Here is a 70,132-nt window from a genome sequence, read left to right as displayed (position 1 = left end):
AAAATTTAATGGAGTTTGTCATCACTAAAAGAGTCTTACAAGAAGTATTACATGAATTATTTAAGTGGAAAAAAAAGGTTAAGCTAGAGGTGGGAAAATTATGAAAAAAAACTTTAGAGGTAAACACAAACATATATTAAAGGTAGTAGACTAATTACTTAAAAGCAAGTATGAAGGTTAGACACAAAAGTTATGTCAATTATATTTACAAAAAATTAATCAAGGGATACACAAAATGAAAAGATGAAAGATTTGACATCATATACATAAAACATTAAGGAGAAGTAAACATTTAGTGCCTTTAAGATGTGTTTAAACTTAGGTAACCATCAACTTAATATAGAATGCTATACAGAAAATGCACAAGAAAACAGTGGTCTTGAATAAAATATAAGATCTAACAGACATATACAGAATATTACATGCAAAAACAGCAGAATACACATTTTTCCATCTAAAACATTTTTCAAGATGGATCTTATGTTATGCCACAAAGAAAGTCTCAATAAATTTAAGACAATTGAAATTAATGAAGCACAATTTCTTACCACAGTGACTTGAAACAAAAGCAATTAATTACAAAAACAACCTGTAAATAATACAAACATATGAAGTCTAGACAACATGCTTCTAAACAACCAATGAGTCAACCCAAAATAGAAGGAAATCAGCAAAACAAAACATGGTGACAGATGAAAACAAAAATGTGATGGTTTAAAAATGTTTGATACAAGTGATTGGAGGGAAGATTGTTGTAGAGTAGGAGGACCCCAGGCTCATCTCCTGTGATATCTATCAAATCATCTTAAATAACCCAGAAATCAAACTGAAGACTAACAGAACAAACTCCACAATTAAAGGGAGAGAAGGAACCACATCAAAGAAGGTAGGGATTGCAGAGACTTGGTTTAGAGGAGAAACAAACCGCAGCTTTACAGAGGAGAGGAAGCTGTGGTTGGAGGGAAAGGCAGAAGAGAGTAGAGAACACAGGGGGATGCACAAGAATAATGCTCTCCAAAGCCATTGGCTTGGAAAGAGGGTCTGAATTTCAGGAATTCTTGAAAACAGCAGGGCTTAAAGCCTGGAGATTTAAAGGCCAACACGCTTGGTAAGAAAGAGCCCTGAGAGCACCTCAGTACTCCTGGAGAAAAGGCAGGCAAAAACTAAGAGTCAGACAGTGTGGTAAAAGCAATCTGAAAAAATCCTGGGACACACAGTGGGGAGATTATTCAGTCTTCTCAGAGTGCTTCCCTGAGGGACAGAATTCATGGAGCTGCCTCTCCTGAAACAAAAAGCTGGTCTGGACTATTTCTTTCCCCTGCTCCTCAGCATCAACACAGAGCCACCTGCATTAAGCAGTGCAGTGCCTACACTTGGCTGCCTAACTTGATGACACAAAATCCCACACCCCACACTCTGACAGGACTCCCTTTCACAGTCAAGCTTGCCTTATTCCTAGTGTGGTGGGTGTCTCCCCAAGAAGACCAGCACAAACACCTACTCACACCATTCTCCCTTTCAGAGAGTTCTGCACAGCCTGTGTTCTAAAATAAATATATCGGGTCTCATTTCACAAGCAGACCAGAGCAAACCTATTTAAAACTCTACAGATTCAAGCCTGGAATCAAACACTGCCCACAGTGGGCAAGGAGAGCCTTTGCAGACAACTGGTCAGATGACACAGCTGCCAAAATAATAACACAGTGCATCGAGCACACACCAAAGACACCCCTGAACTGCCATGCCCTGAACTCTTCTCAGGGGCGAGAGACATAACTTGCTTTTCTAATACAAAAAAGAAGGCAAAGACTTATACAAAATGCAAAGTTGGAGGCATTTATCCAAATAAAAGAACAAAAGAAGGTGACAGCTAGAGAGCTAAGCAAACCGATGTAAGTAACATGCCTGATGGAGAATTGAATCAACAGTCGTAAGGATACTCACTGGTCTTAAGTAAAAAATACAATACATCAAGAAGACCTTTCCTACAGAAATAAAAGAGTTTAAAAAGGATCAATCATAGATGAAGAATACAAAAAATGAGATGGGAAACAGGCTTCATGCAATACACATCAGGCTGGAAGAAGCAGAGGAAAGAATTACTGACATAGTACACAAAATCATGGGGAATAATGAAGCTAAACAAGAGAGAAAAAGAATTACAGAAAAGAAGAATAGACTTAAGGAACTCAGTTACTTAAACATAGTGACATTCATATAGTAGGAGTTCCAGAAGAAGGGAGGGAGGAAGAAAATTTATTTCAGGAAATAATAGCTGAAAACTTCCCTAATCTGTTGAAAGAAACAGACATCGAGATCCAGGAGGCATAGAAAACTCCCATCAAAATCAACTAAAGCTGGGGACACCTGGGTGGCTCAGTGGGTTAAGCCTCTGCCTTCGGCTTGGGTCATGATCTCAGGGTCCTGGGATCGAGCCCCGCATCAGGCTCTCTGCTCAGCGGGGAGCCTGCTTCCCCCTGTCTCTCTGCCTACTTATGATCTCTCTCTCTCTCTGTAGCAAATGAATAAAATCTTTAAAAAATCAACTAAAGCTGGACAACATCAAGAAATATAGTAATTAAATTACAAAATACAATGATAAAGAAAAAAAAATCTTAAAAGCAGCAAGACAAAAGAATTCCTAACTTATAAGAGAAGACCCATACGGCTACCTGGAGATTTCTAGGGGCTCATTTCATGGACAGGAAAGACCAAAAAATGAGACTGACAAGAAGGCATCAGAGAAAATCTCCAGAAATGACAAAACAAGTAATCAAATGGCATTAAATATATATCTACCAATAATTACTTTGAATGCAAATGGACTAAATGCTCTAATCAAAAGACATAGGGTGTAAGAATGAATGAAAAAACAAGACCACCTATACACTGCCTACAAGAAACTCATTTTAGACCTAAAGCCTCTTGCAGATTGAAAGGGAGGGGATAAAGAAACATTTATCAAACAAATGGATGTCAAAAGAAAACCAAAGTACCAATATTTCTCCCAGAAACTAGATGTTAAAACAAAGACTATAACAAAAGTTAGAGAAGGCAGTATACAATAGCAGAGTGGACTATTCAAGAAGAAGATCTAACAGTTATTCATATTTATGCCCCAAACATGGGAGCACCCAAATATATACATCAGTTAATAGCAAACAAAGAAACTCATTGATAATAATACAACAGTAGTAGGCAAATTTAACACCCCATTTATGTCAATGGACAGATCATCTAAGCAGAAAATCAACAAGGACACAATGGTATTAGATGACACACTGGACCAGATGGGCTTGACAGATATATTCAGAACCTTCCATCCTCAAGCAGCATAATACACATTCTTTATCAATGTCCATGAGACATTCTCCAGAATAGATCAGGCTTCAACAAGGGCAAACAGATTGAAATCATACCATGTGCATTTTCTGACTGCAGCACTATGAAACTTGAAGTCAACCACAAGAAAATTTTGGAAAAAATACAAACACATGAAGTTTAAAAAACGTGCTGCAAAAAAAAAATGAATGAGTTAACCAGGATATTAAAGAAAGAAATTTTTAAAAAATACATGGAAACACATTAAAATGAAAACATGATGGTCTAATTCATTTGGGATGCAGACAAAGTAGTCATTAGAGGAAAGTATACATCAGTAGAGACCCACCTCAAGAAGCAAGAAAAATTTCAAATAAACAATCTAATCTTACATCTAAATGAGCCAGAAAAAGAACAACAGACAAAGTCTAAAGCCAGCAGAATAAAATACATAATATTATAACAGAAAAAAGCTATAAACAACAACAAAAAACAGTACAACACATCATGGAACCTAGTAGCAGGTTCTTTGAAAAAAATAATAAAATTTATAATTTATAATTGTGTATTCAGAGTAATCAAAAAGAAAAGAGAAAGTACCCAAATAAATAAAATCATAAATGAGTGAAGAGAAATAACAACCAATACCATAGAAATACAAGCAATATGAAAATTATATGCCAACAAATTGGACAACATAGAAAAAATGGATAAATTACTAGAAAATATAAACCAAATGAAACAGAAAGAAATATAAAAACTGAATGGACCAATAACCAGCAAAAAGTTGAATCAGTACTCAAAAATCTCCCAGTAAGTCGAAATCCAGGACCAAATAGCTTCACAGGTGAATTCTAGCATACATTTAAAGAAGTTAATATCTATTCTTCTTAAACTATTCCAAAAAATTGAAAAGAAATTAAAGGAAGAAGTATATTGAGACAAGATGGCGGAGAAGTAGGAGAAGGCACCATTTCAACCTGTACCCTAAAGTGGGCTGATTACCTACCAAAGAACTCCTATCACCCATGAAATCAGCCTGAGAGCAGAATTACACATGTCTGGATCTCTATGGGGGCAAAAGATGCCAGTGGGCAGGTAAAGCAGAGTGGGAAGGTCAGACTGATATAGGAAGATAACAAAAGGGGGAGAGAGTCACCAGAGGCAACCGAATGGAAAGTAATACCCCAATATGAGAGTGCCCTGCAAGTAGGGACCAGCATTAACTTGGAGTCTGGTTGAAAGCACTCAAAAAGAGCAAAGGATCAGGGGGGAAATTGTGGGAATCAGGGTAGCTAGGGACAGGGGCTTAAGTCCCCGGACCCAGGACAGCCTTCCCTGGCTCTGAGCCAGAGAAACCAGGTCTTGGTTCCTGAGCCACCATGTACTGGAGAACGCGTGGGGTCCAGCTCTTGTGAGGGATTGGGAGACTCGCCAGATGGCAGAACGCTGGGTCCTGCCATCAGACCTTGAGACGTGAGCGCCCCACACCCTCCCTTGAGAGAGGCACCAGCCCAGTGCTCACTCTTAGACCTGCGCTGCGCCATCAGAGCCTGAGAAGTACACGACCCACACCCTCCCCTGGGAGAGTGCACACAGGCACCAGCCAGGAACTCTTGGACCCAGAAAGACCAGGAACTCCCAGCCCGGGCCAGCAGGAAAATCTCAGTGTGCGATCACTGCTTGGAACCTCTCTGGCAGTCTGGTGCTGCCCAGACAGCCGCCACTGCCATGGTTTTGGGTACAAGGAGGAGATCCTGCATCACCATGACTCAGAACCTACTCTGCCAGTGGCCAAGGGGGAATTTATGCACTCTCCAACACCACAGGGGAACAGGCTGAGGCTTCTCTCTGAGAGGGAGGTTGGGGTGCAGTTTGCTTTCCTCTAAACCTCCAAAAACCATCAAAAGCTATCAAGGCCAGAGAAAACAGATGAACAAACATAAAAACCTCCAGAGAACAAAAGCCTGAAAAAAACCAGTTTCTTCAGAGTCCACCCCCTTCAGAGGGGTGGGAGGACTTAACTCAGGGAACATCAGGGAAAACCCATGTGGCAGGCCCCTCCTCCAGAAAACCAACCAGGAAAAAAAAAAAAAGACAAGAGAACAACCACCACTACTTCATAGAGAGAACTTTTATTTTTAACTCGTTCCCACTATTCTGGTTCTTTTTTTATTATATATGTAATTTCTTAACCTATAACCATTTGATGTCCAGGACATCAAATTCCATAATAACCTCCTAACCTGAACTTTTTGATACCTGCACCCATGTTTTTCTTTTGCTTTTCTGTTTTTTAAATTTTTTTTTAAAAAAATTAGTCTAGTTTAGTCTAGTTTATTCTTCTTTTATTTTTATTTTCTAATATTCATATAGAGTTAAACTTCAAGGTAACCCCATTTCCCCAATCAATGCTACCCCTATAGGTAAAACAATTTTTAATCCCCCTTTACCTGAGGAAAGTTGAATCCTTTAACAAATATATCAAGATACACCCAGGAAGAATCAAAATAACCTTCCTCGCCCACACTGAGAATGTATAACCATTCTCCCATCGTTTTCTTCCACCAGTGTTTCTGTGTATTTGTGTTTGTCTTGTTAGTATATAATTCTTATACTTGGATTTCTTTTTGATGAGGTTTTTCCCTTTATTTTTTGCTTTTATATATATACATATGGTTTTTTTTTCCACTTGTCATATACTTTTATCAGTCTTTTTGTTTTTCTGTTTTTGTTTGTATACTTCATAAATCTTACCTTGGGGCCCATTTGGACTGAGCCTTCTCTTTTATCTTCCCTTTTTTTCCTCTCTCTCTCTCTTTTTCTTTTGTTTTTCTTTTTCTTTTCTTTTTCCTCTCTTTTGGGTGGAGTATCCTGATTGCTTAGAAGCGTTCCAGGTTGCACCTTGACTGCACCATGGCTGATACATCCAGCTACATACGATCAGTCATCTCTTTCAAAAATGACTAGGAGGAGAAATGCCCAACAGAAGAAAAATACAGAGGATGGGTCTTCTACAACAGAGCTAATGGCTATCGACATAGACAATATATTGGAAAGGGAATTCCAGCTAACAATTATCCAGGCAATAGCTAGGTTGGAGAAAATCATGGATGACCAAACAGAATTGATTAGGGCAGAACAGAAAGCTACCAGGCAGGGATGATGTTCACAATGCTCTCAATGAGTTCCAATCTAATCTAAATTCTCTAAAATCTAGGGTAACTGAGACAGAAGATAGAATTAGTAATCTGAAGGACAAACAGATAGAGAGAAAGGATCAGGAGGAAGCCTGGAACAAACAGCTCAGAAGCCACAAAAACAGAATCAGGGAAATAAATGAAGCCATGAAATGTTCCAATGTCAGAATTATTGGAATCCCTGAAGGGGAGGAAAAAGAAAGAGGTCTAGAAGATATAGTGGAAGAAATTGTCTATGAAAATTTTCCCAATCTCACGAATGGAAACAGCGTTCATGTACTAGAGGCAGAACGGTTTCCACCCAAGATTTTAGATTCTCGAAAGTCTTCACAGCACGTGATAGTTAGAATGAAGAATTATAATTCTAGGCAGACCCTCTTGAGAGGAGCTAGGACAAAGAAGCTCCTAACATACAGAGAAAAGCCCATTAGAATAGCATCAGACCTGTCCACAGAGACCTGGCAAGCCAGGAAGGAATGGCAAAATATATTCAGGGCACTAAATGAGAAGAACATGCAGCCAAGAATACTTTATCCAGCAAGATTGACATTCAAAACAGATGGAGAGATAAAGAGTTTCAAAGACCGACAAGGCTTAAAAGGCTATGCAACCACCAAGCCGACACTGCAGGAAATATTAAAGGGGGTCCTATAAAAGAGAAAAAAATCCTAAGAATATCATTGAACAGAAATATAGAGACAATCTACAGACAGAAAGACTTCAAAGGTAACATGATGTCAATAAAAATGTATCTATCAATAATCACTCTCAATGTGAATGGACTAAATGTGCCCATAAAATGACACAGGGTTGCAGATTGGATGAAACGACAGGATCCATCCATATGTTGTCTACAGGAGACTCATTTTGAACCTAAAGATACACCCAGTCTGAAAGTGAAGGGATGGAGAAGCATCTTGCATGCCAATGGGTCTCAAAAGAAGGCCGGGGTAGCCTCTTCAATAAATGGTGCTGGGAAAATTGCACAGCTATATGTAGAAGAATGAAACTCGACCATTCTCTTACACCATACACAAAGATAAACTCAAAATGGAGAAAAGACCTCAATGTGAGACAGGAATCCATCAGAATCCCAGAGGAGAACATAGGCAGTATCCTCTTCGATATCAGCCACAACAACTTCTTTCAAGATATGTCTCCAAAGGCAAAGGAAACAAAAGCAAAAATGAACTTTTGGGACTTCATCAAGATCATAAACTTCTGCACAGCAAAGGAAACAGTCCACAAAACAAAAAGGCAACCCACGGAATGGGAGAAGATATTTGCAAATGACAGAACAGACAAAAGGTTGATATCCAGGATCTATAAAGAACTTCTCAAACTCAACATGCACAAAACAGATTATCATGTCAAAAAATAGGCAGAAGACATGAACAGACACTTCTCCAATGAAGACATACAAATGGCTATCAGACACACAAAAAAATGTTCATCATCACTAGCCATCAGGGAAATTCAAATTAAAACCACATTGTGATACTACCTTACACGAGTTAGAATGGCCAAAATTAGCAAGACAGGAAACAACATGTGTTGGAGAGGATGTGGAGAAAGGGGAACCCTCTTACACTGTTGGTAGGAATGCAAGTTGGTGCAGCCACTCTGGAGAACAGTGTGGAAATTCCTCAAGAAATTAAAAATAGAGATTCCTTATGACCCTGCAATTGCACTGCTGGGTATTTACCCCAAAGATACAGATGTAGTGAAAAGAAGGGCCATCTGTACCCCAATGTTTATAGCAACAATGGCCATGGTCGCCAAACTGTGGAAAGAACCAATATGCCCTTCAGCAGACAAATGGATAAGGAAGATGTGGTCCATATACACGATGGAGTATTATGCCTCCATCAGAAAGGATGAATACCCAACTTTTGTAGCAACATGGATGGGACTGGAAGAGATTATGCTGAGCGAAATGAGTCAAGCAGAGAGAGTCAAGTATCATATGGTTTCGCTTATTTGTGGAGCATAACAAAGAACATGGGGACATGGGGAGATGGAGAGGAGAAGGGAGCTGAGGGAAATTGGAAGGGGAGGTGAACCATGAGAGACTGTGGACTCTGAAAAACAATCTGAGAGTTTTGAAGGGGGAGGGGCTGGGAGGGTGGGGGAGCTTGATGGTGGGTATTATGGAGGGCAGGTATTGCACGGAGCACTGGGTATGTTGCATAAACAATGAATTCTGTTACACTGAAAAGAAATTAAACTGAAAAAAGAATGTAATGAGATATCCCCTCAATCCATTCAGCAAGATTAAAATTACAACACAGGAAACAACAGGTATCGGGAAGGATGTGCAAAAAGGGGCACGCTGTTACATTGTTGTTAAGAACACAAACTGGTACACTGCTCTGAAAAAACAGTATGGAGGTTCCTCAAATTTTAAAAAAAGAACTCCCTTGATCCAGCAGTTACACTTGTAGGTATTCTCCCCAGGGACACAGAAATACAAATTTGAAGGGGTGCATGCACCCTGGTATTTATATTTATAGCAGTGTTATCACCAATAGCCAAATTATGGAAGGAGACCAAATATCCATCAGCTGATGAATGGAAAAAGAGGAGGCAGAATGTACCTACAATAGAATAATACTCAGCTATTAAAAAAGAATAAAATCGTGCCATTTGCAACAATGTGAATAGAGCTAGAGACTATAATGCTAGGGAAATCAGTCAGTCAAAGACAAATACCATATGATTTCACTCATATGTGGAATTTAAGGAGCAAAATAAATGAACGTAGAGGAGAAAAAGAGGCAAATAAGAGACAGACTCTTAACTATAGAGAATAAAATCATGGTTACTGGAGATGAGGTGGGCAGTTGGATGGGTTACAGAGGTAATGGGTATTAATTAGGGCATTGGTAATGAGCACTGGGTGGTGTTTGTAAGTTATGAATCACGAAATTATACGCCTGAATGTTATATTACACTGTATGTTAACTACCTTAAATATAAGTAAAATCTTGGAAAAAGTACAATCTTTCAAAACTGAATAGGAACAAATGCAATATGTGAACAGACTGATTGATAGTAATAAATGTGAATTGGCAATCCAAAACTCAGAAAACAAAATTCAGGACAAGCTGGTTTCAAGGTGAATTCTACCAAACATTCAAGGATAATTTCAACCTATTCTTCTCAAACTAATTCGATAAATAGAAGAGGAAGAGAAATGTCCAAATTCATTGTGCAAGTCCAGCATCACTCTGATATCAAAACCAGTCAAAATTATGGGCCAATATTCCTTATGAAGATTGATGCAAAAATTATGATCACAATATTAAAAATACAATTCTATTTCCATTAAAAAATCATCTCATCATTATCAACTATGATTTATTCACAGATGCAATTGTGGTTTAATGACACAAATCAATAAATGTGATAAGTCAAAATAAAGAAGATGTTAGCCATATGATCTTCTCAATAGATGTAGAGAAAAATATTTGAGGAAATACAGCATTCATCCATGTAAAAACTCTCAACAAATTCCATTTTGAGGAGCATGCCTCAACATAATACGAGCACATTTGAAAAATCCATGGCTAACAAAATACTCAATGGTGAAAAACTGAGATCTTTTCCTTTCTTATCAGGAAAAGACAAAGATGTTCATTTTCACCTCTTTCATTTAACATAACCCTGGAAGTTCTAGCCACAGTAAACAAGTAGAAGAAATAAGATGCATCCAAATTGGTAAGGAAGAAGTAAAGCTGTCACTATATGAAGATGACATGATTCTGTATATAAAAACCCTAAAGAGTCCAACAAAACATTATTAGAACAGGTAAATGAATTCAGGAAAGTTCAGAATGTAAAAGTTATAGAAATGTTTTATTTCTATACAGTAATAACAAAGTAACAGAAAGAAAAAATAAGAAAGCCATCACATTTACAGTCACACCAAATTATCTAGGAATTTTTAAAAGATTTTATTTATTTTGAGGGACAGAGAGAACATGAGCAGGGAAGGTACAGAGGGGTAATCAGGCTACCTACCTGACACAGGACTCAGTCTCAAGACCCCAAGGTCACGATCTGAGCTGAAGGCAGATGCTTAACTGACTAAGCCACCTGGGTATCCCAATCTAAAAATAAATTTACCAACAAAGCAAATGACATATACTCTGAAAACTATAAAACATTGATGACAGAAATTGAGGGTGACACAAATGACATATTTCATGCTTAAGGACTGAAATAATTAATATTGTTAAAATACCCATAGAACCCAAAGCAATCTACATATTCAATTCAATACTCATCAAATTCATTTTTCACAGAACTAGGACAATTCATTCTCAGATTTTTGTGGATCAATAAAAGACTTCAAATAGCCAGAGCAATCTGAACAGAGAATAAAGCTGGAGAAGTCACAATCCCGGATTTGAAGCTATACTACAAAGCCATAGTAACCAGAACAATATGGTAGTGGAACAAAAATAGACACATAGATCAAGAGAACAATATAGGGATCCCAGAAATAAACTCACATCTATGACAAAAGAAGCAAAATAAAGAATGGAGGAAAAAGATTCTTTTCTATAAATGGTGCTGAGAAAACTGGTCAGCTAAATGCAAAGGAATGAAACTAGGCTAATTTCTTGCACCATACTCTAAAATAAACTCAAAATGGATTAAAGACCTAAATGTGAGATGAGTAACCATAGGTAACTAAAAGTTGTAATCTCTTGAACATCAACCTTAGCAACATATTTTTGGGTGTATCCTCAAGCAAGAGAAACAAAAGGCCAGATAAACTAACCAATGTTCTAACAAACATTAAAACTAAACAATGATAAAAATATTTTGCAGAATAGAGGAAACTATCAACACAATGAAAATGCAACCCACTAAATGGGAGAAGACATTTTCAAATGATATATCCAGTGAGGGGTTAATATCCAAAATGCGTAAATAATTTCTACACCTCAACATTAAAAAAGAAATAAACTGATTAAAAATGAGTAGAGGACTTGAACAATTTTTCCAAAGAAGACATACAGATGGCTATCATACAGATGAAAGGATGTTCAACATCACTAATCATCAGGGAAGTGCAAATCAAAACCACAATATAACAATATATTAGCTCAATTGGCTAATACCAAAAATCAAAGAATAAAAAGTGTTGGGAATGATGTGAAGAAACGGAGCACTTATTCACCATTGGTGGAAATGTAAATTGGTGAAACAGCTATGGAAACAGTATTAACATTCCTCAAAAAATTAAAAATGGAAATATTGTATGATCTAGTAATTCCATCACTGGATATTTAGCCAAAGAAAACCAAAACACTAATTTGAAACTATATTCACTTACATGTTTCCTACAGCATTATTTATGATAGGTAAATTTTGCAATCAACCTATTACCAATTACACACATAATGTAACATTACTCAGCCATAAAAGAAATCTTATGGGGGCGCCTGGGTTGCTCAGTGTGTTAAAGCCTCTGCCTTCAGCTCAGGTCATGATCCCAAGGTCCTGGGATCGAGCCTAGCATTGGGCTGTCTGCTCAGCAGGGAGACTGCTTCCTCCTCTCTCTGCCTGCTTCTCTGTCTACTTGTGATCTCTGTCACAAGTCAAATAAATAAATAAAATCTTAAAAAAGAGAAATCATATGTAATCTTGTTTTTCATGACTATGAAGTGATCTCAACATGGATTATGATGAGTGAAATAAATATGACTAGAAAAGAAAAATGCTGTATGATTTCATTTACATGCAGATTCCTAAAAAAAAAAAAAAAAGAAACAGAAAACAAAGAAGCAAACAAACTAGGAACATTTATAAATATAGAAAATAAATTAGTGGTTGCCAGAGGGGAGATGACTGGGGGTTGGGTGAAATTGGTGAATGGGATTAAAATGTATAAACTTTCAGTTGTAAAATAAATACATTACAGGCATGTAAAGTACAGCATAGGGGATATAGTTAATAATATTGTAATAACATTGAATGGTAACAGATAGTAACTACACATATCCTGGTGACCACTGTGTAATGCATAGAATTTTTAAATCACTATATATACACCTCAAACTAATGTGACATTGCATATCAACTGTGCTTTAACAACAGCAATGAAAAGATAGGAAGTGGGTTTTAAAAGCCTCTTCAAAATAACTCAAATGCTAATTTTATATTGTATATATTTTATCAGTATAATAAAATATGTTAATATAAAAACTGATTTTACATTCCTGTTTGAAGAAAGAGTCATTACATTTTATTATTTTTTTAAATTTACAATTCTTATAGAAATAATGACTATAATGGATACATAATTATTCTATAAAAATGCATTTATTGTTTTATAAACACTTCCAGAGTTCTTTCACATACTTAAAAATAAATAAATAAAATGGTATCATAATTCCAGACAAAATAAATAATACATTTTTCATATCCTGATTCAACATAATCTTTATTTTTTTAATGATTTTCCTTCATGTGGGAGGGCCTGGTGGTTAAGGAAGGCACATGTTGCATGCAGCACTGGGTGTGCTGCATAAACAATGAATCTTGGAACACTGAAAAAAAATAAAATTAATTTTTTTTTCTTTATTGCTTTCAAATCTCAATTTTCCTTTTCAATTTAATTCCTTTATTTATATAATAAATTTCAGTTTTTAATTTCCCACTTCAAAATTTTTGTTGGCAGGATTAACATATGTAATGATTGTTAATTAAATATTTGAAAAATTTTGAAAAACATTAAAAAAAATTTAAATTGCATATTCTGTTTATTAGAATTTTATTGTGGGTATATCAGTCAGTTGGAAAGTAAGATTTTTTTTTTTCTGATGAAGTTGTCTCAAGACCATAATTCTCTATTGAATCTCTCTAAGTTTAATTGGTGGGTTGGAATCATAGTCCCTGTGGTGTAACCAGTATAAATAAGTCATACCCTAAATCTAGGCACGTTATCCCTATAGGGAGACCCGTTTCTACTCCATTTCCTTTCATATTTTCTCATTGCTTTAGATTTAAAATGTAGAACTTGTATCATTCTATCAGTTTTACAGTTCTGACTCCTAAATACAAAAAAGTAGGTGAAGAAGCCAAACTTTTGCCTATTACTAAGGGGGTATATTCTTCCTTTTCTCCCGCAATTGGCATTTTCACATTGCTTTTTCCAGGAATTTATTTTTCTTTCTATTTGAATTATCAAATATTTATAACTGGAATCACACAAAAATTCAAGCCAAAAGGGATCATCCAAGAAGAGGCTGGATCACTGATCAAAGAAGAGGCTGGATCATATACCTGGATTATCAGGTATTATGATATATACTCTATGAATTATAATTGTTTAAAGAAAAAAATCACTAGATTCTGTATGTAACATTTACATAAATTTTAACTATTAGAAATAACAATCAGATTGTAATCTAGATGTAAACTTGCTGACGTACTGCAGCTAAAAATTATACTGGAATTTAAATATGTCCCTAAACCTGACTCATCTGCAATGCAAGTCAATACATGTTCATGACCATGTCAGTCTGAAACGCCAAAACGCAAATTTTCTTTTCCAAATTTCCTCCAAATGAAATGACTAGATAGGATCATGTCAAGTAAGCTGAGCCACTACAATCCCTTATTTTAAAGAGCAGACTTCAGTATACATGAACTAGTAGATTTTATACCAATTGATTAATTTAACATTATATATTCTCTATAAGCCAGATAATGAAACATAACACAATAATAACTCCTTTTGTGCCCAGTATGATTGTGCTGTATAGAAGGATTTTATATTATTAAGATAATTATTATTGTAGCAAAATATCTAAAGCTTCATTGTTTCTATGTCTGATTTTGATCATCACAGTGTATCCATGGTTGTAGATCATGAGAAGCAATATAGTGATATAATTGTATAAGAGCTAAAATATGGACAAAGAAAACTACTTTTGATATCAGAAGATTGGTTATTCTTCTGAATTATGTCATTATGTTTAGCTTTTTATACCACAGGATTAATCAACTAAAGCTAACTGGCTACAGGCAAATTGAAGTCTTCAATACATCTGGAGACTTTGACTCTTGAATAAAGACCCATGGCCTCCTAGAATTCTTTCATTCATTCTTAGAACATGATTACCACTCAGCAGAGCTTTGCAATCAGTTCTAGATAAAGAGTGCCAAGCATAAAGGACAAGCAGCTCTTGAATGGTGGGAAGAGAATGGTTGGTGGCTTCAAATGTTGGGATATACAAAGATTGTTGTTATTTCAGGCATGGTTGTCAAATTTTATTCCAAACAAATGACCTGGGCTCGACTTCATACAAAACATAAAACTGATATAAATCAGAATGTTTATTTTTTAGAATTCCACTTAAATCAAAATTACACATATAGTCATTTTAAAGATAAATGAAGTAAATGCAACCATGAAATGAAGCAATAACCCACTTACCTGAACAGACACAGACACAGTTTAGGATTGACATAAAAATACACCTTCATATATTCAAAAGACATTACATAGAACTTCATGCATAATTTTAGTCTTTCATTCTCATTTTTCTTACTTATATAAAAGTGTGTGTGTGTGTGTGTGTGTGTGTGTGTGTGTGTGTGTGTGTATTAGGAAAAGAATGAATGAGAGATCTTAGTCCTGGAAAATGGACCATTTCTGTTTAAAGTTAATACTTTATAAATGACAGGAGGTAGCAATAGAAGAAAGGGTCAAATGCCTGAGAACAGATTACACAATATCCATAACCATAATTTCTTAACATAAAATGGAGGAATGACCTGAAACAAATAATACATTATATGTTAATAAAAAATAATGAAAAATAAAAACAAAACAAAAACAGTTAAACCTGAAGATTGTAGAGAGTACCAACTATGCTCTGCTTTAAACAAGCCTGAAATCTTTTAAGACTGATTGTATAAAAATATTTCAATTTATTTTGCATATTTAAAAGGCTATTCCTATAACTATACTTCATAATGTTATTTAAAGTTTATAAAAGAAAAAATGTAGGAATTATTTTCATCACCTTGTTAATAATATAGTCACTATTTCCCTTCAAAATGATTACTTGAAAATTTAAAGAAATTAAAAACTAAAAGAAAACTAAAGAAATTATTTAACCAAGAAATTAATTTACATAGAAATTTGTTTCCAACCAGAATTGGGTAAATGTTTTACTACCATACATTTTTTTCCAATTAGAATGGACAAATATTTCATATATTTATATTTTTATTTTAACTGCATCCCTAATTTCACACTCCTGTTTGTCATTCTAGCAGTAAGTACTCTGAATCCTTAACATTTTTGTTTGACCTGTTTCTCTCATCCCAATAAGGGAACTTTCTCTTAGAACTGCTGTCATGTGTTTTCATAAATATTGTTATATTGTGTTTCTATTTTAATTTGTCTCAATTTTTCCCTTTTTGATTTTTTTCCTTTGACCAACTGGTTTTTTAGGAATGTGTTGTTTAAATGTTCCCCATATTTATAAATTTTAATTTTTTCTTCATTTTATTATAGTCAGAAATGTTACTTTGTGATTTCAGTTTTTATAAATTAAGACTTGTTTTATGGTCTACCATAGGATCTATAATGGAGAATGCTGTGTGTGTACTTAAGAAGAATATGTATAGTGCTGTTCTTGATGGACTGGTCTGTATATGTCTGTTGTTAGGTTCAATTTGTCTAAAGTATAGTTCTAACATAGGTCCTATGTTTCCATACTGATTTTCTATCTGGATGATCCATTCATTCTTTAAAGTGAGGTGTTGAAGTCCCCTAGTATTATTCTATTTTGTTAGTATTTTCTTCATATATTTAGCTTCTCTGACGTTGGGCCTATATACTGACAATATGATGGTCAATTCATCCTCTTGATGAATTACCTTTGTCATTAAGGAACTTCTTTGTCTCTGGTGAGTTATTGAAATAAGTACATTTTATCTGCCATTCATATCCATGTCTGCTATGTTTTTGGTCATTATTTACATAGAATATTTTTTTTTGCATCCCTTCACAATCAGCCTATATTTATACCCAAAGCTAAAATAAGTCTCTTATATGAATTATATATTTTGATGTTGTTTGCTTATCCATTCAGACACAGTATGTCTTTGATAGGAAAATCCAATCAGTTTCTGTTTTAAGTGGTTATTTATAGATGAAGAATTTCTATGGCCATCTTTTTAATTGTTATGGCCCTTGTATTTCCATTCTTCCCTCTTACTTTCTTTGTGATTTGATCACTTTTTTGTGATGGTATGTTTTGATTCCTTTCACTTTATATTCTGCAGATTTACCCTTTATGATTATAATGAGACGTCATAAAACATCATATAGTTTAACACCCTATTTTAAACTGATTACAATTTAAATTTGATCAAATACAAAAGTCTATAATTTTACTTTTCTTCCTTACATTTGATATTATTGTTGAAATTTATACTTTTTTTTAATACTGTGTATCATGTATGTAGGTTATCATATATGTAGTTATTTTAATGTTTGTATTTTTAAAAAATATTTATTTATTTATCTGACAGAGATCACAAGCAGGCAAAGAAGCAGGCAGAGAGAGGAGGAAACAGGCTCCCCATTGAGCAGAGAGCCTGACACGGGGCTCGACCCCAGCACCCCGGGACCATGACCCGAGCCGAAGGCAGAGGCCCCAACTCACTGAGCAACCCAGGAGCCCCTTAATGTTTGTCTTTTAATGTTGTACTAAAGATTATAGTTTATTACAATATTAGAAAATTCAGAATTTTACTGCATATTTACTTTTACCAGTGAGTTTTATATGTTCATATACTTTATGCTGTTAATTAGCATATTTGATATTGTCTTGAAGAACTCTCTTCAGCATTTTTTTTCAACAACTATATTCTTTCTTTATTTATTTTTTCAGCATAACAGTATTCATTGTTTTTGCACAACACCCAGTGCTCCATGCAAAACGTGCCCTCCCTATTACCCACCACCTGTTTCCCCAACCTCCCACCCCTGACCCTTCAAAACCCTCAGGTTGTTTTTCAGAGTCCATAGTCTTCAGCATTTCTTATAGTGAAATTCTAGTGACAATCAATTCTCTTCACTTTCTTTTTGTTAAGGGTGGAACTTTTGAACTCTCTTTCATTTCTGAAGGGCAGTTTTCCAGATAGACTACTTTTTAAATATATCATCCCATTATACCTTGGCCTACCAGGCCTCTGTTGAAAAATCTGCTGATAGTTTTATAGGGGTTCCTTTGTATGTGATGAGTCTCTTTTATCTTATTTCAAAATTTTATTTTTGTGTTGTCACATTTATTTTTATTATATTGTGTCTCACTGAACATTCAACCTGACTTAAATCTCCTTGGGAATCTTTGGACTTCTTACACCTGGATGTCCATATCCTTACTCAAATTTGGGAGGTTTTCAGTCATTTTTTTCTAAAAAGAATGTTTTCCTTTTCCCTCTGAGAGTCCTATTATTATATTCATATTGTGTACTTTAATGTAGAAACTTTGCACTTTTCCTTTTTTTTTTTAATTTTTACTCCTCTGGTTAATTTCAAATGACTTGTTTTCAAGTTAATAATTTATCCTTCTTGATCAAATCTCTTTTTAAAGCTTGCTATTCAATTTTCCAGTCAATCATTGTACTCTTTAGTTATAGATTTCTTTTTGTTTTTGTTTATGGTCTCTTTTTCTTTGTTAAACATCTCATTTTGTTCATTTACTACTATTTTCCTAATTTCATTTAGTCATCTGTCTGGGTTTTCTTTTAGTGTACTGAACTTATTTAAAAGAATTATTCTGAATTCTTTGTCAATCTGTTCATAGATCTTTCTTTAGGATGGGTTATTGAAGCTGTGTTAGTTTCCATTAGTAGTGTCATGTTCCCCATCGTCTTCATGATCCTTGCATCTTTACGTCGATGTCTGCATATTTGAGAAAGTGGACATTTATCGCATGATTAACATGTTCATTTTGACAGAAAAAGATCTTTACCAGTCATCTCAAACTGGTGTTCCAGTCAGGCTAGCTTATACTATATATGGGGAAGTGGGGCATTCTACTAAAGTCTCTGGTTTGGTGAAGACAGTGAACCTTTTGATTAGCTAAGATCTCTATCTAAATTATGGTTCAGCAGATCAGCAGGCTGGGCTCTGTGATCTGGCACTTCCATTACCAGGGTTTACGGCTAGGCCCTCTGGATGGGTGAGATCACTGACTAGTCAGGTGGGCTTTCTAGTTAGACTCTATAGTACAGCATAGCAGTTGGCTGGGCTTTGCACTCAGGCGGGACCACTGACCTAGATCCCTGGATAGGAAGGGATGTATGCTGTGATTCTTGCCCAGGCAATGCCACTGCTACATTCTGCAAGTTCTTGGGATCTCAGGCTGAGCTCTGTGAAGAAGCAGTGTGACTGGCTAAATTCCATGATCATGCTGAGCCACAGCCTGGATTCTGTAATCATCCTTGGTCAGGCAATATCCCAGGTTTTACTCCTTTAATAGGTGATGTCACTGGCTGCGCTATATTTTCAGAAAGGCTACATTTGAACATAGCTACCGATGGACTAAATGATCAGGTAGGTCCACTGGCTGTGATTGGTGGTCCCAGATAAAATGAGGTTTCAGGCTATGTCCCACATTTGGGTGGGACTACAGACTGGAATACATAGTGTTGCCCTCTCTCCTCTGTAGTCAAAGAGGGTCACAAGGCTTGGAGCCACAAATGGACAGGACAACTGATTAAGGACCTTAGACAGAACTGTTGATTGTGCTCATTGGCCATTTATGGGATTGTAGTTCAGCTTCATAGATGGTTGAAGCTGCTGGCTGGGTCTTTTGGTCAGGTAAGTTTGCCAGCAAGGAGATGGTTTTATCACAAATGCATATGTACCAGTTGGTGAGTTTTACACCTTTATTTATTTATTTTTTTGGTGCAAGGGAGATTCTAGGTGATCTAACTCTTCCAGTTTCCTCAGCATTCTCCATGACATGAGAAAGAAATGAGGCTGCTGACAAATGCTCCAGAATTCCAAGGAAGCTTAATGTCTGCCTTGAAATCTCTTTTCTTGACTATAGAAATCATAGGCCAACATTAGTGTTAACTGGGGAGGGATGGCACAAAGTTAAACAGCTTCTACTCTTCTAGCTAATATAGATGGTTTTGGTTTGTGTGCTTTAGAGGGCTGTTTCAGTCTCACTCCTCGGTTTTCAGTTTTTTATAGATGTGTTGTTGTCTGTGGATAGTTGCTAATTCATATTTCTGTAAGGGAGACTAAACTCTGATGTCAACTATTCCATCATCTTGCTGATGTCACTTCTAAATGATTTTGTATATCCCCTTTAAAATTATTTTTGAACTTCTACATTGGTGTGGGCATTGTGTCAAAAATTGGGGAAATATCAGTGATTAAAAATAGGTAAAATGTCACAATTCTTATATTTACATCCTATTATGGAGAAGAAATAATAAAGTCATGATAAAAATATTAGAATGGTTAATGTGAATAAAAATAAAACAGGGTAAAGAATATATGACAATTTAACATTAACTTATGAAATAAGACTTCTCTAATAATCAAATAATGGAGAAGAGACCTAAATGAATTGAAAAAAAAAATAGGCCACAATTTATCTGGTGAAAGAGACTGCCAGAGAGAGAGAATAGTAATATTTTCCCTTTACTAAGTATGTTAAACCCAGTGATACTTATTGATATATCTAATAAATTTATATTGTATTCTCTTGCATTTTATACTAATCTATATCATTTTTATTGCTTTATTTTAAAGACTTTTTTTACTATGTGGTCTATGTCCATATAACCAGTTTTATATATTTGTTCAGTTTTTTTTAACAACACATTCAAAGTTATAAATTATAGTTCATAAGGAGTAACATGCCCTTTGTTTTATTTCTCTTTATACAATGTGTACTGGTTCCCTAATATAAACAAGATAAAATACCTTTCAAATATCTTTTCTCTTTTTTGTCATCCAATCCTAGCTAATATTTCCTAGTGTTTGCTACTCTCTATCTTTAAATATGCTTCATCTTTCACTACTTGATTTATTAACCCTAAATTTTTTTACTGCCAAATATTAACCATGAAGAAACCATTCAGTTTAATCTTCATTATTTTTTTTTTTCAAAATCTTTCTTGACTCAAGCTAATTCCCATTTTACATATCTCTGTTTTCTGATGATCAACTCTTCTTGACAAGTCATCAAATCTCTGACTCTTGTATTTCAGCCTCATGATGTTTTCTCACTGTAAAAACTACTTTATTAAGATTTTTTTTTTCTGGTTGTAAACACAGTTTCAGTATTGTATTAGGATTTAAACCTGGCTTGTGACAACAAATTTCAGATCAATCTATTTGCTCTCCTAAAAAGTTTGCTAATTATTTTTTTGCGGTTGTTTCCTTTTTTTCTATAGTATTTTTGGTAAGAAAATGCATTTTCATATGTTATTATTTAAAGATTTAATTTGTTTTTACCATTATTACCAGTTAGATTCCATAAAGTTGCTGTCATGGGGGAATCCCTTCCACATTTCTCAAGTTCTACTGCTTTGTCATATTCACTCCCACAATTTTCTCCATGTCTTATGTCTTTCTATTTTCTTGTTCTTAAATTTAAGTGTTGTTTACACACAAAATTACATTGGCTTCATTTGTACAATATAGTGATTCCACAGATTTATACATTATGCTATGCAGACCACAAATATAACTACTATCTGTCATTTTACAATGTTATTACAATATCATTGACTGTATTCCTTATGCTGTCCCCTTTATTCTCATGACTTACTCATATCACAACTGGAAGACTGTTTATCTCCCATTCTTCTTCACTCACTTTGCCAACTCCTTATGTCCTTGCCTTCTGGTAACTACGTTTTTTTCTTCTCTGTATTAAGGTTTGATTCTGGGGGTTTTGTTTGTTTATTATTTATTGTTTATTAATTTATTTTAGAGTACACCCACATAAGAGTGAAATTGTATGGTATTAGTCTTTCTCAGTTTGAGTTATTTCACTTACCGTAATGCCATCCAGGTTTATTCACGCTGATGCAAATGACATGATTCATTCTTCTTTTTATGGCTGCATAGTATTCTCGTGTGTGTGTGTGTGTGTGTGTGTGTGTGTGTGTGTGCGCACGCGTGCCATATCATCTGTATCCATGTCTCTATTGATGGACACTTAGTTTGCTTCTGTATCTTGGCTATTTGAAATAATGTTGCATTAAGCACACTGTTTTCCATACTGGCTATACCCATTTGCATTACCATCAGTGGTGTACAGGAATCCCTTTTACTCCACATTTTTACCCACACTTGTTTGTTCTCTGTTTAACACTAGCCATTTTGACTGGTTTGAGGTGATAGCTAACTGGTTTTGATTTTCATTTCGGGATGATTAATAATGTGGAGCATCTTATATGAACACATATCTATATGTCTTCTTCAGAAAAATATCTATTCAGGTTCTCTGCCCATTTTTTAATCAGTTTGTTTTGTGGTGTTGAGTTGTAAAAGTTCTTTACATATTTTGGATATTAGTTCCCTCTGATATATACCATTTGCAAATATCTTCTATTCAATAGGTTGCTTTTTTGTTTTGTTTTGTTGGTTTCCTTTGCTGTGCAAAAGCTTTTCATTATGGGAGTTGGGTGAACCTGGTAGTGGGTATTATGGAGGGCACATATTCCATGGAGTACTGGGTGTGGTGCATGAACAATGAATCCTGGAACACTGACAAAAATAAAATTAAATTTAAAAAAAGCTTTTCATTTTGATGTAGTTTCACTAGTTCATTTTTGCTTTTGCTTACCTTGCCTCAGGAGACTTATCTAGAAAAATGTTATGACCAATTTCAAGGCAATTACTGCCTATTGCTTCTTCTAGGATTTTTATGATTTTATGTCTCACATTTAATCTATTCAGATCTCACATATTTAATCCATTTTGGGGTTATTTTCTGTGTATGGTATTAGAAAGTGGTCCAGTTTCATTATTTTGCATATAGCTTTCCAGTTTTCCCAGACCATTTATTGCAGAGTCTTTTTCTGATTGTATATTCTTGTCTCCTTTGGTCATAGAATAACTAACTACATAATTGCAGGTTTACTTCTGGCTCTTTATTCTGTGCCATTGATGTATGTGTCCATTCTTTATGCAGCACCACACTGTATTAATTACTATACCTTTGTAGTATATCCAGAACTGTGAACTTATAATATCTCCAGCTTTGTTTTTCTTCTTCAAGATTTTTTTTTGATTATTTGTGGTCTTTTTTTTTCCAAACAAAGTTTAGATTTCTTTGTTCTAGTTTCTGAAAAATGTTGGTACTTTAATAGGGATTGCTTTGAATTTATACTGTGCTTTAGGCAATATGGACATTTTAAAAATATTAATTCTTCCAGTCTATGAGCATGGAATTTCTTTCCATTTTTTTGTGTCATATTTGATTTCTTTTATATTTGATTTCTTTTACTATATTTCTTTATAGTTTTCAGAATACAGGTCTTTCTCTCTCTTGGTTATTTGTTTTAGGTATTCTATTATTTTTGGTGCAGTTATAAATTGAGTTCTTTTCTTAATTTCTCTTTCTACTACTTTGATATTAGTGTATAGAACCACTATCACTTTCTGGGTATTAATTTTGTTTCCTGCAAATTCACTGAATTCATTTGTCATTTCCAGTAGTTGGGATTTTTTTTTTTCAGTATATAATATCATATCATCTGCAAATAGTGACAGTTTAACTTTTTCCTTACTAATGTGGATGCCTTTAATTTTTTCCTTGTTTGATTGCTGTGCCTAAGACTTTCAGTATTATGTTGAATAAAAGTCATGTCTCACTTCTTATTACTTTATTATCCCTGGGCATGACTGGTAGGGTGATCTCAGTCTTGACAATCCTGCCTCTTAGCTCCACCATCTCCTTCCCAGGCTCTCTCCAAGCCTTTCTTTTGATGTATCTTCTGATTGATCTTTGCATTTTGTCTATCAGACTTCTGCACAGGTATTCACATTAATGGAAAAAAAACCCTTATAAGGAAAATTATTTTCTGATATTTTTGGATTGCTGCCTCTATCAGTGACCTTGAATGTTGCTCTTCTTCTTTTCAGGACCTTCTGTTCCCATTTTTGGTTTTCAGCACAAATTTTTATGAATCACAGTACCTTTTTTTTCTCTATTACATGTCATTTGCATTTGGTTGGTTTTCTTTGTCTCCTGATTATAATGAAGATGTCATTTGTACTTTTGTTACTCCTTGTCCTGAATGTTTGGTATATATTTAAAAATTAAAATAGAAATAGTGGGGCGCCTGGGTGGCTCAGTGGTTTAGGCCGCTGCCTTCAGCTCAGGTCGTGATCTCGGGGTCCTGGGATCGAGTCCCGCATCGGGCTCTCGGCTCAGCAGGGAGCTTGCTTCCCTCTCGCTCTCTCTGCCTGCCTCTCTGCCTCCTTACGATCTCTCTCTGTCAAATTAAAAAAAAATTAAAATAGAAATAGTAAGATTATAAAATTAATTAAAGTTGTGTACTAACAGCCATAACTTCCTTACTTATATTAGAAAAGTTTTACTGTTTGCCTCTGTGAAGAAGGAGCTGATTGAGATTAGGGGGCACCTTGGTGTCTCAATAAGTTAGGAGTCCGCCTTCAACTCAGGTCATGATCTCAGGGTCCTAGGATTGAGCCCTGTATCACATTCTCTTTTCAGCAGGAAACCTGCTTCTCCCTCTCCCTTTGCCTGATGTTCCCACTGCTTGTGTGCTCTTTCTGCAAATCAATAAATAAAATAAATAAAATAAGAATTTAAAAAAAATATTTTTTTATTATGTTCAGTCAGTCAGCATATAGTAATACTTTTTTTTTTAAAGATTTTATTTATTTATTTGACAGATAGAGATCACAAGTAGGGAGAGAGGCAGGCAGAGAGAGAGAGAGAGAGGAGGAAGCAGGCTCCCCGACAAGCAGAGAGCCCGACGCGGGACTCGATCCCAGGACCCCGAGATCATGACCTGAGCCGAAGGCAGCAGCTTAAACCACTGAGCCACCCAGGCGCCCCTAGTAATACTTTTTTTAAAAGGGCACAAAATATATTCATTAGGGTACTTCTGCAGAGTTCCAAATAGTAGAAGATGATGGTGACTGGGAGAGAGAAGTGGTGCCTATGACAATGAAACACTGAAAAAATACATACTTATATATATTTATATATATATAATATATATATATTATATATATAAATATATAATTATATAATTATATATATATAATTAAAAGAAAAAATTTTTGAGTATATGATTAGTTAGTATGTATATCCCTCATTTTATTAGCAAAACTAATAACTAATATGATAAGCCATGAACAAAATGCCTGTAAGATCAAAGATTTTTTTCCCTTTTTCCTCTAAATTATTCTATCTCAAATAAAAATTGTTTTTTTTTTTTTTGATGGCTACTCAAACACAGGAAGATTTTTTACTATTTGTGCCTTACCTTAAGAAGGAAAATTATGTTACACAGTCCTGAACTCAGATAAATTTCTATATTGCTGTAATAAGACAGTATCTTATGAACTTTATACGTAATATAGAAATGTCTCTTTATTATGTTTATATATTATATTATATTTTTATTCAATATATATAACATATATACATATATAATGTTAAATTACATGTGTTATATTTATATATTCATAAATATATAAAATATAATTTATATGTAAGTATGACATATATTGTACATATATTCATAAAGTATACATATTTTATACTTATATATACTTATAAGTATATATACTTATTATGTAAAGTATATATATACTTTATGTGTGAAGTATATATAATATATAAAATTTACATTATATATATTATATAATATATAATAAGTATATAACACATACTTTATACATGTTATATATTTATGAATACATAAATAGAACATATATATAATTAGAACAAATAGAACATATATATAATTTCAGTAGTATTACAAATCACAAGGAATCAAGCATAATTTCAATAAGAGGACCTATATAGGTTTAACATTTTATCATTTCATGTTGATTAACAAAGTTATACACAAATAAACATTTCTTCTTTTTTGTTGAGAGTGCCAGATCTAGAGTAGGTTTCATTTTGAGTTCCATTTTCTCCTCTTTTGCATGAAAGTCTATAGCTTTGCTCTTTTTTTTTTTTTTTTTTTCATTTATCAGCATTGTTTATTGGCCGCTCCCCTATAAAATGCACACTGTGTAAGAACAGGGGTTAGGTCTGTTATAGACATTCAAGTATCCTCAGTGCTAAGAAAAATGACTTATGTTAGGTAGTCAATATTAGAGAGACATATGTTTGTTCAAGACCAAGGGTTACCTTCTGATAAAGAGTTACTCAAACCTAAGTGATGTATAAACTACTTTACAGGAAAAGAAGTACTAAGTATTCCAATGGGTTTTGAAGGGTCAGGGGTGGGAGGTTGGGGGAACAGGTGGTGGGTAATGGGGAGGGCACGTTTTGCATGGAGCACTGGGTGTTGTGCAAAAAGAATGAATACTGTTACACTGAAAAAAATAAATAAAATGAAAATAAAAAAATAAAAAAAAGAAGAAAATAACATGGAGATGAGCGTCTTTACGTAATATATAGTGGGTCAAGTGACCAAATGCTAATAGCCATCTGATGTAACAGCCAGTAGTACCATATTCATGCTTCAGGAAATAATTTGGTTTAAAAAAGTGGCATCATCTATCAATCTGAAGATATGCTTTTTCAAAATATTTGTCTTTTAAAAGTTTTGACTGTATTTATTTTGTTTATATTTCCTTTTTATAATTTTAAATGAGCATTCAAAAGTGATTTGGTCAACATTGGAATATAGCTTTGCTCTTAATGATGCCATGCATCAAATGTTAAGCCCTAATGTCCATTGACCAGCTTTGGTTAAATATGTGTTAAGTCTTCATTTTAACTAAATTTTCTCATTGATTTTCACTTGGATTATGATGTAATTTTATGCATGCACACAATTATAGATATGGAATAATAATATTTGGCAATTTAACTTTGATAGTAGTCTTTTTTAAATATGTTATTTATTTGATAGAGAGAGATATCACAAGTAGGCAGAGAGGCAGGCAGAGAGAGAGAGGAAGAAGCAGGCTCCCTGCTGAGCAGAGAGCCCAATGCGGGGCTTGATCCCAGGACCCTGAGATCATGACCTGAGCCGAAGGCAGAGGCTTTAACCTATGGAGCCACAGAGGCGCCCCTGATAGTAGTCTTAATATTGATCAAGATATTGGATTACATCTTAAAATAAAATATTTGCATAAAAAGAAAACAGGAGGTGAATTGTTTTCCTGCATAAATAATTTTTTTAAGATTTTATTTATTTACTTGACAGAAAGAGATCGCAAGTAGGAAGAGAGGCAGGCAGAGAGAGAGAGGGAAGAAGGCCCCCTGCTGAGCAGAGAGCCCGATGGGGGCTCTATCCCGGGACCCTGAGATCATGACCTGAGCAGAAGGCAGCGGCTTAACCCACTGAGTCACCCAGGCGCCCCCCTGGATAAATAATTTTAATATTCAAACATATCACTTAAAAATTAACAAAATATACAAATACATAGAAAAAAACAATAAATGCAAATAACAAACAACTTCCACTTAAAAATAAATATTAAAGTAATTATTTTCACAAATTACATTAGATGCTAAAAATAATAAAATATACTTTGTTCATGGTAAGTTGACATGAATAGCTTTCAATCATGTCAGGAAGAAACATTTATTATACTACATACATAAGATTGGCAAGCTTAATGTCCTACATTTTGTCAACTATTTCTATTGGGGAAAACTTTAAAGTAAATAAATAAATCTTTAAAGTAAATAAATCAAAGTATAAGTAATTATATATTTTTTATAATGTTATCATTTATGGTAATAAATACTAACCAACTTCAATTACATTTAACAAAACAATTGCTAAAACAAGTTGTTTCTTCTAGTGTACTCAGCAGTTAACAATGATATTTGGATAAAGATAGTATAAATCAATGTTATTTTTAAAATTTATATATCTTATTTTTCAAATATTATGTACTAAAACATAAAGTGTTCAGAATAAATTATAAACAAAAATAATAAATACTAGGTGACTATAAACAGCATTGAAATATTTCAAAAATTAACACTCAACATTTGTTTTTGTTTGTCTGGGTAACTCACTAATTTATTAATTATTTATTTGTTTATTTTAATTTTTATTTGACAGAGAGAGTGAGTGAGTGAGTGAGAATGAGAGAGAACACAAGTAGGGGGAGAAGAAGCAGACTATTCACTAAGCAGCAAGCCTGATGTAGGGCTCAATTTTTTGGGGAACTCTATCTCTCCTTCTATCTGAATGATATCCTTGCTGGATAGAATACTCTTGGATGTAGATTTTTCCCATTCTGCACTTTGAATATATGATGCCACTCTCTTTTGGTTTGCTAAACTTCTGTTGATAAATCTCCAGCTTCCCTTGTAAGTTAGGACTTCTTTTTTCCTGTTGCTTTTAAGATTTTTTTCTTTAGCACAATATTTTTCAAATTTAATTGCAATATGTCTTGGTGTTGGCCTGTTTTTTTTTTTTTTTTTTTTTTTTATTTTGATGGGAATTCTCTATGCCTCTTGGATCTGGATATCAGTTTCCTTCTCCAGATTAAGGAAGTTTTCATCTCATTTCTTTACTTAAATTTTCTTCTCCTTTTCTCTCTTTTTCTTCTTCTGGGACTCCTATAATATGAGTATTACTGTTTTATGGAGTCACTGAGTTCCTTAAATCTATTCTCATGTTGCAGAATTCCTCTGTCACTCTTTTTTTCAGCTTCATTATTTTCCATTTTGTCTTCTGTATCATTAATTCATTCATCTGCTTTCTCCAGTTTGCTGTTCATTGCCTGAAGCCTGTTTCCAAGAGAAATATTGTGATGGTGTTTTTATTAGTGCTGTTCCCATTTGAAAGAGGGATATATGCTCAAGGAAACAGAAGAAGGAGGCATTTTCCATCAAATAACACACATTGAGAAAAGTACTATCAGTCTTTACAATATGAATGTTATAAAAGGAAGATAATCATATTAGAAAACACCACAGTTTACCGTTGTTCATTTTATCATCATCTTTCCCTAGAATATTAATCCTTTTATAAATTGAAGTCTACAGGACAATGGAGGAAAGCAACAACAGTTCTGAAAAGGGATTTCTTCTTCTGGGATTTTCAGATGAGCCCCAACTAGAAAGGATCCTTTTTGTCATAATTTTGCTTTTCTACATCTTGAACATTCTGGGGAACACTGCCATCATTTTGGTATCCTGTTTAGCCCCCAAACTCCACACCCCAATGTACTTTTTCCTCAACAATCTCTCTTGTGTGGACTTTTGCTTTACAAGTGTTGCCCCACAGTTGCTGGTTACCATGAATAAAAAAGAAAAAAACATGAGCTATGGTGGATGTGTGGCCCAGCTCTATGTGGCCATGGGGTTGGGCTCCTCTGAGTGTATTCTCCTGGCAGTCATGGCTTATGACCAATATGCTGCTGTCTGCCAGCCTCTGCAATACACAACTATAATGCATCCTCAGCTCTGTGCATCCCTGGCAAGTGTAGCTTGGCTCAGTGGACTCATCACCTCCTTAATTCAATGCTCCCTTACTGTGCAACTGCCACTTTGTGGTCATCATAAACTGGACCACATTTTCTGTGAGGTTCCTGTGCTCATTAAGCTGGCCTGTGTGGACACAACTTTCAATGAAATAGAACTCTTTGTGGCTAGTGTAATTTTTCTAATTGTACCTGTGTCACTCATCTTAGTCTCCTATGGCTTTATAACAAAAGCTGTGCTGAGGATAAAAATCAGCAAAAGGGCTCTGGAAGGCCTTTGGGACTTGTTCTTCCTGCCTGATTGTGGTAATTATGTTCTATGGAACCATCATCTTTATGTACCTTCAACCAGCCAAAAGTAGCTCAAAAAACCAGGGAAAATTTGTGTCTCTTTTCTACACCATAGTCACCCCACTCTTAAACCCCATTATCTATACCTTGAGAAACAAAGATGTGAAAGGGGCCTTGAGAACACTGGTAATGAGAAATGTTCTTTTTTCAGAAAATATATGACTGTAGGTATAACATTAGTGGGCTATTCTTAGCTCACATATTATTTGTTCTAAGTACTGGGTTGTTTTTAAACAATGCCATAAGGAATAGTAACAGAAACAGAATTCTGTAAGAAGCTAACATACTCAAGTCACCGTGGTTTTTCATTCTCTCCAAACATCCTTTGAATGAATCCAAGATCTTATGTTCTATCTACTTTGCTCTTCTTCAACCATGTTATCAAATCAATTTTCATGCACAAATTGTTTCATTCTGGAGTCCATGTGTATCTTGTAAACCTCTGCATATTCCCAAAAGCTCAACTGAAATGTTACCAACACTCCCTAGCTTTCTTGAATTACCATTCACCTCACCTTTAAAAAAATTGTCATAATATATGTTCCCATGAAACATGAAATATACTTTATTTCTATATTTTCAAACACTGTGTACATGCATACACACATAATATATATGTTATAGATCATGTGTATATATGTATACTTCCAAGTTCATAACATATTATATGCATATATATGACATGATCTATACCATACATATTATGTATATGTGTGCATATATATAATATTTATATATACATATATATAATAAACTTGGAAATAATATATAATATGTAACTGTTTCCCCATGAGTTTAAACTAGACAATGGACAGATTTCACTATGTTGGCTTATTTGTATTATGAAAAACATAAACCTAATTCAGAATTGTAATACATTGATTACATTTGTAATGTAAATTATGACTTTATTATTAAAATAGTGAAATGAGTAAGCTTTTATTAAGTTTATCAGTTCACATATTATTTATTTCCCTTCTCTTAAGGGATTTAGAAATTGAGTGAAAGTGAAAGAAAAGTGTGTCATTCTTTCTGTCTTTCTGTCCAAAGAGAGCGAAATTTGTTAACTTGCCAAATCAAGTACTTTAACAGAATTATGCAGCTATAGGAAAATTGATTTAATCTACAATCTTTTACTTTCTTTTTTTATTATGACACAGCAAGGCAAAAAGAAGCATGAAAATATCAATGAAAATAAAAAGCATAATTCATACAGACTCTGTGTGGGCTTTCATGTGATTTAAACTTACAATGACAAAAAAGAAAATAGGATAATTTAAAATTCTTCTTTGTATCAAAGTGACATTGTCAGTCTACAAGAGCTGAAGAGAAAATTTAGACCTGTCTCTACATCCAAAGACAAGTTTAAAGACAAAAACTCTGCACACATAAGAAAAAAAAATCAGAAAAACTTTCTGAATAAATTAGTTAAGACCTCTATAAAGATACCTTGTGAATTTATAACCTTTAAACACCTTGATAGCAACTGAAATAATGAATACTAAAATTACTAGAAAGAAAAAGCATAAAAGACTAGTTGAATTTGCCTTCTAGAATTTTCAAATATGAGTAACACACTCACTAATGGGAGTAACCTAGTGGAAACAGAGTGGGACATGTTAAGGGACACAAGCTTTCATTTATAATACTCAAGATGAGAAGAAGTTGTATAAATAACTTCTTGCTTATAGAGGCATTACTTCTTTATATCCAGAAAAGCATGGCAATAAAAAACAACCCACACGTCAAAATTGGTGGGAATGCAAGCTGGTGCAACCACTCTGGAAAATAGCATGGTGGTTCCTCAAAAAGTTGAAAATAGACCTACCCTATGACCCAACAATTGCACTACTGGGTATTTACCCTAAAGACACAAATGTAGTGATCCGAAGGGGCACACGCACCCAAATGTTTATAGCAGCAATGTCCACAATAGCCAAACTATGGAAAGAACCTAGATGTCCATCAACAGAAGAATGGATAAAGAAGATGTGGTATATATATATATATATATATATATTCATATTCAATGGAATACTATGTAACCATTAAAATAAATGAAATCTTGCCATTTGCGATGACATGGATGGAACTAGAGGGTATTATGCTTAGCAAAATAAGTCAATCAGAGAAAGACACCTATCATATGATCTCCCTGATATGAGGAAGTAGAGATGCAACGTGGGTGGTTTAGGGGGTAAGAAAAGAAAAAAAGAAACAAGATGGGATCAGGAGAGAGACATACCATAAAAGATTCTTACTCTCACAAAACAAACTGAGGGTTGCCAGGGGGAAGAGTGTAGGGAGAGGGTGGTTTGATTATAGACATTGGGGAGGGTATGTGCTATGGTGAGTGCTATGAAGTGTGTAAATCTGGCGATTCACAGACCTGTACCCCTGGGGCTAATAATACATTATATATTAATTTAAAAAAACCTCTACTTAGGAGACAAGATGGCAGAGAAGTAGGAGGAGGCCCTGTTACAACCTGTACCCTAAAGTGAGCTGATTACCTACCAGAGAACTCTGATCACCCATGAAATCAGCTTGAGATTAGAATTATACACTTCTGGATCTCTACCAGAGCAGAAGATGCCAGTGGACAGGTAAAGCAGAGTGGGAACATCGGAGTGATATCAGAATATAAAATAAAAGGGGGAGGGAGCCACCAGAAGTGACACATTGGAAATTAATACCCCAACACGAGAGTGCCCTGTGATTGGGGAACAGCATTAACTTGGAGTCTGATTGAAAGGACTCAAAATGAGCAAAAGATCTTAAGGGGAAATTGGTGAAATTGGGTGGTAAGGGACAGGGACATAAGCCCATGTACCTAGGACTGCTCTCTGACAAGGAGCCAGAGAGCACAGTGAGAAGCCAGGTCTTGGTTCCTGAGCTTCCAGCTTGCCTGAGAGCCTCTGGGTGGCAGTGCCCTTGAGAGTGAGGAAGTCTGGGGTGGACGCCAGCTGGCAGAATGACAGCTTTTTGCACTCTGCCTGTGTGCTGTGCGAGCAGGGTCTGAGTCATGCCCCACAGCCTCCCCTGAGAGAGGTCCATGCAGGTGCCAGCCAGCTGGCACTCTCTAAGACCCGGAGAGTCTGAGCACTCTCAGCCCTGACCATTGTGAAAATCTCAGTGTGCTATCTCTGCTTGGTACCTCTCTGGTGTACTGGAGCTGCCCAGATAGCTGGTTTTGGGTACAAACACGAGTACCTGTGACCCCAGAGAACTTGACTGGGGACATGCTCTGCCAGCAGCAGAGGGGGAATTTATGTGCTCTGGAGCACCCAGAGGGGAACAGACAGAGGCTTCTCTCTGAGATAGAAGTCTGATGCAGTTTGCTTTCTTATAAACCTCCTAAGAACCGCCAAAAGCCACCACCGGGAGAAAAAAAAAAAAATAAAAAAATAAAAAACCCTCCAGAGACCAAAAGCCTTAAAAACCAGTTTCCTCCGAGGCCAGGACTCAATTCTAGCAAGAATCCCTGAAAAACCACATGGCAGGCCCCTGCTGCAGAAAGCCAGCCAAAAAAAAAAAAAAAAAGACAAGAGGAAAACCACCATTACTTATTAGATACAATTTTTGTTTTTAATCCATTCCCACTATTCTGGTTTTTATCATTTTTAAAATATTTTTTTTCCTTTTTTAAAAATTTATTTATTTTGTTTCAGCGTAACAGTACTCATTGTTTTTGCAAAACACCCAGTGCTCCATGCAATATGTGCCCTCTGTATTACCCTCCACCTGGTTTCCCAACCTCCCAACCCCCGCCCCTTCAAAACACTCAGGTTGTTTTTCAGAGTCCATAGTCTCTCATGGTTCATCTCCCTTCCAATTTCCCACAACTCCATTCTCCTCTCCATCTCCCCATGTCCTCCATGTTCTTTGTTATACTCCAAAAATAACTGAAACCATATGATACTTGACTCTCTCTGCTTGACTTATTTCACTCAGCATAATCTCTTCCAGTCCCGTCCATGTTGCTACAAAAGTTGGGTATTCATCCTTTCTGATGGAGGCATAATACTCCATCCAGTATATGGACCACATCTTCCTTATCCATTCATCCGTTGAAGGGCATCTTGGTTCTTTGCACAGTTTGGCGACCGTGGCCATTGCTGCTATAAATATTGGGCTACAGATGACCCTTCTTTTCACTACATCCGTATCTTTGGGGTAAATACCCAGCAGTGCAATTGCAGGGTCATAGGGAAGCTCTATTCTTAATTTCTTCAGGAATCTCCACACTGTTCTCCAGAGTGGCTGCACCAACATGCATTCCCACCAAAAGTGGAAGAGGGTTCCCCTTTCTCCACAACCTCTTCAACACACGTTGTTTCCTGTCTTGCTAATTTTGGCCGTTCTAACTGGTGTAAGGTGATATTTCAATGTTGTTTTAATTTGAATCTCCCTGATGGATAGTGATGATGAACATTTTTTCATGTGTCTGATAGCCATTTGAATGTCTTCATTGGAGAAGTGTCTGTTCATATCTTCTGCCCATTTCTTGATAGGATTATCTGTTTTGTGTGTGTTAAGTTTGAGTTTCAGTCTGGTGTATCCTTAGGTTCAAAATGGGTCTCTTGTAGACAACATATGGATGGGTCCTGTCGTTTTATCCAATCTGCAACCCTCTGTCATTTTATGGGTGCATTTAGGTCATTCACATTGAGTGTGATTATTGATAGATACGTTTTGATTAACATCGTGTTACCTTTGAAGTCTTTCTGTCTGTAGATTGTTTCTGTATTTCTGTTCAATGATATTCTTAGGATTTTTTTCTCTTTTATAGTACCCCCTTAATATCTCCTGCAGTGTCGGCTTGGTTGCATAGTCTTTTAATCATTGCCTGTCTTGGAAATGTTTTATCTCTCCATCCATTTTGAATGTCAGTCTTGCTGGATAAAGTAATCTTGGCTGCATGTTCTTCTCATTTAGTGCTATGAATATATTTTGCCAGCCCTTCCTGGTTTTCCAGGTCTCTGTGGACAGGTCTGATGTTATTCTAATGGGCTTTCCTCTGTATGTAAGGAGCCTCTTTGTCCTAGCTGCTTTTAAGAGGGTCTGTCTAGAAGCATAATTCTTCATTATAACTATTAGGAGTCGTGAGGACTTTCGAGAATCTAAAATCTTGGGGGGAAACCGCTCTGCCTCTAGTACATGAACGTTGTTTCCATTCATGAGATTGGGAAAATTTTCATAGACAACTTCTTCCACTATATCTTCTAGACTTCTTTCTTTTTCCTCCCCTTCAGGGATTCCAATAATTCTGACCTTGGAACATTTCATGGCATCATTTATTTCCCTGATTCCGGTTTCTTGGCTTCTGAGCTGTTTGTTCCTATCTTCCTCCTGATCCTTTCTCTCTATCTGTTTGTCCTCCAGATCACTAATTCTATCTTCTGTCTCAGTTACCCTAGCTTTTAGAGAATTTAGATTAGATTGGAACTCATTGAGAGCATTTTGAACATCATCCCTTTTGGCTTTCAGTTCTGCCCTAATCAATTCCATTTGGTCATCCATGGCTTTCTCCAACCTAGCTATTGCCTGGAGAATTGTTAGTCTGAATTCCTTTTCCAACATATTGTCTATGTCGATAGCCATTAGCTCTGTTGCCGAAGGTCAATCCTCTGTATTTTTCTTCTGTTGGGTATTCCTCCTCCTAGTCATTTTGGTAAGAGATGACTGAACAGATGCAGCTGGATCTATCAATTGTGTTGCAGTCAAGGTGCACCCTGGAACGCTTCTGTGCAATCAGGATTCCCCACCCAAATGAGAGAAAAAAGAAAAGAAAAATAAATAGAGAAGAAAGACACAAAAGAAAAGAAAAGAAAAGAAAAAATTAAAAAGAAAAAGAGAGAGAGAGAAAGAGAGACAGGAAAAAAAGAAGATAAAAGAGAAGGCTCATCCCAAATGGGCCGCAAGGTAAGATTTATGAAGTATACAAACAAAAACAGACAAACAAAAGGAGTGATCATAGTATATGACAAGAGAAAAAAAATATATATATATAAAACAACAAAAAAAGGAAGAACCTCATCTGAAAGAACCCCAAGTATAATATTTATATACTATCATGACAAACACAAATACACAGAAACACTGGCAGAAGGAAAGGATGGGTGAGTGGTTATAAATTCTCAGTGTGGGCGAGGAAGGTTATTTTGATTCTTCCTGGATGTATCTTGATGTTTTTGTTAAGGGACTCAACTTTCCTAAGATAATGGGTAATTAAATGTTGGTTTACCTCTAGGGGTAGCATTGATTGGAGAAAGGCGATTAACTTGATGTTTAACTCTATATGTATATTAGATAATAAAAATTAAAAAAAGAATAAACTAGACTAAACTAAATTAAAATTTAAAAAATTAAAAAATAGAAAAGCAAAAGAAAAACACAGGTGTATGTAACAAAAAGTTCAGGTTAGAAGGTTATTAAGGAATTTGATGTACTGGACATCTCACTGTGATGGTAAATTGGTGAAAAAAATATCTATATGTATATATAAAAATAAGGGAACCAGAATAGTGGTAAAGAGTTAAAAATAAAAGTTGTATTTATGAAGTAGTGGTGGTTCTTCTCTTGTCTTCTTTTTTTTTTTTTTTTTTTCTTCCTTCCTGGTTAGTTTTCTGGCGGAGGGGCCTGCCACGTGGGTTTTCAGACAATGATGTTCCCTGAGTTAGGTCCTCCTGCTGCCCTCAAGGGGGTGGGCTCTGAGGAAACCGTTTTTTTCAGGCTTTTGTTCTCTGGAGGTTTTTATGTTCTTTCATCTGTTTTCTCTTGTCTCGACAGCTTTTGTTGGTTTTTGGAGATTTAGATGAGAGCAAACTGCACTCAGACCTCCCTCTCAGAGAGAAGCCTCAGAATGCTCTGCAGAGCTGCTGGCAGAGTAAGTTCTGAGTGACAGTCCCTGGGGATGCAGGAGCTCTTCGTTGTACCCAATACCATGGCAGCAGTGGCTGTTTGGGCAGCTCCAGACTGCCAGAGAGGTTCCAAGTAGCAATCACACACTGAGATTTTCCCGCTGGCCCAGGCTGGGAATGCCTGGTTTTTCAGGATGCCAGAGCTCCAGGCTAGTACCTGTGTGCACCTCTCCCAGGGGAGGGTGTGGGATGAGCGCGTTTCTGAAATGCCGTCTTGCCAGGCTTCCAGCTCCTCTTGGGAGCCGGACCCCATGCGTTCTCAGGCACGCTGGTGGCTCAGGCATGCTGGCAGCTCAGGGACCAAGACCTGCCTTTTCCACCGCACTCTCTCTGGCTCAGCACCAGGGGAGACTGTCCTAGGTCCGGGGACTTAAGCCCCTGTCCCTAAACACCCTGATTCCCATGGTATCCTCTCGCGATCCTTTGTTTTTTTTGCTTTTTGTTTTTTGTTTTTTTTTTTTTCAGTGCTTTCAACCAAACTCCAAGCTAATGCTGGTTCCCAGACACAGGACACTCTCGTATTGGGGTATTACTTTCCAATCTCTCGCCTCTGGTGGCCTTCTCCCCCTTTTTGTTTATCTTCTCATATCAGTCCAATGTTCCCACTCTGCTTTACCTGTCCCTGGTGTCTTCTGCTCCTGTAGAGATCCAGACGTGTATAATTCTGATTTCAGGCTTATTTCATGGGTGATTGGAGTTCTTTGGTAGGTAATCAGCTCACTTTAGGGTACAGTTTGAAACAGCGCCTCCTCCTACTTCCCCACCATCTTGACCTTTTTTAAATATAATTTTTAACCTATTTACCATCACAATTAGATGCTCAGTACATGAAATTCCATAATAACCTCTTAACCTGAACTTTCTTGATACATATATCTGTGCTTTCCTTTTGCTTTTCTATTTTTTAATTTTTAAATTAAATTTAATTATTTTTTTTAATATTCATATAGAGATAAGCTTCTAGGTGATACCCTTTTCCCAATGAATGCTACCCCTATAGGTAAACCAGTCTTAATGCGCCTTGATCTCAGGAAAGTTGAGTCCATTAACAACGATATAAAGATACATCCAGGAAGAATCAAAATAACCTTGCTCGCACACACTGAGAACTTATAACCACCCTCCCATCATTTTCTTCTGTCAGTGTTTCTGTGTATATGTTCTTATTCTGGTAGTATATAAAGCTTATTCTTGGGGTTCATTTTGATGGGTTTCTTTTATTTATTTGTTTATTTTTATTTTCTCTCTTCTCAACTACTTTTGTAAGTCTTTTAATTATGTTTTTGTTTGTATACTTCATAAAACTTATCTTTGGGGCCCATTTGGGCTGGCCTTCTCTTTTGTTTTATCTTTCGTGTTTTTTTCCAATCTCTCTCTCTTTTTTTCTTTCCTTCTTTTTTTTTTTTTTTTTTTTTTTTTTTTTTTTTTTTTTTTTTGGTGGGGCCTCCTCATTGCTCAGAAGCAGTCCAGGGTGCACTGTGCCTACACCACAATTGACACATTCAGTTATACATCTGTTCAGCCAACTCTCACCAAAATGATTAGGAGGAGGAATGCCCAACAGAAGAAAAATTCTGAGAGTGGACCTCTCCATCACAGCTGTTGGATATGGACTTACACAGTATGTTGGAAAGGAAATTCAGGCTAACAATTATCCAGGCAATAGCTAGGTTGGAGAAAATCTTTGATGACAAAATGGAATTGAGTACGGTAGATGTGAAGGCCACCAGGGATGATATTCACAACATTCTCAATGAGTTACAACCTAATCTAAATTCTTTAAAAGCAAGGGTAACTGAGGCAGAATAGAATTAGAGATCTGAAGGATAAAGTGATAGAGAAAAAGGATCAGGAGGAAGCCTGGAACAAACAGCTTAGAAGCCATGAACACAGAATTAGAGAAATAAGTGATGCCATGATACGTTCCAACATGAGAATTATTAGAATTCCTGAGGGGGAGGAGAGAGAAAGAAGACTAGAGGATATAGTTGAACAAATTCTCTATGAAAATTTTCCCAATATGGTGATTGGAACTAGCGTTCTTATGCTAGAGGCAGAAAGGTCTGACCCCAAGATCATAGAACCTAGAAAGACCTCAAGACAGCTGATTGTGAAAATGATGAATCATAATAGAAGACAGGAGCTCTTGAAAGCACCTAGAGGGAAGAAATCCCTTACGTACAGAGGAAAGCCCATCAGAATAACGTCAGACCTGTCCACAGAAAACTGGAAAGCCAGAAACAGCTAGCAAAATGTATTCAGGGCACTAAATTAGAAGACCATGCAGCCAAGAATAGTTTATCCAGCAAGATTGACATTTAAAATGGATGGAGAGATAAAGAGTTTCCAAGACTAGCAAGGTTTAAAAGAGTATGGGACCACCAAGCCAACAGGCATGAAATATTAAGGGAGGTTCTATAAAAGAGGAAAAATCCTAAGAATATCATTAAACAGAAATATATGGAGACAATCTATAGAAACTAAACTTCACAGGTAACAAGATATCAATAAAAACGTATCTTTTGATAAGCACTCTCAATGTGAATGCAATAAATGCACCCATAAAATGACACAAGCTTGCAGATTGGATAAAATGACAGGACACATCCATATGTTGTCTACAAGAGACCCATTTTGAAACTAAGGATACATCCAGACTGAAAGTGAAGGGATGGAGAAGCATCTTTCATGCCAATGGGCCTCAAAAGAAGGGTGGCGTAGCAATTCCCATATCAGATAAATTAGGTATTATACTGCAGATTGTAGGCAGAGATAAAGAAGGACACTACATAATTATTAAAGGGACTATCCACCAAGAAGATCTAACAATTGTAAATATTTATGCCCCCAATATGGGAGCATCCAAAAACATAGAAAACTATTAATCAAGATAAAGAGTCATACTGATATGAATACATTGATAGTAGGAGATCTTAACACACCTCTCTCAGAAATAGACAGATCATCAAAGCAGAAAATCAATAAAGAAACAAGAGTATTGAATGACATATTGGACCAGATGGACCTCATAGATATATACAGAACATTCCACCCTAATACAACAGAATACTCATTCCTATCGAGTGCACATGGAACCTTCTCCAGAATAGACCACATACTGGGTGACAAATCAGTGCTCAACCGATACCAAAAGACTGAGATTATTCCCTGCATATTCTCAGATCACAATGCTTTGAAACAGGAGCTCAACCACAAGGAAAAGTTTGGAAGGAACTCAAACACCTGGAAGCTAAAGATCACCTTGCTTAAGAATGCTTGGATCAAGATGCTGGCGAGGATGCGGAGAAAGGGGAATCCTCCTACACTGTTGGTGGGAATGAAGGCTGGTGCAACCACTCTGGAAAACAACATGGAGGTTCCTCAAAGTGTTGAAAATAGAACTACCCTATGACCCAGCAATTGCACTACTGGGTATTTACCCTAAAGATACAAATGTAGTGATCTGAAGGGGCACGTGTACCCGAATGTTTATAGCAGCAATGTCTACAATAGCAAAACTATGGAAACAACCTAGATGTACATCCACAGATGAATGCACAAAGAAGATGTGGTATATATACACAATGGAATACTATGCAGCCATCAAAAGAAATGAAATCTTGCCATTTGCGACAACATGGATGGAAGTAGAGGGTACCATGCTTAGTGAAATAAGTCAATCGGAGAAAGACAACTATCATATGATCTCCCTGATATGAGGACATGGAGATGTAACATGGGGGGATTAGGGGAATAGGAGAAGAAAAAAATGAAACAAGATGGGATTGGGAGGGAGACAAACCATAAATGACTCTTAATCTCACAAAACAAACTGAGGGTTGCTGGGGGGAGATGGGGTTTGGAGAGGGGGAGGGTGGTTATGGACATTGGGGAGGGTATGTGCTATGGTGAGTGCTGTGAAGGGTGTAAACCTGGCGATTCACAGACCTGTACCCCTGGGGATAAAAATACATTATATGTTTATAAAAAAATAAGAAATAAATAAAAAATTAAAAATGAATGGTTGGATCAACCAGGAAATCAAAGAAGGACTTCAACAATTCATGAAAACCAAGGAGAATGAAGACACTTCAGTCAAAACCTATGGGATACAGCAAAGGCGGTTCTAAGGTGGAAATACATAGCCATTCAAGCCTCCCTCAAAAAAAATGGAAAAATCCAGAATACACCAACTGTCTCTAAACCTTAAAGAACTGGAGAATCAACAACAAATCAAACCAACTCCACACACAAGAAGGGAAATAATCAAGATTAGAGCAGAGATCAATGAGATAGAAACTAGAAATACAGTAGAACGTATCAATTAAACTAGAAGCTGATTTTTGGAAATAATCAATAAGATCAATAAACCATTGGCCAAACTAATCGAAAAGAAGAGAGTGAAGGTCCAAATTAATAAAATTATGAAAGAAAAGGGAGAAATCACAATTAACACCAAGGAAGTAGAAACAATCATCAGAGGTTATTATCAACAGTCATATGCCATAAATTAAGCAACTTAGATGAAAGGGATGCATTCCTGGAAAACTATAAACTTCCAAAATTGAAGGAGGAAGAAATTGACAACCTGAATAGACTGATATCTGGTAATGAGATTGAAGCAGTGATCAAAAACCTCCCAAAAAACAAGAGCCCAGGACCTGATGGATTTCCCAGGGAATTCTACCAAACTTTCAAAGAAGAAATAACACCAATTCTCCTGAAGCTATTTCAAAAAATTGAAGCAGAAGGAGTACTTCCAGAAGGAAAAGTTGCCAGAAGGAAAACTTGAAGCAAAAGGAAAACAAAACTGGTGGCATTCATTCTTTTTATGAAGCCAGCGTTACCCTGATCCCCAAACCAGGCAAAGACACCACCAAAAAGGAGATTTTCAGACCAATATCACTGATGAATATGGATGCTAAGATTCTCAACAAGATCCTAGCAAATAGGAGCAATCTATACTTTTAATACCCTTCTGATCAAAATGCCAACAGTATTTTTCAAAGAGCTGGAGCAAATAATCCTAAAATTTGTATGGAATCAGAAGAGACCCCGAATTGCTAAGGAAATGTTGAAAAACAAAAACAAAGCTGGTGGCATCACGTTACCTGATTTCAAGCTTTACTACAAAGCTGGGATCACCAAAACAGCGTGGTACTGGCATAAAAACAGATACATAGACCAGTGGAACAGAGTGGAGAGCCCAGATATGGACCCTCAACTCTATGGTGAAATAATCTTCGACAAAACAGGAAAAAGTATTCAATGGAAAAAAGACAGCCTCTTCAAGAAATGGTGCTGGGAAAACTGGACAGTGATATGTAGAAGAATGAAACTTGACCATTCTCTTACACCATACACAAAGATAAACTTGAAGTGGATAAAAGATCTCAATGTAACTTGAGTCAGGAGGACTTTTTTGCTCTGTTCCTCATATCTTGAGACTACAATGCCTTACCTAGACTTCTGCCTTTTCATTTCCAGAGCCCCTTTCAGAGAAGGATGTCTCTTCTGAAAGTAGACTTCTAAGGGTTCCAGCTTTGTGTTCTGGTGTTATATCAGTTTCCAGGAGCCAGCTCATGGTGGCTTCCAGGAGCCAGCTTATGGTGGTCCCACCCCTTCTCTTTATCTTCCAATGCCTCCCTGAAGATTCATGACTCTGCACATCCTAACTTGCCAAAAGCTATCGTTTTTCTGCTTATAGCAATCCAGATATATATTCTTACATCTAAGGCTGATTTTGTGGGTGTTCAAAATGGTTTGGTAGATATCCATTTAAATTTAGGGGACCAGTTGAAATGGTGTCCCCTACGTCTTCACCATCTTGCCCCCTTCTCTTATTTTTTTAATTTAAATTCAATTAACCAACATACGGTATATCATTAATTTTTGGTGTAGAGTTCAATGATTCATTAGTTGCATATTAAAACCAGTGCTCATCATATCACATGTTAGTTTCTGTTTGTCCTGGAAGCTCTTTATCTCTCCTTCCATTCTGAATGACAGCCTTGCTGGATAAAATATTTTTGGCTACGTGGTTTACTCATTGCAAACCCTGGATATATCATGCCAGCCCTTTCTGGTGTGCCATATCTCTGTAGCTAGGTCTTCTGCCAGTCTAATGTTCCCACCCTTGTAAGTTAAGAACCTCTTGTCTCAAGCTGCTTTCAGGATTTTCTCTTTATCTCTGAGATTTACAAGCTTCATGGTTATAGGGAGTGTTGATCTATTTTAATAGATCTTGAGGGGGATTCTCTGTGTCTCCTGGACATAAATGCCTGTTTCCTTCTCCAGAGTAAGGAAGTTCTCAGCTATGATTTGCTCAAGTATAACTTCTGTCCATCTCTTTGTCTTTCCTTTTCCTCTTGGATCCCAATTATTCTAATATAGTTTTGCTTTATGGTATTGCTGAATTTTTGAAGCCTCCCCTCATGCTCCAATAGATGTTTTTCCTCTCCTTTCCTCAGCTCCTTAATTTTCATTATTTTATCTTCTATATCACTGACTTTCCCTTGTCCATCATTTATTCTAGCAGTGAGAGCCCTCATTGTTGATTGCATTAGCAATACATTTTTTTTTTTATTTCAACCTGTTTAGATCTTAGTTCTTTTACTTCTCCAGAAAGGGATGCTCTGTGTTTCTTTCAAGTCCAGCTAGTATCTTTATAATCATGTCTCTGAATTCTAACTCCAAAATTTTACCAACATCCATGCTTATTAAGTCTCTGGCAGTGAGTGCTGCTTCTTGTTTTTTCCTCCTGGTCATTTTGTCCAGGAAGTACTAGATGAACAAGAGAACAGCAACAATAACAACATAAGTTAATTAATTAATTAATATCTCAATTTCAACCCTATTGAAATATACACTAGACAAATCAGAAGAGATCAGAAATCAAAAAAGAATAAACAGGGCAAGAAAAACTATAATCAAACAGGTAAACAGAGCAAGGTGATACACTTGTTTCTGGGTATATTTTGGTCTGTAGATCCTAAATCCCAAATTCATAAATAAAACTTTATATATAATATAATATAATATAATATAATATAATATAATATAATATATAAATTAAAAATACATAAACAATTTTTTAATAAACATATAATTTATTTTTATCCCCAGGGGTACAGGTCTGTGAATCACCAGGTTTACACACTTCACAGCACTCACGATAGCACATACCCTCCCCAATGTCCATAACACCCTCCCCCTCTCCCAACCCCACCTCCCCCCAGCAACCCCCAGTTTGTTTTGTGAGATTAAGAGTCATTTATGGTTTGTCTCCCTCCCAATCCCATCTTGTTTCATTTATTCTTCTCCTATCCCCCTAACCCCCCATGTTGCTTCTCCATGTCCTCAAATCAGGGAGATCATATGATAGTTGTCTTTCTCTGATTGACTTATTTCACTAAGCATGATACCCTCTCGTTCCATCCACGTCGTTGCAAATGGCAAAAAAAAAAAAAAAAAAAAAAAATTGGAAGAGGAGGCGAACCATAAGAGACTATGGACTCTGAAAAACAACCTGAGGGTTTTGAAGGGTCAGGGGTGGGAGGTTGGGGGAACAGGTGGTGGGTAATAGGGAGGGCACGTTTTGCATGGAGCACTGGGTGTTGTGCAAAAACAATGAATACTGTTACGCTTAAAAAATAAATAAATAAAAAGGCAAAGGTAAACAACAACAACAAAAACAACAACAAAATATATATAAACAAAAATAGAATAAAATGCAATGAAAGGAAGCCAAATATGAAGAATATATTTATAAAATGTATATATAAAAATGAAAATTTTAAAAAGTCTTAAAAACAGTTGATAAAATAAGAAACTTATTGAAAAGAGAAAAAAGAAAAAGGAAATTTTAAATGGAAAGACTAAAGAATCATGAGAAGTGACCTCAAATTCTATATACTGTTTTCCCCTGGGGTGGGAGTTGTTCAATTCTGAGTGATCTATAAACCTGGTATTCACCTGATGATCCTAATGATCTTCTGTGGGATGGTCTTGCTGTACTGATTCTCAGGTGTCTTGTTTTTATGGGAACAAAATTGAATACAGTGAAACAAAGCCAAAAATAAAGAATATATCTACACAATTTAAATATAAAAATGAAAATTTAAAAAATTAAGAAGAGTTGATAAAATAGTTGAAAATGAAGAAAAAGAAAATATTAAACTGAAAGATTAAAGAATCATGAGGGGAAAAAAAACCTGGATTTGAATATACTATTATCTCTTAGCACAAGAGTTTTTCAGTTCTGTGTGGCGCATAAACTTGGTATTAGCCTGATGTTCCTGCTGGTATTCTTGGGGAGGCACTGATTCTCAGATGTCTTTACCTGGGCTGGTAAAGGGTGGGTTACACCACCCTGGCCAAGGGATTGGGCTCAATGTAACCTCTTCAAATTTCTCTGTGTGGCTTGTGTTCCCTGAAGACTTTCTCCATTGCTTTAGAGGATGAAAATAAAAAGGGCAGTGCCCCAATCTCCAGCCCTGGAGCTGAAAGATCACAGCCCTCACTCTTCAGTGTGCCCTCAGGGAAAATCAGTCAAACACTTTGGTGTGTACCAAACTCTGCAGACTTCTGCCATGTGCACCAGGGACAATCCTCTCGTGGGAAGGAGGGGAGTTCTCATCAGTGTTCTGCCACTGGCTGGGCCCCTGCTTGGAGAGCAGTTGCCATTTGTGGGCCTATATGGCTCCTCCCAGGAGAGGGACATTTCACCACAATTCTGCCACATGTTGGGCCCCTTCCTGGAGAGGGATCGCTCAATTGTGCCCAGTTCCTGGTTTATGGGAACACAGAGCTGAGAGCCCACTCCTGGTCTTGCTGCTTATGGCCAGGTTCCCCACCCCAGTGCTTAGAAACTCTGTCAACTCAGGCATTACCATTCTTTTTGTGACCCTGGGTATCCTGAGACCACACTGTCCCATCCTGGATTCTCCCAGTTGGCCAACTGAGAACCTTTCAGGCAGGAAGTCCTTCACAAAAGCAGACTTCTAGAAGTTCCAATTCTGTACTCTGCTGCTATATCACTTTCCAATAGATGCAGAGGCTTCCTGCCCTCCACCCCATGGCTTCCTATATATCTCCTCATATTTACTTCTCCAAACCTCCCACCTTGCAAAAACTGGTTCCTTTACTATTTGTAGAATTGTTATAGTTCTTTTCTTATATCTCAGGTTGAATTCACAGGTGTTCAGAATTATATGAGAGATATCTAGCTGAGTTCAGGGGACCAGATGAAACAAGGTCTTCCTAATCTTCTGCCATCTTATCTTCTTTGACTGTAATTTGTTTTGTAACAAGTAAGTTCAGTGTAGAAATATGTAAAATTATTGTTCACAACTGAATAATACTTCCTGTAGATTTATATATGTAATATGTTTGTAAAATGTGAAACTAAATTCCCCAAAGTTTCAACATAAAAAAAATGGGAGAGGATAGAAAACAAAAGTAAAATATAACATATTTCATTTTAAGGAAAGACGTATGTGTGTACACAAAATGTAAATTAATACATGCTTTTCCATTACCATGCCAAATAAAATTGTAAGCAAATGGACTTCTGAAACCATAAAAAATAATAGTAGGTAGGCAATAGAAATTCAATTATTCAAACAAAAGGAAACATGCTTGTTAAAATGGAAAGAAAGATACAGTGTAAATAAAAATGAAATCACAATACACATAGAAAGCAGTCAAAATATATGTGGAACCAGACAAAAATGGATTAAATTTGAAAGTTATCAGAGTCATACTGAGTAAATTAATACAATCTAAATATGCATTATTTATATAAAGCTAAACCGAATAAGTCAGAGAAAGACAAATACCATTATGATTTCACTCACATGTGGAATTTATGAAATGAAACTGATGAACATAGGGGAGGGGGAAAAACAAGAGAGGGAGGCAAACCATAAGGTACTCTTAACTATGAAGAACAAACTGAGGGCTGATGGAAGGAGTTAGGTGAGGGAGTAGGGTCAATGAGTAATTGGCATTAAGGAGTGCACTTGTGTTGACCACTGGGTACTATATATAAGTGATGAATCATTAAATTCTACTCCTGAAACCCATATTTCCCTATATGTTAACTAACTGGAATTTAAATAAAAATTTGAAACATGAAAAAAAATGAGACACCACCATAGTTATTTTTTTCCCTTTTTATTAATTTTTTCAGCGTAACAGTATTCATTCTTTTTTGCACAACCACCATAGTTATTAAGGAGGGCACGTATGTGGTGAGCTCTAGGCGTTATATGCAACTAATGAATTATCAAACACTAAATCTGAAACTAATGAGGTACTATTTGTTGGCTAATTGAATTTAAATAAAAAACAATAATAATAGGAGAGTCAAGATGGCGGGGAAGTAGGAGGAGGCGCCATTTCAACCTGTACCCTAAAGTGAACTGATTACCTACCAAAGAACTCTGATCACCCATTAAATCAGCCTGAGATCAGAATTATACATGTCTGGATCTCTACAGGAGCAGAAGATGCCAGTGGCAGGTAAAGCAGAGTGGGAACGTTGGACTGATATCAGAAGATAAACAAAAGGTGGAGGGAGCCACCAGAGATGACTCATTGGAAAGTAAAACCCCAATACGAGAGTGCCCTGCATCTGGGGACCAGTAGCTTGGATTCTGGTTGAAAGCACTCAAAAAAAAAAAAAAAAGAGCAAAACATTGTGGGGGGAAATTGTGGGAATCGGGGCAGTTAGGGACAGGGGCTTAAGTCCCCGGACCCAGGACAGTCTCCCCTGGTGCTGAGCCAGAGAGAGTGCTGCAGAGAAACCAGGTCTCGGTCCCTGAGCCCCCAGTGCGCCTGTACTACCAGCACATCCAAGAACCCTGGGGTCTGGCTCCCATGAGGGTCTGGGAGCCTGGCCAGATGGCATTCCTGAAATGCTTGCATCCCACACCCTCCCCTAGGAGAGGTGCGCACAGGTGCTACTGTGGAGCTCTGGCATCCTGAAAAACCAGGCATTCACAGTCCGGGCCAGTGGGCTCAGTGTGTGATCGCTGCTTGGAACCTCTCTGGCAGTCTGGAGCTGCCCAAACAACCACCGCTCCCATGGTATTGGGTAAAAGTAGGAGATCCTGCATCCCCAGGGACCATGACTCAGAACCTACTCTGCCAGGAGCTCTGCAGAGCATTCTGAGACTTCTCTCTGAGAAAGAGGTCTGGGTGCAGTTTGCTCCCCTCTAAACCCCTAAAACCCATCAAAAGCTGTCAAGGAAAGAGAAAACAGATGAACAAAAATAAAAACATCCAGAGAACAGAAGCCTGAAAAAAATGGTTTCTTAAGTGCCTACCCCTTGAGGGGGACAGGAGGATCTAACTCAGGGAACTTCATTGTTTGAAAACCCACGTGGCAGGCCCCTCCCCCAGAAAACCAACCCAGAAGGAAGAGAGAAAAAAAAAGAAGATGACAAGAGAACAACCTCCACTACTTCATAATTAAAACTTTTATTTTTAACTCTTTACCACTACTCTGGTTCTTTATATATATATATAGATAGATAATATTTTAACCTATTTACCATCACACTGAGATGTCCAGTACATCAAATTCCTTAATAACATTCTAGCCTGAACTTTTTGTTACATACACCTGTGTTTTTCTTTTGCTTTTCTATTTTTTGTCTATTTTTTAAATTTTAATTTAGTTTAGTCTAGTTTATTCTTTTTTAATTTTTATTTTCTAATATACATATAGAGTTAAACTTCAAGGTAATCCCTTTTCCCCAATCAATGCTACCCCTATAGGTAAACCAATTTTTAAACCCCCTTTATCTTAGGAAAGTTGAGTCCCTTAACAAAGACATCAAGATACATCCAGGAAGAATCAAAATAATCTTCCTCACCCACACTGAGAACAGTGTGGAGATTCCTCACAAAATTAAAAATAGAGCTTCCCTATGACCCTGCAATTGTACTGCTGGGTATTTACCTCAAAGATAAAGATGTAATGAAAAGAAGAGCCATCTGTACCCCAATGTTTATTGCAGCAATGGCCATGGTCACCAAATTGTGGAAAGAACCAAGATGCCCTTCAACGGATGAATGGATAAGGAAGATGTGGTCCATATAAACGATAGAGTATTATGCCTCCATCAGAAAGGATGAATACCCAACTTTTGTACCAACATGGATGGGACTGGAAGAGATTATGCTGAGCAAAATGAGTCAAGCAGAGAGAGTCAAGTATCATATGGTTTTACTTGTTTGTGGAGCATAACAAAAATCATGGAGGACATGGGGAGATGGAGAGGAGAAGGGAGTTGAGAAAAATTGGAAGGGGAGATGAACCATGAGAGACTATGGACTCACAAAATCAATATGAGTGTTCTGAAGGGGCGGGGGGTGGGAGGTTGAGTCCTGCTTTGTGACCCAGTATGTTGTCCATTCTGGAGATGGTTCCATGTGCCCTTGAGAAAAATGAGTATTCTATTGTTTAGGGTGGAATATTCTGTATATGGCTATTAGGTCCATCTGGTACAATGTTTCATTCAATGCTCTTATTTCTTTATTAATTTTCTGCTTTGATGATCTGTCTCTTACTGAGAGAGCCATATTAAGATCTCCTACTATTAATGTATTCATATCAATATGACTCTTTAACTTGATTAATAGTTTTCTTATGTAATTGGTTGCTCCCATATTGGGGGCATAGATATTTTCAATTGTTAGATTATCATGGTGGATAGTCCCTTTAAGAATGATGTAGTGTCCTTCTGTATATCTGACTACAGTCTTCAGTTTAAAATCTAATTCATCTGATATGACAATCGCTACCCCGGGCTTCTTTTGAGGTCCATTGGCATGAAAGATGCTTCTCCATCCCTTCACTTTCAGTCTGGTGTATCCTTAGGTTCAACATGGGACACTTGTAGACAACATATGGATGGGTCCTGTCGTTTTATCCAATCTGCAACACTGTGTCATTTTATGGGTGCATTTAGGCCTTTCACATTGAGTGTGATTATTGATACATACGTTTTGATTGACATCATGTTACCTTTGAAGTCTTTCTGTCTGTAGATTGTTTCTATATTTCTGTTCAGTGGTATTCTTAAGATTTTTTTCTCTTTTTTAGGACCCCCCTTAATATTTCCGGCAGTGTCGTTTTGTGGTTGCATAGTCTTTAAGCATTGCCAGTCTTGGAAACTCTTTCTCTCTCCATCCATTTCGAATGTCATTCTTGCTGGATAGAGTATTCTTGGCTGCATGTTCTTCTCATTTATTACTCTGAATATATTTTTCCAGCCCTTCCTGGCTTGCTAGGTCTCTGTGGACAGGTCTGACATTATTCTAATTGGCTTTCCTCTGTATGTAAGGAGCTTCTTTGTCCTAGTTACTTTTAAGAGAGTCTGTCTTGATTCATCATTCCTCATTTTAACTATAAGGTGTCGTGAGGACTTTCAAGAATCTAAAATCTTGGGGGGAAACCTCTCTGCCTCTAGTACATGAACGTGGATTCCATTCATGAGATTGGGAAAATTTTTTTAGACAACTCTTTCCACTATATCTTCTAGACTTCTTTCTTTTTCCTCCCCTTCAGGGATTCCAATAATTCTGACATTGGAACTTTTTATGGCATCATTTATTTCCCAGATTCTGTTTTCGTGACTCTGAGCTGTTTGTTCCAGGCTTCTTCCTGATCCCTTCTCTCTGTTTGTCCTCCAGATCACTAATTCTATCTTCTGTCTCAGTTACCCTAGCTTTTAGTGAATTTAGGTTAGATTGGAATTCATTGAGAGAATTTTGAACATCATCCCTGGAGGCTTTCAGTTCTGCCCTAACATTGTGAACATCATCCCTTGTGGCTTTCAGTTCTGCCCTAATCAATTCTGTTTGGTCATCCATGGCTTCTCCAACCTAGCTATTGCCTGGATAATTGTTAGCCTGAATTCCTTTTCTGACATAATGTCTATGTCGATAGTCATTAGCTCCATTGCAGAAGGTCCATATTCTGTATTTTTCTCTGTTGGGTATTCCTCCTCCTTATCATTTTGGTAAGAGATGACTGAACAGATGCAGCTGGAGTTATCGAAGTGGTGCAGTCAAGGTGAACCCTGGAACGCTTCTGTGCAATCAGAGTTCTTCACCCAAATGAGAGAAAAAAGAAAAGAAAAAGAAATAGGGAAGAAGAAGAAAAAAAGAAAAGATAAGTGAAAAGGAAAAAAAAGAGAGAGAGAGAGAGATACAGGAAAAAAAAAAGGAAGATAAAAGAGAAGACTCAGCCCAAATTGGTCCCAAGGTAAGATTTATGAAGTTTACAAACAAAAACAGACAAATAAAAAGACTGATGAAAGTATATGACAAGAGAAAAAAATATATATATAAGGAAAAAAAGGAAGAACCTGATCAGAAAGAACCCCAAGTATATGATTTATATCTTATCAGGACAAACACAAATACATAGAAACACTGGCAGAAGGAATAGTTGGGAGAGTGGTTATAAATTCTCAGTGTGGGCGAGGAAGGTTATTTTGATTCTTCCTGGATGTCTTTATGTTTTTGTTAAGGGACTCAAATTTCCTAAGATACAGGGGGATTAGAAACTGGTTTACCAATAGGGGTAGCATTGATTGGGGAAAGGGGATTACCTTGCATTTAACTGTATATGTACATTAGAAAATGAAAAGTAAAAAAGAATAAATTAGACTAAACTAAGTTAAAATTTAAAAAAAATTTAAAAAATAGAAAAGCAAAATAAAAACACGGGTGTATGTATCAAAAAGTTCAGGTCAGAAGGTTATTAAGGAATTTGATGTACTGGACATCTCAGTGTGATGGTTAATAGGTTAAAAAATTATCTGTATGTATATAAAAAAAGAACCAGAATATTGGTAAAGAGTTAAAAATAAAAGTTTTATTTATGAAGTAGTGGTGGTTGTTCTCTTGTCATCTTTTTTTTTTCTTCCTTCCTGTTTGGTTTTCTGGGGGAGGGGCTTGCCACGTGGGTTTTCAGACAATGATGTTCCCTGAGTTAGGTCCTCCACTCCCCTCAAGGGGGTGGGCTCTGAGGAAACCATTTTTTTCAGGCTTTTGTCCTCTGGAGGTTTTTATGTTCTTTCATCTCTTTTCTCTCATCTTGACAGATTTTGATGGTTTTTGGAGGTTTAGAGGAGAGCAAACTGCACCCCGACCTCCCTCTCAGAGAGAAGCCTTAGAATGCTCTGCAGAACTGCTGGCAGAGTAGGTTCTGAGTCATGGTCCCTGGGGATGCAGGATCTCCTTATTGTACCCAATACCAGGGCAGCATCATCTGTCTGGGCAGCTCCAGACCGCCAGACAGGTTCCAAGTAGTGATCACACACTGAGATTTTCCCACTGTCCTGGGCTGGGAATTTCTGGTTTTTCCAGATGCCAGAGCTCCAGGCTAGCACCTATGAGCACCTCTCCCATGGGAGGGTGTGGGACAGGCGCGTTTCAGGATTGCCATCTGGCCAGGCTCCCAGCCCCTCACGGGAGGCAGACCCCACTAGTTCTTGGACGCACTGGTGGTTCAGGCACGCTGGGGATTCAGGGACCAAGACCTGCCTTTTCTGCCTCACTCTCTCTGTCTCAGCACCAGAGGAGGCTGTCCTGGGTCCTCGGACTTAGGCCCCTGTCCCTAACTGCCCTGATTCCCACTATTTCCCCCCACGATCCTTTGCTCTTTTTTTTTTTTTTTTGAGTGTTCTCAACCAGACTCCAAGCTAATGTTGGTCCCCAGACATAGGGCACTCTCGTATTGGGTTATTACTTTCCAATCAGTTGCCTCTGGTGGCTCCCTCCCCCTTTTGTTTATCTTCTGATATCAGTCCGACTTCCCACTCTGCTTTACCTGCCACTGGCGTCTTCTGCTCCTGTAGAGATCCAGACATGTATACTTCTGATCTCAGGCTGATTTATTAGGTGATCAGAGTTCTTTGGTAGGTAATGTGCTCACTTTAGGGTACCTGTTGAAGTGGTGCCTCCTCCTACTTCTCCGCCATCTTGACTCCCCTATATACAGGGCCTTTTTAAGATTAAATGATAAATATCCCTTAAATCACCATAATAAATCATGAGTCATAAAGAAAACCCAGTAAGATTTCAGTGAGTTTGTTCCTGGTTAAAGTAATTCAAGTTTTTTTTTTAAGATTTTTATTTATTTATTTGACAGAGATCACAAGAAAGCAGAGAGGCAGGCAGAGAGAGAGGAGGTAGCAGGCTCCCCGCTGAGCAGAGAGACCAATGCAGGGCTCAGTCACAAGACCCTGAGATCATGACCTGAGTTGGAGGCAGAGGCTTTACCCACTGAGCGACAGACACCCCTAAAGTAATTCAAGTTTTATGAATAATAAATTATAAAATAGTAAGGAAAGAAACCCTTCCAAAAAAGAAATATCATATAATACAGAATTAAAGGTCCACAAAAATGTGCAACATTAGTAGAAAAACATTATTACCCTGCTCAGATGGGCAATAACAAACTTGGATGGAAGTATCAACATGGTAAACTTGAGATTTTAGGTTTTACTCGAAATAATTGAAAATATTTTTAATACTTTTTAAAATTTCTTTTCAGTGTTCCAGAATTCACTGTTTATGCACCACACCCAGTGCTCCAGGCAATACATGACCTCTATAATACCCACCACCAGGCTCACCCAACTCCCACCCCATTTTTGTATAATTGAAAACAAGGAAACAGAAATAGAACAATAAAACCAAATAGGTCAATACAAATCTTATTTGGATTGTTTTAATAATTGAAAATCTTGAAATACAAATAAGATTTGTATTGACCTGTTTGATTTTATTGTTCTATTTCTGTTATTCCTTCTTTTCAATTATACAAAAATGCTGCTGTAGGAAAAATAAAGTCTCCATCCTAAAAGAAAAAAAAAAAGCCAAGTGAACATGTAGCCTCCACCACTTTTTAAATATCCTTACACAATCATTCATTCATAGAACTTAAAAGTCTGGTGAAATCTCAGATACAGGGGACTCTGTACACTTAAAATTGTAGCTTTCCAGCCTAAATAGTGGAGAAAAGCACATTTAAAGGAGTTGGGAACTGCTTGTTTACAAGAAGGACATTCACAGTATCCATTAGTAATGTATTAGTTATTACAACATAATTTTTAATCAAATATAATGCCCTTTTACTTTTAATAGAAGTGTATCTTATTCATATTTATAAATATATTATAGACATGTAGATATTTTCATGTATATAAACATACATATATATGTGGTTTGTTTTCTGGCAACTTCTTTTCACTGTTTCTTTTTTAAAAAACACTTTTTCCCCCTTTATCTTTTTCTTTATACTTAATTATGTATTTGAGTGTTTCTGTGTTTGAGAGCTCAAAAAGTTTTTAATTGAGGTATAGTTGATATAGTGTTATATTAGGTTCAGGCATATAGTATAATGTATTCAACACTGAATGATTTAATACATTAGTTATGAAGATACACAACACCATAGTAACAGTAAACATAGTCAAATGCAGAAAATATCTAATATTTTGATATGATGGTATGTTAACCACTCAATTATAGTTTAAAGTTTAAAGGACAAGAGTAACAATAGTAAATATAGCTACTAAAATTAGTTAACAAATATTCAGTATAAAAATAGAAAAGTTGTGGCTTTAAAAAAAATAAAAGGGGAGAGTTAGAATGTGATTTTTTTCTTTGTAACTAGAGTCAAGTTGTTAAAACAAAATAGACTGTAATATCTATAAGGTATCTTATGTAAGCTTCATTGTAAGCACAAAGCAAAACAACTACAAAACATATATATGTGTGTGTGTGTGTGTGTGTGTTTACACCAAATATTCTTCGATGATTATAATGAAGGGAATTCAGTCATTTGTGACAAGAATTAACCTTGATAATGTTATGCTAAGTGATATAATTAACACATTTGTGAGGAATCTGAAAAATCTGAATGTATAGAAACAGAGAGTAGAATGGTGGTAACCATGGATGTAGGGAAGAATGGGCAGTTGTTATTCAGAGTGCAAACTTTTAGTTGGAAGATAAATATGTCTGGTATCCAATGTACAGCATTATAGTTAATAATATAGTGTATTATACACTTGAAGTGTCCTAAGAGAGTATATCTTAAATGTTCACACCACAAAAATTGTGTCAATTACATGATGTGATGGAAATATTATCTAACACAAAGACAGTAATGATATGGTAATATATATAAGTGTATCAAATCAACATGGTGTACACCTTAAAATTATAACAATGTTAGATATCAAAATTATGTCAACAAAGTTGGAAAAAACTAAATCTTGTTTTCTTTTAAACTTGAACATTTTTTTTTCCTATTTAAAAGATAAGGCACTTCAACTTTGATAAATACTGCTGGATTTTTTAAAATTATTTTCTTTTTAAAGATTTTATTCATTTATTTGACAGAGAGAAATCACAAGAGAGGCAGGCAGAGAGAGAGAGGAAGGGAAGCAGGCTCTCCGTTGAGCAGAGAGCCCGATGCGGGACTCGATCCCAGGACCCTGAGATCATGACCTGAGCTGAAGGCAGCGGCTTAACCCACTGAGCCACCCAGGCGCCCTAAAATTATTTTCTATTGTTAGAGAAAATACAGTGATCATCTCATTTGACTTCAAGTAGATGACCTGATATTTCCCCTCCAATCTCCCAGAAATTCTCTAATTATTCTTATAATCCCATACTTGTTTCCAGATTTACAGATATTTATGATGTTTATCACATTTTGAAATATAGAAGTATATGTTCATTTATTTAGTTAGTTATATTTTTTCAAACATAGTAATTCTATATTATGTTTGATATTCTTTTCTTTTTTGATTTACAAACTCATCCTTTGCTTTTTAATCTTTTCTTTTTTCTGTTTATTTTTTCCTTGGAGATTTTTGAGCCTCATTTTCTGGTTTTAACCAGTTTTAACTATTATCTATTTCTCATTTTCTAAGGATTTTGAAGGGGCGGGGGGGGTGGGAGGTTGAGGAACCAGGTGGTGGGTAATAGGGAGGGCACATACTGCATGGAGCACTGGGTGTGGTGCAAAAACAATGAACACTGTTACGCTGAAAATAAACAAATAAAAAATAAATAACAAAAATACATTTTTTAATTTATTTTTATTAATTTCTAGCCAATATTAATCTGGATCAAAATTAATCTCTATTTTTGATTATATTTCTCTTTCTATGTCTCATGTATAGGATTAGAATACTATTTCACAGAAATATCACATTAATATTTTGTTAAAGAAAACAATTTCAAATATTTATATATCATGTAATTTTTGACTTTATTATGCTTTCCTATTATATCACTTTACTAATTTTTACTTTTCATAATGATGTTGCCTACATGTAAATGTTTTATACTTTAAAGTAATACATTGCTTTTTTTTTGGTATTATTGAGCTTTATTCAGAAATTGGTTTTAAAATGTGTTTAAGTCTTTTATATATGTATACAATTTTAATAGAATAATTAAGGAGCAGTTTAACAGTCCTGTATATCTTTGTTATCCATCATTACATGTTCCTCTGACTATTTTTGTAAAAAAAAAAAGCACAAGAAATTAATATTAGACTGATAAAAAGTATTGTCTTAATTCTTTCTGATTTTCTTTTGTTCCCATTATATGACTAATAACCAATACAGAGATGGTCACCCAACAGCCACTCAGTGAATATTTGTAGTGTGAATAGACTAAAGAATGGCAAAACTTATAGAATATATAATTAACAAATTGCTTAAGTTATTGTGGATCACTTTAAAACGGCCTACTAAAAACAGTTAATGTGGACTCTGAGAAACAAACTGAAGGTTTTGGAGAGGAGGAAGGTTGGGGGTTGGGTGAGCCTGGTGGTGGGTATTATGGAGGGCATGTATTTCATGAAGAACTGAGTGTGGTGCATAAACAGTGAATTTTGTAACACTGAAAAAAATAAAATAAAATTTAAAAACAAAAAAAAAAACAGTTAATGTGTTATCTCAGTTCATTTACTGAAAACACAGAAAGTGTGTTTTTCATTTTCTATATCTCTGTGACATTTTGGGAGTGATAGCTAATTACCTTCAAAGATAGATCCCCAGGACCTTCTGGTAATCCCAGTCCCTTCTGAGCTGCTAATAATTTTCCCCTAAATGGCAGAAGTGATCATACTTTTCCTGACTATCCACACAATGCCATATATTTAACTGAATGAGGGAGCCTAAGATAAGATCTCAAGGCAGAAAGGTCCACAGGTCACTCATCACTAAGTTATGTTTGCCCAACTCTGCCACTGATCTGGTTTCCAACCAGGTAATGCCATATTTTAATTTATTTAAAATCAATTAATTAACATATAGAGTATTATTAGTTTGAGAGGTAGAATTTAGTGATTCATCAGTTACACATAACACCCAGTGCTCTTTACATCAGGAGCCTCCCTTAATACCCATCACTCAGTTATTCCATCCATCCCACCCACCTCCCCTTCAGCAACCTCAGCTTGTTTTCTGTAATTAAGAGGTAATGCAGTAATGTCATTTTTTAATATGGAATACTTATAATATAAAGAAATAGAAGGTCAGAGTTGCATAAATTCAGAAGGCACAATATTTCCCTGGATGTGAAGGGAACCTATGCTAATTTCTGTGGAATTTTGTGGAAAATTTGTATTTTAAGATATGCATATTATAATTATGTGCTATTCATCATTAATGATTATATGCTGTATATTTATTTATAATTTGTATGTCAAAACACACAGGAGTCATTCTGTCTCTGATTGTCTTGTCATAAAATTTTACTACACAATATTTCATTTATCATACTGAAAGGGTGAGTTTCTTAAAATTCTTCATATTGAAAAGAAAAAAGAATTAAGAAGTGGATTGTTTAGGGGTGCCTGGGTGGCTCAGTCATTAAGCATCTGCCTTTGGCTCAGGTAATGATCTCAGAGTCTTGTGATCTTGCCCTGTGCTGGACTGGCTCCCTACTCAGCAGGAAGACTGCTTCTCCTTCTCATACTCCCTCTGCTTGTTATCCCTTTCGCTGTCTCTCTGTCTGTTGGATAAATAAATGAAATCTTTAAAAACAACAAGTGGATTGTTTAGAAAATTTTTATATAATTTCTATTACTAAGGCAAACTATTGCAATGTTGTATTAAAAAGTGATTTTCTTGATTATGTACATGTTTGCATATACATAATTATGCTATTTTGAAAATACAATTAGATACAGTGTGACTCTTTTCCATATCTGCCTTTATATACTATATCAATCAATCAATGTTATTAATATGTATAGAAAACAAGAAACAAAATATGTGTAGTAAATATTAATGGGAAGATGAGAGGTGCCTTAGTTTCTTTTCTGTTTCACAAACATTTTAAGTGATATTATACTGTTTAAAAAATCCATTTAAAGAGTGAGCAAAGTATTTTTATAAACATAAGTCAAAGTAAGTTTATCAGAAAACAATATGTAACACCATCAATCTGAATTTGTTTTCTTTGCATGAAGTAAAACCAAACCGATGATCATTTCAAAACCAATTGAACTACATGAACATTTTGTCCAAATTCCACAGTGTAATACAGTTTGCATCTTAGGTGATGATAAATTGGTAAAACTGTGGAAACAGAGAAAAAGAGATGATGCAGTCTTATGGAACAAAATATGCATTTTGTATTTAATTCAGAGAACTTTGCAGAGAAAAAAATGAAATAAGTTTAGGGTATGATCATGGGAACTTAGAATACAGAAGATGAGTTTAACTGCCAAACCTGACTACTTGCAGCATACAGGTTCTAGCCTTTCCCCATGCATGCAGGAGTTCTTGGAACTAACATAATTCTTCAGTACCAGGCTATTTGCTCTCCTTATCCCCTAGAAAGAAATGATCATCCTTTGGTTCTTGAATCTTCCATTGGTATCCTCACTTATAATACCCTAATTTCCCCCCTTGTTTATGGTGGTTACGATCAGAAATAGTTGAATACTTATAATTTGCTCATTTTTTTAAAAGATTTTATTTATTTATTTGACAGACAGAGATCACAAGTAGGCAGAGAGGCAGACAGAGAGAGAGGAGGAAGCAGGCACCCCACTGAGCAGAGAGCCCGATGCGGGGCTTGATCCCAGGACCCTGAGATCATGACCTGAGCTGAAGGCAGAGGCTTTAACCCACTGAGCCACCCAGGCGCCCCATAATTTGCTCATTTCTTTACTTCATGTCTCACATTCATGGAACTGTAAGTTTGATAAGAGCAAGGATTTCATTTCTTTGTTCACAGTACATTCCCTCATTATCATTCAGTGTGTGGCCCATGGCAGGAATTCAGTAATACCCGTGAAATTGCTATTTAATAGAATCTGTCGGGCACCTGGGTGGCTCAGTGGGTTAAAGCCTCTGCCTTCGGCTCAGGTCATGGTCCTGGGATCGAGCCCCGCATGGAGCTCTCTGCTCAGCAGGGAGCCTGCTTTCCTTCCTCTGCCTCTGGCTGCCTCTCTGCCTACCTATGATCTCTGTCTGTCAAATAAATAAATAAAATCTTAAAAAAAAAGAATCTGAAAAAAAAAAGAATCTGTCACCAAAAAAAAAAGGAAGAAAAGTAGAATCTGTCTCCCAGTGTTTCAATTTTTGCATTGTTTGCTCATTTACAAATTTAAATTTTTACAGTATAAAAACTCAGTTTCTTTCACCAAACAACATTTTTTTATCTTATCAGTATTACATTGTTGAGATTTCTTCTGAACTACTCTTCAGTTTCTTAAAGAGATAAAATTAATACTCGAAAAAATTTCCCTAAGTCCTGTTTTGCACATTAGTATTCTTTAACTAATGGCAATGGACCATCTTTCTCTCCTGCCCATGAAGCAGAACTTTAAAATAATCATAGTTAGTAAATTTGTCATTTTGATTATTTATATCTTTTAGTTTTGATTTTTGGAAATTTATTTATTATTCCCTACCAATTATTGAAGAAAACCAATGAGGGATGCTTATGGGGTGATAATTATATAGAAATTATAGTGCTTTCTGGATACCTGGGTGGCTCAGTCAGCTAAGTTTCTGTCTTCAGCTCAGGTCATGATCCCAAGGTCCTGGATTGAACCCCACATCAGGATCCCTTCTTGGTGAGGAGCCTTCTTCTCCTCTCCCTCTCCCTGTGCCACTCATCCTACTTATGCTTCCTTTGCTCTCTCTCCTTCTGTCAAATAAATAGCTAAAATCTTTTTAAAAATCTCACTGTTTTCTCTTTTCCTAGTTTGTAAGGTTAAGTGTTTTTATTTCAAAGGTAAAGGTACTATTATAACATTATCCACATTAATCTGGATCCAAATTCTCTGAGATAAGAATTAGAGATAATAAATAGAGATATCGATTTATTTATTTACTTAGATAAATAGAGATATAATAATAATAATATAATCATTTCTAAGGTAAGAATAGTGTCTCAGAAATTTAAACTTGTTTACTTAAGTAATTAAAGTTAACTTAGTTAAGGTTAAATGACCTTTGTTTCATTTAAAAACTAGTATGTTTTCTATCCCAGGGTTAGGGTTGTTCTTCAGACACTCAAAAGTTTATTTATGCTCAGTCTCACTATTTAGGGTCTATATTTAGAGCCCAGGGGCTTTGTTCCTTGGATAATCTCCATTTTTCATGATCTTAATAACATCACCAAACAATGTAAATTAAAACTATGCAAAAGACACTACATATGTAGCTAAAAGGGAATGTTAATTGCATAAAGGTGTTCATTGGGAATGCTGCTATTAAATTCCAGAGAGAAATCCCCAAGGTAATATTGATTTGGGGCCATCAAGTGTGATAGTCAAGAAAGAATTCTTGAGATGTTTTATGGTGCAAAAATTGACAGGACCTGTGGGCAGAAAGAGCTGCACTTATGACTGTGAGGAGTGAAAAATCATATATTTTTAAATTTGTGGAGGGAGTTGGGGTAGAGCATAAGTTTCTAAGATTTCTGTATGCTGAAGTTAGAGTCTACAGGATCTTGGAGATGTGGTTATTGTTAAGATAAGTTTGCTTTTAATCTCTAATGAAACATCAACATTAAGGCAGCCATGCGTTCCTTGAAATGTCACACTCTGCGGGCCTCAGGTATTCATCAGTGGGCTCTAACTTGTAAGGAGATTTAATTTTAGCTACATTTATCTCATTTTTGTTTTTCTCACCAGGATCTTTTTTTTTTAAAGATTTTATGTATTTATTTGAGAGAGAGAGACAGTGAGAGAGAGCATGAGAGGGGAGAAAGTCAGAGGGAGAAGCAGACTCTCCAAGGAGCAGGGAGCCCGATGTGGGACTCGATCCCAGGACTCTGGGATCATGACCTGAGCTGAAGGCAGTCACTTAACCAACTGAGCCACCCAGGCGCCCTCCTCATCAGGATCTTATTAATACCACTTTTGTATAAAAAACACAAACTTATGGAAGAGAGATTGTATACAACTGCTCGGATATAAGGAAAAACATCCAAATGTTCCATGTCCTAAGACCCCCTGGAAAACTAGTAATGGCTGTATCCTTTCTGTGAAATTCATTCACAAAATCTTACTTATAATTATGTCCAAGCACCAATGTCAAAAGCACTAGCAATGAGAAACAACAGTTTCCAAGTAGGCTTTATTCTTCTTGGCTTCACTAAATGGCCCCATCTGGAAATAATTCTCTTCTGGATAGTGATCATTTTATATGCCATGATCATCCTCTCCAACTCAACCATTATCTTGCTCTCTTGTGTGGACATTCATCTCTACACTCCCATGTATTTCTTTCTTAGCAATCTTTCCTTCTTGGATCTCTGCTTCACTACAACTGCTGTGCCTCAGATGTTGTCTAATTTGTGGGGGCCAGACAAGAGCATCACCTACACAGGCTGTGTCATTCAACTATCTGTGTTCCTCTGCCTTGGGGCAACAGAAGGTGTTATGTTGGTGATGATGGCCTTTGACCGCTATGTTGCTATTTGCCAGCCTCTGCATTATACCATCATCATGAATCATCAGTTCTGTTGGAAACTGGTACTAATAGCCTGGCTGTCTGGACTGATGGAATCTGTAACCCAATCTCCCATCACATTCCAGCTTCCTTTTTGCACCCACCACCACCTGGATGATTTTCTGTGCGAAGTTCCTGCCTTCATACGCCTAGCATGTGGAGATACCTCAGCCATTGAGTGGCAAATGACCATCTCTGCTGACCTTTTCACCATTGTACCAGTGGTATTGATCCTGACTTCTTATGGCTGTATAGCTCGAGCCTTGGGGAAACTCCACTCAGAAGAGGGAAGGAAAAAAGCCATTGCCACCTGTTCTTCCCACCTTATTGTGGTCTTCATGTTTTATGGGACAGTGGCCATGGTTTATGCAGATCCTAAGAACCACTTTGCTTCAAATTATGGCAAGATCTTCACTTTCTTCTACACTTTGGTCACACCACTGTTGAATCCTCTCATCTATACTCTAAGGAACAAAGAAGTAAAAGATGCTCTGCAAAGACTGCTAAATAAAATGATGCACAAATGAAAAATGTCCTTCTGAATCAAAAAAAGGTGTTGAAATCATGATGTTCTTATACTCTCCATTAGAGAGTCACTGAATTATCATTTTACAAAACAGTAGTTTTAGTTTAAAGGCAGTAATTTGTAACTTACTCTTTATTTCTATGGTTTTACATAACATATTGTTTAAAAAATTCTGTAGAGACATAATGACAGTTTTTGACACATAGTAAGTATCCAGAATATTTGTCAGGGGGAAATGTTATTTTCAGAGTTAACTTTTGAAGAATATTTATGATTTCTCTTGTCCTTGTTTTTGTTTTTATTTTCTCATTTGTTCTTATTTATTATGTTCAATTAGTCGACATATAATAAATCATTAGTTTGTTTTTTTTTAAAGATTTTATTTATTTATTTGACAGACAGAGATCACAAGTAGGCAGAGAGGCAGGCAGAGAGAGAGAGAGGAGGAAGCAGGCTGTCCACAGAGCAGAGAGCCCGATGCGGGGCTCCATCCCAGAACCCTGGGATCATGACCTGAGCCGAAGGCAGAGGCTTTAACCCACTGAGACACCCAGGCGTCCCTAAATCATTAGTTTTTGATGTAGTGTTCAACAATTCTTTAGTTGCATACAACACCCAGTGCCCATCACAACACACTTCCTTTTTAATACCCATCACCCTGTTATGCAACCCCCAACCCCCCTCCCTTCTGTAACTCTCAGTTTGTTTCCAGGAGTCCAGAGTCTTTCATGGTTTGTCTCCCTCTCTTATTTCTTCCCATTCATTTTTCCCTCCCTTCCCCTGTGGTCCTTTGCACTATTTTTTCAGTTCTACATGTGAATGAAGCAATATGATAATTGTCTTTCTCTGACTTATTTCACTTAGCATAATCCCCTCCAGTTCCATCCATGTTGGTGCAAATGGCGGGTATTCATCCTTTCTGATAGCGGAGTAATATTATATTGAATAGGGTAGCTCTATTTTTTATTAACATATAATGTATTATTTCATTCATGATTACAGGTCGGTGACTCATCAGTCTTATACAATTCACAACACTCACCATAGCACCAAAGTCCATCACCTGGTCACCCCATCACTACCACCTCCCTCCCCTCCAGCAAACCTCAGTTTTTTTTTTTTCCTGAGATTAAGAGTCTCTTATGGTTTTTCTCCCTCTCTGGTTTCATCTTGTTTCATTTTCCCCTCCCTTACCCTATGATCCTCTGTCTTGTTTCTCAAATTCCTCATATCGGTGAGGTGCTATGATAATTGTCTTTCTCTGATTAACTTATTTCACTCAACATAATAGTCTCTAGTTCCATCCACATTGTTGCAAATGCCGAGATTTTGTTTTTTTATGGCTGCATAATATCGCTTGTTTATATATGCCACATCTTCTTTATCCATTCATCTGTCTAGATTCTTTCCAGAGTTTGGCTACTGTGGACATTGCTGCTATAAACCTTGGGGTACATGTGCTCCTTCAGATCACTACGTCTATGTATTTAGGGTAAATACCCAGTGGTGCAATTGCTGGGTCATAGGGGAGCCCTATTTTTAACCCTTTGAGGGACCTCCATACTGTTTTCCAGAGTGGCTGCACCAAATTGCATTCCCACCAAGAGTGGAAATGGCTTCCCCTTTCTCCACATCTGTGCCAAAATTTGTTGTTTCCTATCTTGCCAGGGGAATATTGAAAAAGAAAACCAAAGATCTTGGCATCGCAATGCCTGACTTCAAGTTATATTACAAAGCTGTGATCATCAAGACAGCATAGTACTGGCACAAAAACAGAAACATAGATCAATGGTACAGACTATAATGCCCAGAAATGGACCCTCAACTCCATCATCAACTAATCTTCAACAAATCAGGAACAAATACCCATTGAAAAAAATACAGTCTCTTCAGTAAGTGGTTCTGGGAAAACTGGACAGCCACATGCAAAAGAATGAAGCTGGACCACTTTCTTACACCATACACAAAGATAAACTCAAAGTGGATCAAAGACCTTAATGTGATTCAGGAATCCATCAAAATCCTAGTGGAGAACTTAGGCAGTGACCTCCTTGACATTGACCCCAGTGACTTCTTTCAAGACATGCCCCTAAAGATAGGGGAAACAAAAGCCAAAAGGAGCTCTAGGAACTTCATTAAGATAAAAATCTTCTCACAGCAAGGGAAAGAGTCAACAAAACTAAAAGGCAACTTTCAGGGGCGCCTGGGGGGCTCAGTGGGTTAAAGACTCTGCCTTCGGCTCAGGTCATGATCTCAGGGTCCTGGGATCGAGCCCCACATTGGGCTCTCTGCTCAGCAGGGAGCCTGCTTCTCTCTCTCTCTGCCTCTCTGCCTACTTGTGATCTCTGTCAAATAAATAAATAAATAAATCTAAAAAAAAAAAAGGCAACTTTCAGAATGAGAGAAGATATTTACAAATGTCATATCAGTCAAGGGGCTGATATGCATGATCTTTAAAGAACTTCTCAAACTCAACACCCAAAAAACAAATATTCCAGTAAAAAAAATGGGCAGAAGACATGAACAGACACTTCTCCAAAGAAGACATACAAATGGCTAACAGATGCATAAAAAGATGTTCAACATCACTAGTTATCAGGGAAATGCAAATCAAAACAATGAGATACAACCTTACATCAGTTAGAATGGCTAAAATTAACCAGACAAGAAACAACAAATGTTGGTGAGGATGTGGAGAAAGGGTAACCCTCTTCCACTTTTGGTGAGAATGCAGGCTGCTGCAGCCACTCTGGAAAACAGTATAGAGGTTCCTCAAGACGTTAAACATAGAGCTACCCTATAACTGAGCAATTGAACTACTAGGTATTTACTCCCAAGATACAGATGTATTGGAAAGAAGGGGCATATGCACCCCAATGTTTACATCAGCAGTGTCTACAATAGCGAAACCATGGAAGGAACAAATATATTCTTCAAAAGACAAATAGATAAAAAAGATGTGGTTCATATATTCAATGTAACATTACTTAGCCATCAGAAAGGATAAATACCCACCATTTGCACTGACATGGATGAAACTGAAGAAGATTATGCTACATGAAATATCTCAATCAGAGAAACACAATTAGCATATGGTTTCACAATATGTGGAATATATACAGAATATGTAAAGAAGACAATAGATGAGTAGTACAGAAGACAATAGAGGAATGGGGGGGAAACCTGAATGGGAATAAATCAGAAAGGGAAAGAAACCATCTGAGACTCCTGACTCCAGGAACAAACTGAAGGTTGTGGAAAGGGAGGTGGATGAGGGGATGTCATAACTGTGTGATGGTAATTAAAGAGGGCACATAATAGAATGAGCACATTGTGTTGTATCCAACTAATGAATCAGTGAACATTATATCAAAAACTAATAACATATTATACCTTAGCAAACTGAATTTAAATAAAAAGCCAACAAACAGAAATTCTGAGTCTGAAGAATACAACAAATGAAATAAAAATGCAACATATAAATTCAAAGACAGAATAAATGATGTATTGATTAAAATACATAAGCTCGAAGATTATTTGTTCAGAGGGGAATTTTTTTTAAAAGTAAAAAGAGTAAATAAAGAGTAAAAAAAGAGTAAATAAAATACATGAAGCAACATTAAAAGAAACAATCCTCAAATTATAAATAGACAAGTGGGATAAGGGAATAGAAAGTTTATCTTAAAAGTGTATTTAAAAAAACAATTCATATAAACTTCTGAAATGTGAGGAGAGATTTGGAGAAATCAATTCACAAAATTCATAAATCCTCAAAAAATAAAAGGGCTTCATTTCCACTAGGTTTGTCTTTTAAGAAATACTGAAAGGAATTCTTCACCCTGAAATGTAAATATATTAGCATGAATTTTTTAAAAGTATACCAAATATAAAACACTCTGGTAAATGTAAATATATAGTCAGGTTTTGAAAACTCTAATTCTCTAATTTGATGGTGTGTTAACTAATATGAAAATGTTGAGTTTTGGAGCAAATGGCCAAGAAATAAATCTTGAGATGTCTTTGGTGCAAAACGGTGGTTTTATTAAAGCATGGGACAGGACCCATTGGCATAAAGAGCCACACTGGGGTTGTGATAGGGGACTGATTATATACTTTCAAGTGGGGAGAGGGTTAGAGATGCATAAATCTCTAAGGAATTTTAAAAGGAAGTTTTCCAAGACCTTGAGAGCCTAACTGTTGTTCAGAAATAGGTCATTTATTACTGTCTAATAAAATCTTGTGAGGTATATATATCAGATATATATCTGTGGGCCATAAGCTTGGAGACTGATTACTAACATATATCTGGTTGGCGGTAGAGATAAAGGAAGTCTCCAAAATAATTTTTATATGTTAATGTAGACTTACAGGATCCTAGGGTGTTGGGATAATGTTAAGCTAAGATTGCCTTTTGCCCTTAGTAAAGTGTCAACATTGAAACAGCTGCTTTCCTAAGGAAGGTCACTCTACCTGTTGCAAGGACTTGTTAACAGGCTGTAGACAGTAAGATTTTTTTTTCTTTCGCCTTTATGTCCCACACCATTAACTAATTAACTATATGATGAAGGTTAACAAAAAAGAATATTAAAATGACTATAGTTAGTATAATTTCTTAATGAATATACAATATGAAAAAAGAATAATTGTGGCATCAAAAGTATAAAAAGGGGAACATACATATATGAAAGGGGAAGGAAGTGTAGGGTCTTTCTGTGTGACCAAATTTAAGTTTATATCAGTTTAAAATAAACTGTTATACCTATAAGATGTTTTATGTAAGCCTCATACCACAGCACAAATCTATGGAAGATTCCCAGAAGATAAAGACGAAAGAGTCATCATGTTCCACAACAGAAAATTATGAACTTACAAATGCATACAGAAAGAGGAAATAAAGGAAAAATGGAATTATAAACCATTCTCAAAGCAATTAAAATGAAACTAGTAAATTTTTATATATCAATAATCACCCTAAATGTAAATGGATTGAATTAAGTAAGCAAAAGTCACAGAATAACTGACCTTATATAGACAGAAATATCTCCTGTTGTAGGGGGTCATCAAGAGGATATGAATGCTGAGTGACCTGCAAGGAGGATCTGGGTAATCAGAGGTTTCTTACCTCATCCTCTATCCTTGGGATGTATTCCCTTCTCCTGTTCCTACTCCAGGAGCCATTTAAAAATGTGGGTTGGACTGAGTAATGTGTTGTTGACACGATCTGGACTGTATATGTGAATGATCCCCATTAAAGCCTCAGTGTGAACTTTAAAGATTCTGGCATGTAAGTGAAAATATCTACTCATCTTGCAGCTGCCTAAGATAAGCCGTGGATGCAAATTTTCTTGCTTATTAAATTTGCCACATAACAATCAAGAGTAGTCTGTCTTATAAGGACTTATTTAGCCAGAGCGACTCCATCTTGGTTAAAAGCCATTTTGTTGTTTGTGCAGTAAAACTTTTTTTTTTTAATTTTTTTTATTTGTATATTTTCAGTGTAACAGTGTTCATTGTTTTTGCGCCACATCCAGTGCTCCATGCAGTACATGCCCTCCCTATTACCCACCACTTGGTTCCTCAACCTCCCACCCCCACACCCCCGCCCCTTCAAAACCCTCTGGTTGTTTTTCAGAGTCCATAGTCTCTCATGGTTCATCTCCCCTTCCAGTTTCCCTCAAATCCCTCTCCTCTCCATCTTCCCATGTCCACCGTGTTCTTTGTTATGCTCCACAAATAAGTGAGACCATATGATACTTGACTCTCTCTGCTTGACTTATTTCGCACAGCATAATCTCTTCCAGTCCCGTCCATGTTGCTACAAAAGTTGGGTATTCATCCTTTCTTATGGAGGCATAATATTCCATTGTGTATATGGACCACATCTTCCTTATCCATTCACCCATTGAAGGACATCTTGGTTCTTTCCACAGTATGGTGATCGTGGCCATTGCTGCAATAAATATTGGGGTACAGATGGCTCTTCTTTTCACTACATCTGTATCTTTGGGGTAAATACCCAGCAGTGCAATTGCAGGGTCATAGGGAAGCTCTATTCTTAATTTCTTGAGGAATCTCCACACTGTTCTCCAAAGTGGCTGCACCAACTGGCATTCCCACCAACAGTGGAAGAGGGTTCCCCATTCCCACATCCTCTCCAACACACGTTGTTTCCTGTCTTGCTAATTTTGGCCAGTCTAACTGGTGTCAGGTTATATCTCAAAGTGGTTTTAATTTGAATCTCCCTGACGGCTAGTGATGATGAGCATTTTTGCATGTGTCTGATAGCCATTTGTATGTCTTCATTGGAGAAGTGTCTGTTCATATCTTCAGCCCATTTCTTGATATGATTAACTGTTTTGTGTGTGTTGAGTTTGAGAAGTTCTTTATAGATCCTGGATATCAACCTTTTGTCTGTACTGTCATTTGCAAATATCTTCTTCCATTCCGTGGGTTGACTCTTTGTTTTGTTAACTGTTTCCTTTGCTGTGCAGAAGCTTTTGATCTTGGTGAAGCCCCAAAAGTTCATTTTTGCTTTTGTTTCCTTGGCCTTTGGAGATATATCTTGAAAGAAGTTGCTGTGGCTGATATCGCAGAGGTTACTGCCTATGTTCTCCTCTGGGATTCTGATAGATTCCTGTCTCACGTTGAGGTCTATTGTCCATTTCGAGTTTATCTTTGTGTACGGTGTAAGAGAATGGTCAAGTTTCATTCTTCTACATATCGCTGTCCAGTTTTCCCAGCACCATTTATTAAAGAGACTGTCTATTTTCCATTGTATATTTTTACCAGTTTTGTCAAAGAATATTGACCATAGAGTTGAGGGTCCATATCTGGGCTCTCCACTCTGTTCCACTGGTCAATGTGTCTGTTTTTATGCCAGTACCACACTGTCTTGGTGATCACAGCTTTGTAATAAAGCTTGAAATCGGGTAACGTGATGCCGCCAGTTTTGTTTTTGTTTTTCAACATTTCCTTAGCAATTTGGGGTCTCTTCTGATTCCATACAAATTTTAGGATTCTTTTCCCCAGCTCTTTGAGAAATTCCAATGGAATTTTTATTGGAATGGCCTAAAAGTATAGATTGCTCTAGGCAGTATAGACATTTTAACAATGTTTATTCTTCCAATCCAAGAGCATGGAATGGTCTTCCATCTTTTTGTGTCCTCTTTAATTTCTTTCATGAGTGTTCTCTAGTTCCTCAAGTACAGATCCTTTACCTCTTTGGTTAGGTTTATTCCAAGGTATCTTATGATCCTTGGTGCTATAGTAAATGGAATTGATTCTCTAATTTCCATTTCTGTATTTTCATTGTTAGTGTATAAGAAAACCACTGATTTCTGTACATTGACTTTGTATGCTGACATGTTACTGAATTGCTGTATGAGTTCTAGTAGTTTGAGGGTGGAGTCTTTGGGGTTTTCCATATAAAGAATGATGTCATCAGTGAAAAGAGAGTGTTTGACTTCTTCCTTGTCAATTTGGATTCCTTTTATTTCTCTTTGTTGTCTGATTGCTGTTGCTAGGACTTCTAATACTATGTTGAACAAGAGTGGTGAGAGTGGGCAACCTTGTCGTGTTCCTGATCTCCACGGGAAGGCTGTAAGCTTTTTCCCATTGAGGATGATATTTGCTGTGGGTCTTTCATAGATAGATTATATGAAGTTCAGGAATGTTCCCTCTATCCCTATACTTTGAAGCGTTTTAATCAGGATCGGATGCTGGATTTTGTCAAATGCTATTTCTGCATCAATTGAGAGGACCATGTGGTTCTTCTCTCCTCTATTATTGATGTGTTCTATCACACTGATTTATTTGCGAATGTTGAACCAACCTTGTAACACAGGGATGAATCCCACCTGGTCATGGTGGATAATCTTTTTAATGTGCTGCTGGATCCTGTTTGCTAGGATCTTGTTGAGAATCTTAACATCCATATTCATCAGTGATATAGGTCTGAAATTCTCCTTTTTGGTAGGGTCTTTGCCTGGTTTGGGGATCAGGGTAATGCTGGCTTCATAAAAAGAGTCTGGAAGTTTCCCTTCTGCTTCAATTTTTTGGAACAGCTTCAGAAGAATTGGTGTTATTTCTTCTTTGAAAGTTTGGTAGAA

The 70,132-nt window shown here is 36.4% G+C and overlaps 1 pseudogene; it reads left to right on the top strand.

The window, feature by feature from the left end:
- Window positions 1-28,766: 28,766 nt before the first annotated feature.
- Window positions 28,767-29,712, top strand: LOC123936113 (annotated as a pseudogene).
- The last annotated feature ends 40,420 nt before the right edge of the window (window positions 29,713-70,132 follow it).

Source organism: Meles meles, unplaced genomic scaffold, assembly GCF_922984935.1.
Source record: "Meles meles unplaced genomic scaffold, mMelMel3.1 paternal haplotype, whole genome shotgun sequence".
Taxonomy (NCBI): domain Eukaryota; kingdom Metazoa; phylum Chordata; class Mammalia; order Carnivora; family Mustelidae; genus Meles; species Meles meles.
Note: the sequence above shows the minus strand (reverse complement) of the source record. Positions and strands in the feature narration are given on the sequence as shown.